This window comes from Mirounga leonina, unplaced genomic scaffold (genome assembly GCF_011800145.1).
Source record: "Mirounga leonina isolate KUSES-001 unplaced genomic scaffold, KU_Mleo_1.0 Mir_127, whole genome shotgun sequence".
NCBI lineage: Eukaryota > Metazoa > Chordata > Mammalia > Carnivora > Phocidae > Mirounga > Mirounga leonina.
In genome coordinates this window covers 50,698,720-50,770,808 of record NW_023270316.1, presented here as the reverse complement: position 1 = coordinate 50,770,808, position 72,089 = coordinate 50,698,720, and the positions used below count along the sequence as shown (strand labels likewise).

General features: G+C 42.5%; 1 long non-coding RNA gene across 1 annotated transcript; it reads left to right on the top strand.

Annotated features, from left to right (window-relative positions):
• The first annotated feature begins 42,370 nt into the window (after nucleotides 1-42,370).
• Nucleotides 42,371-65,875, top strand: LOC118009365. The gene is made up of 3 exons (XR_004678904.1): nucleotides 42,371-42,872; nucleotides 45,282-45,383; nucleotides 65,773-65,875. It is a non-coding gene; the product is annotated as an uncharacterized LOC118009365 (long non-coding RNA).
• The last annotated feature ends 6,214 nt before the right edge of the window (nucleotides 65,876-72,089 follow it).

Below are 72,089 nucleotides of genomic sequence, written 5' to 3'. Positions count from 1 at the left end.
CCATCATGAAATGCAAGATGGAGGCAGTATTTTTGACCACACAGCTATGGGGAATGCGGCACCTACAGCAGACATGGGCTGGAGAGATTTCTCTTTGGTCTGCTTTGCCCTCGCCTGCCCACAACTACTTCTCAGACTCTACATTAAGCCTGGGTTATAAAGGGACCCAAAACTCCACGAAAATAATTTCACTCTGCTATCAAGTTAGGGGAATATGTTTTGGCACAAGGTCCAGCAGATAAGGGAATAAATTCGGGATTTCTCTGCTTAGATGGAAACCAAGGGCAATGCAAATCTTTGTGCCTATGATTCTGTGTTGTATAGCACTTAAGCCTTAGCCATTGGAGCAAATAAAGCTATTTTTCTCCTGATTTAGTTTTCTTAGACTCACAGGAAGAGGGAGGTTCAGATAACATCTCATTTTGAATAGATCAAACAGCTCTGATATGGATGGTGTAATTCCATCCCACCCCTTCACAGTGTTCACCCCTGTTGTAGTGCTAATTGATCTGCCAATAGTCAGATCACCCACTTGGGGAAATACGTGAAAGGCTCTCACTTAAGATGAACTCCTTCCTTGCTTCTAATTTTCTTTTGCGTCTGTTTCCTAGCATTCAGTTTTAAGGAAAATAATCATAATATCTTTCACTGATACGCTTTTTCTAACCCATTCACAGTGCATTTATGCTTGTCAAGATCTAAGTAGCTTAAACCAACAAGGTTTATTTCTTGCCGACATGACATGGATTGGCTGGGATAGCTGATCTCTTGTCATCCTCTCCCTACGCCGCCCTCCATGTGGCCAGTTTCTGTGGATGAGGGAAAGAGGAAGTGGTAGAATTATGCCCAGCTCTTAGAGCTTCCTCTCCGAAGTGAGATATATCCCTTCTGCTAACATTTTATTAGCCAAAGAAAGCCACATGGGCACATATAATTTTAAAGGGTAAGAAGATGCAATTCTATCACACGTCTAGGAGAATAGCCAACATTTGTTGAGCAGCAATAATGACTACCAATGCTTTCTTAAATTATCCAGTTTTATTTCTGAATATTTATAGTAGCGCTGTTCTGGGCATGCATAGCCAAAAGAGAATTATAGATTTATTCTATATCTTCCAACTGGAACATTGGTTCCCAAACTTCTAGACTTCGCATATAGACAATTCTTTTAATGGGGGAGGGGAGTAGTTTACAGAGGGTTGTGTATGGCCATCATTTTATAAAAGAAAATTCAGGAATTATAAAATTATGAGAATTCATAAAATGTAAGAAGCATATAATCTCAGACCAAACACTGGTTCTTCAGATACATCTAACTTTATGAAAAACTCAATATTGCCTTTATTTTTTTCTTTACCTTCCTGATAACTTCTGTGATCTAGTATTTGGGAACTTCTGCTCTGGTAGGCTACAATGCCAAACTGTAAAACGAATCACATTTATAGGGCATATACACAAGGAGTTGAAATGTTAAATGGACCAATGAGGTATGAGTGGAGATAAGGTTTTACTAGTTATGCAGGTGGAAGGTAGATTGTCAGGGAGAGGGATAAGAATGAATTAAGTGTCTCACAAAACTGGTTGGGAAAAAGCCTGGCTGAACAGGCTGGGTTGGAAGCTAGAAGAAAGAGGTGGTGGGTGGGGGGGAGGGATGGATGAGCAGGAACTTGGGCAAAAGGTTTGGACCTACATTAAAAGCCTTGATCTTGGGACTTTTCAAAGTTATATCTGAGGAAGACAACCAAAGTTGGAGGGATATGTGGCAAATGCCTCAAATTGGAAGTCTTGTGGTAGCTGAATGGTTGGACATTAAACCTTTAGAGCCCTCTGGCCCCTTGGAGCTTCTCCATCTATAACGGGTAGACTTTAGATTGTGATGTCTGCAAGAGGCAGCAGAGAAGAGATGTTTGGGATCGTAGTGTTCTTGGGTCCTGAACATTCCACCTAGAAGACTACCTCTTCTGTTGAAGAAGGCTGTAGAAAGAGCTAATGAAAGGAATGCTTTACTTTGAGATCAAGCAGAATTTGGCTACTGATTCACTGTGAAAGTAAAGGACAGACAGGTGTTGAAGATTAACCTGTGTTTTCTATCTCTAAATCAGAGTTGCTGACACTTGCACACATCAGGAGCCTAACAATTAGGGTGACAAGAGAATTTGGTTCATCTTTATAGAGGAAAAAGGGATATATCACAGTATATATAGTAGTAGCCAAATTAGTAGTCCTGTCCGCTATCCTATGAAAAACATGCAGTCTTAAGGAGCTACCGTGAGAGCCTCCCCTTTGTACTTGAAGACATCTGTTTTGCAGACAATACAGTGCAATCATTGGAAGCTATGGCTTGAACATTAGAGCATGCTCGTCAAAACCCAGCTCAGCGGTGGAGCAGTAATTCTGAGAAATGTAAGTTGAGTTGGGCAAATTGTCCTTTTGAGAAAATTACCCAAGTCACTTCTAGACATGTTAGGGTTTTATACAAAGGGCCATCCCACAGAAATGCAAATTTATAACTACTGAGACTTCATGTAGAACATGTGGACAAAGCATGTATGAAAAACATTTGTAAATGTTTAAAAAATAGAACATTTAAAAAATAGAACAACAGCAATTTGTTCTTTATTTACTGTGGATTTTATTAGCCCCTTGGTTAAACCACCAGAATCTCTGGTACAAAGGCGTTCTGGATTCTCATTCGAGGAATTTGCACATCCAGGTAAAGTGGAAGTTTGCAAATACTCCCGGAATAAGTAAGTAGGAGCCTTTGGCTTTGGTCTGGCTCTGTTCACTGTGGGCCGCTGGGGAAGTCACTTAGCTTCTCTAGACCTCCACTTTCTCATGCAGAAAATCAGAGACTTACATTGGATGACCTCTACGATCTGTTCTGGGTCTATGATTTTATTAGTTTGTAATTCTCGAAATGGAAATATAAAATGGCTCCTGGAAAAACTCTATGAATTTCCAGATTGTTCAAGTAAACAATGGTCAGACTTTGTGCCAATCCAAAAATCCTTTCAGAATGGCCTATGTCTTTTCTTTTCCATTTGATTACACAGAACTTTTTTTGGTGTAAATAAAAATTCCTTTTTAAAATTAAGCCTTCCCCTGCTGTCTGATTCATTCACTGATGTTGCAACCCACAGCTTGAGATACGACATTTCCTTTCATTCTGGTGAAATTGTGATGTCACAAAATTTGAATTGATGCATCCAACTGAATTAAGCAGAAGGAGCAAGATAATTACAAATGAGAGTGCTCTTCTCTACACACATATGTGTCTAGGTAATCAGTAATGATGGGAAAGGAAAGGAAAGGCACTCGGTAGAAGTTTGCCAGGCTGTGGCCATAGGCAAATGCATTTTTTAGATATAGCATCCTATTTTAGAGATTGTAGCAAATGCTTGAATATACCCTGGGAAAGAAGCAATTCAGCATTACCTGTATACAGTGGACTATTGTCAGCTACATCATATCATTTGGCTTCTGGTCTTTGATCCTCAAATTCATTAACTTCAGAGGTGCTAATGTTCCTTAAATTTAGAATTTCTTCTGGTATAAACAAAGGCTGTTATCTTTACTTTGTAAGTCATAATGCTGATAGACGGTTTATCTCCAGAATCTTTGGGATTCCAACCAGAGAACTGCATTCTGGTTCATGGATGGAGGGTCTGTGCCTCATAAAGATTGGCACTGAGAAATGCATACTCTTTTAGCACCAACCCAGAAAATGTTAATGGCATTGTATCTTCATGGAAAAGAACCCCAAGTGATGTAGATGTTTTTGGTCTATTGTTTCTGATGGGAACTCTTGATGATAATGTTGAACATCCAACGTCATTAACACGTGAGCTATCTGACATGTTGCTGAAGAGCTCTTTGATTTTCACTGTAACAAAGAGGGTTGCACAATGGCTGATTGTTCGATATGGCAATTTTTAGAGAGTTTTAGAGCAGAAGAGTAAATCCAAAGTTAGGACAGAAAAGTTAAGTTATATAGAATTTTGCCACTTACATGATGCATTTGTAGCCCTCCACCAAGGAGACAGAGAAAGTCTAATTACTGACAGGACAAATTAGTCTGACCCACATCTCAAATTTAAGAAAATACACATCTACTGTTTATCAGAATTCAGTTATTAACCTCGACCTTATTGTTTCTCATGCTAGTATAATTTTCCCCCTACTTTTGAGGTGTAAAACATTGAGTTGATATGATATGTGTCTTTCTTTAACTTATTTCACTTAGCATTATAGACTCTAGGTCCGTCCATGGTGTTGCAAATGGCCAGATCTCATTTTTTTCTATGGCTGAGTAATGTTCCATTGTGTTTTGTGTGTGTGTGTTTTGTGTGTGTGTGTGTGTGTGTGTGTGTGTGACATCTCCTTTATCAATTCATCTATTCATCTATTGATGAACACTTAGGTTGCTTCTGTATCTTGGCTATTATAAACAATAATGCAGTTAACATAGGGGTGCATGTATCTTTTTGAATTAGTGCTTTTGTTTACTTTGGGTAAATACCCAGGGGTAGAATTACTGGATCATGTGGTAGCTCTATTTTTAATTTTTTGAGGAATCTCCATACTGTTTTCCACAGTGGCCTCACCAATTTACATCCCACTAACAGTGTACAAGAGTTCCCTTTTCTCTACATCTTTGCCAACACTTGTTAGTTTTGTCTTTTTGATATTAGCCGTTCTGACAGGTGTAAGGTGATATGTCACTGTGGTTTTGATTTGCATTTCCCTGATGATTAGTGATGTTGAGCATCTTTTTCATGTGTCTGTTGGCCATCTGTATGCCTTCTTTGGAAAAATGTCATTCAGGTCCTCTGCCCATTTTTAATCAGATTATTTGTTGGTTTTTTTTGTTTGTTTAGTCTTGAGTTGTATAAGTTCTTTATATATTTTGGGTTTTAATTCCTTATAATATATAGCATTTGCAAATATCTTCTCCCATTCAGTGGGTTACCTTTTTGTTTCATCAGTGCTTTCCTTCACTATTCAAAGGCTTTTTATTTTGGTGTAGTCCCAATAGTTTAATTTTGCTTTTGTTTCTCTTGCCTGAGGAGACATATCTAGAAAAATGTTGCTAAGGTCAATGTCCAAGATATAATTGCCTCTGTTTTCTCTTAGGAGTTTTATGGTTTCAGGTCTCACATTTCAGTCTTTAATCCATTTTGAGTTTTTGTGTATGGTCTAAGAAATTTGCCCAGTTTCATTCTTTTGCACGTAGCTATCCAGTTTTTCCAACACCATTTGTTGAAGAGACTGTCTTTCCCCCATTGTGTATTCTTGCCTCTTTGTTGTAGATTAATTGGCCATATAAGCATGGATTTATTTCTAGGCTCTCTATTCTGTTCTTTTAGTCTATGTGTCTATTTTTGTGTCAGTACCATGCTGTTTTGATTACTATAGCTTTGTAGTATATATTGAAGTCTGAGAAAATATACTTTAGAATACATGCAATTGTAAATTATTTCTTTGTCCCTTTGAGTTGTAAATTTTCTACAAGGCAGGAATGTTTTTCTCAAGGACCTGGGAGCCATCCCTTTGAAACGTAATAATCAGGGAGTGTAGGGCCCCTATCTCCTGGTCTCTTTGTGAAGATAGGAGTCTAACTTTGATAAGGGACAGTTAGCAAACAACCCTCAGTGTCTTGTACTTCTTCTCTAGCTCACACCAGTGTTTAAAAACCCTCCCTCCTTTTGTTTCAGCAGAGTTGAGTTTAATCTCTCCAATTGCAATAGTCTTGACCTCTACTTAATAGTCTTGAGTGAAGTCTTCCTTGCTGTTTTTAACAAGTGTCCAGTGAAATTTTTCTTTTATATCAGGAAAAGATCTTTATGCAGCTAAGAGAGCATAGCTTAGCCAGGCCAGGGATCAGAGTAGTGAGGGGAGTTGAGAGGAGAGCTTTGGAAGATGGAATTACTTCCAGAGGACCATATGTAATCTTGGGAAAACTCAGTGAAGATATGGAGAGACAAAAATTTTGCAGTTTTGTTGAGCAATACATAGTGTTTATTTTTAAAAGCATATCTTTTGTCTAACATGTCTGTGATCAGCATGGTTATGCTCTCCTACTGAGCTATCAGATAAGATTTCTCTAGGATACTGAATGGCAGTTGAAATGAGATGATGTAGCACAGTCAGGCGTAACCTGAAATTTTCAATTCAAAGATATCTCTGATACCTCATGTCTGAACTTTCTGATTTAGGCACAACATGTCTATAACTGTAATATGTTGGGGAGATGTGTGTCTCTCTCCAAAATTACTTATGTCAAAGGGTCAGCAAACTAAGACCCAGGGGTCAAATTGGCCCCCACCTGTTTTGTAAATAAAGTTTTATTGGCCATCAGCCATGGTAATTCATTTTTGTATTGTCTGGCTATTTTCATGCTCCTGTGGCAGAGTTGAGTAGTTGTGACAGAGACGGTAAGGCCCTGCAAGCTTAAAACATTTATTACATAGCCCTTTATAAAAAACTAAAAGTGTACTCACCCCTGGTTTACATCATCCGTTACTAAAACTGCATTAATACAATGTTTTCTTTCCAAGGGGAATAAAAGTACACTTACTTATCATTGCAATTCAATAGACAGGCAAACAGCATAGCCTGCTGGTTTTTAGTACGTGTTTTAGAGCCAGATATTCAGCCTGGCTTTGAAATGTGACATTACTATTTACTAGCTGGATGACAAGTCAATTTGCTAGTAACTTCTCTGTGTCTCAGTTTCCTCATCTGTAAAACAGATAAATCATGGGTCCTTAAAGGACTTACATGAGTTAACAAATGTAAATACTCAGTTGTCATCATGTATGTATCAGCCATTATTAGTAGTACTACATATATATCTTAGCCATTATATGCAGTATAGACATTACTATAGACAGAATCTCTCTTTGATGAAGAAGGATAAAGAACCACCTCGGTAATTATTGCCTAAGCAATCCTGTGACCTACAAAAATGAATGCTCAGAATATTCTATTAGGAGATGTTTACCTCTTGTCCATTTTATTTTCAGCACTGCCCTACTCCTTCCTGATATTTTATTATTTTGTGTTCCATTTTTGTGAGGACTTTCTCTGTTTGTTGATAACCAATATTGGATACCATGTGTATGGAAAACCTTGCAACGTTCAAAGGAAGAAATTATTAATGGTGGAATTTCATGCATAATGGTGGCGGTGGGGAACATAGAATGATCTTGTTTTTTCCCTCCTAAATTAGAGTACATTCCTCAAATTTACATTTTTCTTCAAGTTCATTTGGTAGCATTCCCAACCACCACCTCTTCTTCTTGTCTTGCCTACTAACTCTCCCAGCTTATAGTAACGGAGCCCTGAATTCAAGTTTTACTTCTGTTTCCTCAGCTATAAAGCTGCTCTGTCTCATGGGGTGTTTTCAACAACTATGACTAAAATCCAAAGGCTTTCCGCTAGCTTACAGGTCCTGTGTGATGTGCTTTGGTTACCTCTGATCATGTTTGCCTCTCTCCCTCTGGCTTGATTTGTCATCCCAATGCCTCCAGGGTGTGATCCAATGTGTAGTCGAGTTTCAACCTCAGGGCTTTTGCGCTTTCTCTTCTTTCAGCCTGAAAGGCTCTTCCCCCAGATGTTTTCTTCTTTCAGGTCTCTGCTTAGTTGTCAATTCCCCCAAAAGGACTTCCTTGACCATCCTATTTAAACTGTCACTGTTGATCATTTTGTAACCTCAGCCCCTGTTTTGTTTTTCATCACAGTGCTGTCATTACTGATCTTCTATGTTTATTTATGGTTGTCTTCCTCCCCCCTAGAACTTAAGCACCCTGGGGATAAGATTTTTGTTTATTGTATTTACTGCTAGCTTCGCAGCACTGAGAACTGTGACTGGTGCATGGCAGGCATTCAATATCAATTTATTGAATAAATGAAAGGACATGGGGGTTTGCATATTAACTTGCTTTGAAAATCACAAAGTTGTAAAGCAATTTAAGGAACGAGGCCAAGTGACTTTTGATTTTTCTATTTCTTGCCCCTGGTGCTGCTAAAACAGCCCTTTTCTTTTTACCTGACCAGTCTCCTTCTTGCTGGTCCTCCTTTATTGGCCCCTGGCTTCCCTTCATCAACTTTCTCACATCAGCTTTCCATCTAGTTTCCAATCTCATCTGAAATCTAATTGCTTCCTTCTTGTTTCTTAATCTCTGATCCCGCTCAGTACTCTATCACCGAGAGGACGTTGAGGCATCAGAAGGCAGAGCTATTCTGGAAGGGGTGAGACAGTGACACGACTAAGTAATAGAGAAAAGATCAGAAAAGTCATAGCATCTTATGAGCTATTGTTAATTTAGAAACTATCAAATCAGCCCCAAATGCAGAATTTCTTTAACGGCTTTGGAGAGAGTTTTCTAGCAAATGCTAGAAAAAACTGTACATCATTTGAAATGGGGGACTCCTTTTGGATAACTCTTCCAAATAATCTCTGACAAATATATCAGGACAAGGTTGGGAGGAAAACCCCAGGAGGAAGAAATCCACCTTCTGTTCCAGCTTCTGTTGTTCTGCCATTTCTTGATTCCTAGTTCTCTTCCCCCTCTCTCATTCCTCTTTGGTTGTTGCAGAATTCGGAGCAGGGATAGTTTCCATCATCCAGACTTGGGCCATGTTGATCCTCTAACTTGAATTCCTTTGATTTTAAATCAAAATATCCAAAAAGATCCCTTAATAAGAACTCAGGAAAACAAAGAATCTTGCCAACAAGAACAATAAAACAACACAAAGAAACAGATGAAATGAAACAGCTTCTAGAAGGCAAGGGGATAGATTTCTTTTCTTTTTTCTTGAAGATTTTATTTATTTGTCCGAGAGAGAGAGCACAAACGGGGAGCGGCAGAGGGAGAAGTAGGCTCTCCAGCGAGTAAGAAGCCTGATGCGGGACTCGATCCCAGGACCCTGGGATCATGACTTGAACCAAAGGCAGATGCTTAACCTACTGAGCCACCCAGGCGTCCCTGGGGATAGATTTCTTTCTTTCTTTTTTTTTTTTTTTAAAGATTTTATTTATTTATTCATGAGAGACAGAGAGAGAGAGAGAGAGGCAGAGGGAGAAGCAGGCTCCCAAGGAGCAGGAAGCCCGATGCGGCACTCGATCCCAGGACCCTGAGATCATGACCTGAGCCGAAGGCAGACGCTTAACCATCTGAGCCACCCAGGCGCCCCTGGGGATAGATTTCTAAGTGCTTGGGGGAAAAAGCACCACTGTCTAACCTCCAAGGTGGAATATCTGAGGAAGACGGAATTTACATTAAGTAGAGAGAGAATCAGGGCCATGGGATTGGTCTGTGGCTTATGAGTGGTTGATATTGACTATAACAAGGGAGTACCCTCAAATTGTGTGTGATCCTGGCTCTTTAGAAAGGTATGCCAGGCTCATAAGGAGAGAGGCAGTAATCAGAAGTGAGTCAGCCTAGAGTGGCTGGAAGCACCAAGGATAAAGTTCCCCTCTGTCCTTGGGCTTTGTATAGAGGATAATGCAGTTCTGGGGCATGGGGCGATAGGTGGGTGTGTAAAGTGTGTGTTGGGAGAACAATTAGGATAAGGCCAATCCTGGAAATATTGAGAAATGTCAGGGCTATTACTAGGAGCCATGCTGAGCAGGACGGAGATCTTCAGAAATTGCCTGGGAAAGATTTATAGGATTCCCCTCCCACTCCTTACGTGATCCAGTGATGATCTGGGGTGGATTTATTGCTTCATTTTTATTCCTGGGGCTTATTTACATTTCCAAGTTTGTGTTGGGGAAATGAGCATTGGGCAGAAAAGTAAGTTTACAGAGAAGCTCAGCTTTCTAGGTACACAGGTAAGGATTTCTGTACCTTCAGTCTGTCCTGTACTTTGTCCACCTACCCTTTGGCTTCTGACAAAGAAACTATCCCCAGGTATTCTTTAAGGACTTGGTTACTATGTGTCAAGCATTGTGCTGTCTGCTTTCCTAATTTTCTTAATCCTACACAAATTCCCAATTCTACCTGCTCAAACTCACAGAGCTAGTGATCTGGTCTGTTTGATTAGAAAACTGAAGCACTGAAGCATTTAACCTCTATCCTATACAGATTATTATTATTATTATTATTATTTTTGTGGCTATAAATAAGAGTACAGAATTTGGTCTATTGTGGGTACACAAAAACATTAAGGGGGATATTTTTTATTTTTATTTACTTATTTATTTTTATTTTTTTAAAGATTTTATTTATTTGAGAGAGAGAGGGTGAGAGCATGAGCACAAGCAGGGGGAGAGGCAGAGGGAGAGAGAAGGGGAGATGCAGACCCTCCACTGAGCAGGGAGCCCAATTCAGGGCTCCATCCTAGCCACTGGGATCATGACCTGACCTGAAGGCAGATACTTAACTGACTGAGCCACCCAGGTGCCCAGGAATATTTTTTATAATGCAAATAAGATTGGCCCACACAGCTAGAGCCTTAAGAATAGATTTTCACCACCCTTCTAGAGAACAACTACACATATGGAAGCTAGGAAGATGTTTTAGGTCAAACAGATATTGGTGTGGCCTGAATTCATTTCCTAGAGTTAAGAGCAGATAGTCTCCCATGTAACTACAGATCTTGACAAGGTTATCAGTGTGGGAAATAAATTTGAATTTGGTCAAGTTAAAGAAGAATCCTTTTATAAGCTAGCCTTGAGCCCCCTTGAGCCTGCAGGCACCAGACATCTTACCGTACCCATGCCCACCTCTCTGCTCTCCCGTGTCCTTCAGGATCCCTGGCTTCTCTCTGCCCTGCCTTTCTCTAGGGATGCATCTCATATCCTCTTTGGCCACAAGCTGAAGGCCGCTCCTGCTGGAGTCCTTTGCAAAGAAATTGTGCTATCGTCAGTCTCCCCTTCAAAATAACAGGTCAACATTTACACAAGGCTTGCTGGATTTTTCAGGGTCTGAATCCACTTAGCCCTTCTCCCCAAGTGAGATAAATTGTGAAGGTGGCAAGGCACTGCATTTTTCCTCAACTTTGTGGGCTACTCAAAAGTCAGTTAGTACCACCAAAGTTACTTCTTCAGCAGCACGGCTTCCTGGAGCTCCCTGACCCTGCCGGGCTGGGGCCGGTGAGAACAGTCAGGTAGGGCGGGCTACTGTGTCAGCTCCTGTCCTTCTTTAGTCACCTGGTTTGCCTCGAGGATGTGTCTGAATAAGCAAGAAGGGATTATTATATTCTCTCCCCTCAGGCAGGGCCAGAAATTCTCCAGCCCCTCTAATTTTCGATTCCCTGGGCATTCTCAGAGCAATTATAAGTAGAGAAAACACCCCATGCTCCTGTGCTAATAAATTACACAGCACTCACCTAATTAATAAGGTAACAGTGCCCTCCTGAATTATAATCATAAGGTATCAGCCATTTAAACAATCCATTCTTAAAGAATAGTGAGTAGAACTGAACTCAGTGAGTGCGATGGGGAGGCAAGTCCCAAGTCCCAGGGCAGGCACACGTAGTCCTGTCAGGGGTGATGGAGTGCATGGGCTGATGTTTCCAGCAGTGGCCTGGGAATGAGTGACTCCAAGCCTTTCCAGGGATCACAGTGTTTTGGACCATCTTAAGCAAATCACTTAGGCATATTAAATCAGGAAGAATCCATCTCACCATTTCTGGAATCGTCCAATAAATGCTGAGCATTTTCCTTTTGGTGGTGCTGGGAAAGACTCAAGACATGCCATGTTACTTCGAGCAGAATTGTGACCACTAGTTATAGAGAAATGAGCTATCGCCTTAAAATATTTTCCCTAGCAAGCTCTGGTGATTTGGGAAGGTAGCATAAGGCAGCCCTGTACAAATATTGTTTTGTTGTAAAGCTCTTTCTCTGATGCATTGTGGATAATAGCAAGGTTGGAGCTTGCTGTTTCCTTGAGACATCCGGTGATGGTCCGTCAGTCCAAGAAAAAAGGCCATAAAGATTGTTGTTTGATTTTAACATTTCTGTGTTGAGATTCAGTAATGATGTTAATAAACCACAAAATGTGCTCCAGAGGCTGCTTGCCCTGGAAGGCACCTATCTAAATATTCATGCATTCAGAGGCTGATTCCATTTTAGATCTCTGGGAAGGCAGGAAAAGTGAGGGGATCTCTGTTTGTAGGGAGAATACAGTTGTTACATGATTACTGTAAGGACGAGAGGCAATAAATACATTGTTTCTCATTGCTTGTAGATTACTTCCTTCTCTGCATATTATTTTCTCTTTCCAGCTTCCCTTGCTGGCCTACCTTCCCTTCAAATCCCCCCTCTCCTCTCTGCAGTTCCCCTCATGTGTTACACTTTGTAGCTCATGTTGGATATTAAGGAACTCTGGGGGCATGCTGTCATCACAAGGAACCCCTGGAACATACTCTATTCATAACTAGACCTCCCATGAATGACCTAGAATGCTAGCTCATACCCCATGCTAGGGAAAAGGCAGGAAGCAACTGATAGCTGCTCAAACTGAGCTGGGACTCTCAGAATCTTTGATCAGCTGCTTACTTTGATCGGAATTTCAAGGGAATAGGTGCCTTGTGGCTACTCCAAGAAAATCATAGTTTCCCGGTGAGTGAGGCTGGCTCACTCAGAGCCACAAAGACCCCTTCACTTGGCACTGGTAAGTCTAAAGTATAGGTAGGAAACTGGACTTCTAGAGTAAGCTTCAGAACATCAGCAAGGGCAAACCGTAGGGAAAGCATGTAAAAGCAAAGATGAGGCCTGGGAATGGCCACCCCATTACCTAGAACAGAGCTTGTCCAAGGGTTGAATTGTGTCCCCTACAAATTCATATGTTGAAGTCCTACCCCCACCCCAGTACCTACGAATTCGACCTTATTTGGAAATAGGGTCCTTGCAGATGTAATTGGTTAAGATGAGGTTATTAGGGTTGACCCTAGTCCAGTATGACTGACATCCTTATAAAAAGGGGAAATTTTGACACAGACATGCATACAGAGGGAATGCCATGTGAAGATAAATGCAGAGATCAAGGTGATGCTTTTATAATCCAAGGGACACCAAAGATTGCCAGCAAACCACCAGAAGTTAAGGAAGAAGCATGGAGAAGATCCTTCCTCACAGAGGGAACCAACCAATCTGGAACCCAGATAGTTCCAAACCCTATAAAAGCTGTGGTATTTTCCTATACGTACTTATGATAAACTTTAATGTATATGTTAGTTACATTAGGAGATTAACAACAAAAACCAATAATAACAGAGACTAATTACACCAATAATCTGTACTGAAAGTTATGTGAATGTGGTCTCTCTCTCAAAAGATCTTATTATACTGTACTCACCCTTCTTCTTGTGATGATGCATGATGATAGAATGCCTATGTGATGAGACAAAATGAGGTGAATGACACAGGCGTTGTGACGTGGTGGTCGGATGTTGTCAGAAAGAGAATCATCGGCTTCTGGCTGTGGCTGACTTTGGGTAACTGAAACCTTGGGAAGTAAAGCTGCTGATAAGGGGTGGCGGGGGGACTACTATACAAGTACAAGCCAAACCTGTAAAACTGGGACAATAAAGACCTTCTCCTGAGTTGCTTTGATGGACAAAGTCAAATACTTAGTACGGTTTAGGACACACACTTGAAGCTGCATAATTGTTACTGTTATTACATAATTATTATATATCATTGTATCTGTTTGAAGATCCTTCCTATTCCCTCTCCTGTGACTCTCAACACAGTTAGAATATTAAGTTCTGGTGTTAGTTGAAAGCTGACTCCCTCAACTGTGTAGAATGATTCATTGGTTTATAAACCCAAGTTTTAATTTCGGAGCTGAGTTAAGGAGATCCGAGACTGCCATTGTGCCTGTGTAGAATGGCAGGGATGTAATGCAATGTAATACACATCCACTGGGAGATAGCGTGCGAGTCGCCTCCCATAACTTAATCTTTAAAGCTACTTATAAAAGGCTTTTGTTGAAACAGACGGGGTTTCTGCAATTAAATTACCATACATTAAAAAGGTTTCATTATGGCCTGATTCTATTATTAAAATAGGCAGCAAATAAGCAGTGTGGGCTGCCTGGCTGCAAGCCTGCATTACTGAGGCCAGCATCCTTTTGAATAGGTGAAAGAATATTAACCTTTTGATGGCTCTAAAATAACACGTTCTCAAGGATATGCAAGTGGTAAGTGAGGCTCCACACCTCGAGAAGAGTGAGAGAGAACCACCAAGAAGATGGGTCTTGTTAATTTCTATGGTAGGCTATTGGCTGCTAGAAACTCCACTGTGTTGAGGGAGGGAGAGAGGCAGACACTGGGTAGCTCCGAGCTGTCAGGATTAGTGAGGCTTTGATGCTTTCTGACGCTGGAATGATAGCTGGTCCAGATCTGTCATCTCTATCAGCCTCCATCCGCCAGCCTCCCTATCTCAAATAAGGCATTTATCTTTCAAAAGGCTGCTTGGACTCCAGTGGAACTTAGTGGACCCAGACAAATGGAATGCCTTCTCGGGGGCTCGTCATAAGTGTCTGCGTGCAACCCTTTTATGGGCGGCCAGAGCTGTGTTTGTGGACTTCAGCTTGCCAATTCGGGAGGGACTCAGAGATGTTTAAATAAATACTGACCCAAATTTAAGGTATGGTTTTCTGACATCAGTGGCCTTTCTTGCCAAATTGATCTTTATGGGTTTCTATTTTGAAGTTTTTGTCTATGACAGCCCACTGGAAGAAAGCCAGCCAAACTTCTCAGATACGGTTTTATTTTGTACTCGTTGTTTGAAAAAGTAGCTGTTGGGAATAATAACTGAAATGAAATTATATCAGACAAATGATTGTTTCCAACCCATGTGCCGCGGGAAGTAATCAATAGCTCCACTGTTGGAAAAATCAAATATGTTGACATTAATATTACTATTGTTTTCCTCTTCTCACTAACATTTTAGATTGTGCCTTTAAAGCATTGATTGTTCAAGGTTAGCAATCTTATTTCAGATTCAGATTCAGTGTCTTAGTAATTCAGCATTGGTATTTTATAAGCTGCTAATTGTCGTCTCCTGCATATGTTGTATAATTTCGTTAAAGTTTGTGTTTGTTTGCATATGCATATATTATTTCTTCTCAGTTATAGGAGGTCAGTGTATTTTAATGTATTAATCTGTTTCTGTTTGCATATGTATATTTTTCTCTGATCACTAATAGGCTGTCACTGTGTTTTCATATATTTATATATTTTATGGTGATGTTTACTATTAGTTAAGATGTACACATTTTATTTTCAAAACATAATTTATTTTTATGCATCGCAAATATAAAAAATTATTCATGAAACAAACAACCAAAAATCACTAGCAAATATTCAACTGCACTACCTATGACTCTTGTCCACAACCATGGGCAACACTAATCTCCATTGTGAGTATCTGTAGTGGTTTTTGTAGTCATGGCTGTCATGGGCTTAGCATTTTCTTGAATCATGGTGATATTCTGCCTCTGCCTGGCACAGCCTATATCAGTGATATGTTCAGATATTTGAAAAAGGTTCATAAGCTCACATATTTTTGATCCAGTGGGGAGAGCTTTTCCATTTAAATTAGACATATATATTATATTTCAGGCACATAAAATCTGGTTATAAAGTAAAATCTTTCTCATTGTGTATAGCTCTTTTTGTGCTCTCCCACCCCTTCCTACACCCCCCATCCCCAGGTTTATTCCCCAGAGGTAACCACCTCAAACCACCTTCCCAGGACTTTGTGCAGAGCTCCTAAAGGCCATGATGTTGGCCCTCAGAAGAAAGAGGAGATCAGCAGTCTGAAGAAGAGGAACAAGGCCTTGGGAAGGACTGAGGCGGACATGCCCACTGTTTCTGTTTCTATTAACAATTCTTCTGGCTGTTTCTAGTTTTCAGGTGGTTATCTGTATAACTTAGAATATTGTGCTTTTATACTTCAATTCCTTGATTTACGGATTTCGGACAGTATCTATGGCCTCCCTGCTGTGAAAGATGAGGAATACAGCCTGCTTACCCAAGCCTGTGTGTTTCTCTCCTTTTACTCCTATCAATTTGTTACTTATTTTTTTATTTTTAGATCTTCTGCTGGCTATCTGTGTGATTTCAATTTTTTTTTTCAAGTCTACTTTTCGAAACATCAAGTAAATGTAAGCAGTGTCTCTGTTGGAGGAGGTCATCAAGAAGATGTACCCACCAATTGACCAGTTAGTTGGTCCCCAGCAACAGGAGGCTCCCTAACCCCTCCCCTGTCCCTGGAATGTGTGCTCCCCTTGTCTGCCCCATTCCCAGAAGCTGGTCCAAGCATACAGCGTCAAGATAGTAATGAAACCATCTGGACTGGGTACGTTCCGGAACTCACTTAAGGCCTCTGTATAAACTTAAAGATTTCTGGCTGGCAGATATGCAGATAGATCTATGATCTTGCTGCCGCCCAAGACAAGTCTTGTTCGGTTCGCTTGCTCATTCAGCCTGCCACCTACCTATCTGAGTCGTTTGTTTCTTCCTTCAGGCTCTCCCTGCCCTCTGGGCCTGGGAAAGCTGGTTTCAGATCGCATCAGGGAAGCACCCCAGGAAGTTTCAAACCAATAGTCTCTTGACTCCTTATTCCATAAAGTAAGATTTATGTTTTTCTTTTCCCAACTTCTATCAGCTAGACCGTTATTTTTACATTATAGAGTTATAACATTTCAACTGTAGGAGGCTGTATTTAGGTATAGGGTTGTTTCTCTTTTTTTTAAGGTCAGTGGTTTTCTTTGGAAATTTTGGAAATTTGGAAATTTTATTTTTATTTTCTGAAAATTATTATTTATCTTTCATTTTTTTTTCCTAGTTTCTCCTCTGGAACGTTGATTACATGAATATTGGATCTCTTAGAGTGAGGTTTTCATCTTTTTGCAATTTTGCTCTGTGTTTTGGGAGATTGCCTCACCTTTATCTTCCACGTCTTCCTCTGATTTTTTGATTCTAATGACCAAAATGTTCATTTTGAGTTCTCTCAGATATCTATTGTTCATGGTATCCTCTCCTAATTTATGGCTGAATTATCTTTTCAAATCTCTCTGAGGTTATTAGTTACATTTAAAATGTTATTTTTTATTTCCTAAATTATCTCTCTTTTCTCTGGGATCATTTTTCCAGTGTGTTTCCATTTATCTTTTTCTACATTGTCTGGAGTTCCTTGACTGCCGATATTGATGTCCTCACAGCTAAGCATCCCCTGGCATCGTGGGGCTGTGCTTCCCCAAGAGGGCTGTTCTTCCAAAGGGGTGGCTACAAGTTCAGTGTCTGGGGGCCAGGTGAGTTAGCCTCTGTCCTCCCCAGATGGTTTAGTCAGGTTCTTCAGAGGGCTGATCTCCTGCTTCCCTCCAGAGCCAACGCCACGAGTGTTAGCTTCTCTGTGCAGAGTTACGGGGAGATGAGTGTGCTGAGCAGGCGTGTAGTTATCCTGACTGATGGTCTGCCCCTTCTCATGCTTTCGGAGTCCAGGCCTCCCCAGCTTTCTTCGACAAAGAGTGCCTTCTCCTTCCATGGTAGCCCTCCCCTACGCCTTCCTCTGCTCAGGTTAAACTTCAGTATGCTTCTGTTTATCTTTCAGAAATTCAGCAGTGTCCCCAAGTAATGAAGACTGACCTCCTGTTCACAGTGTACTTATAGATCAATTTTCCTTTTGTACCGGGCTCATGTTATGCATTATGATTCTTTTTGAGAATGTGGGGGTGCATGCAGGTGCACACTCAGTCTACCCTCAAAAGTCTCCCGTGAAGTAGGTACCACTGACTGACCATCCCAGGATGCAGCTCTGGGCAACACTGGCTTTTCTGCAGCCTCTTCCTGATTCCTTCAGAGGGGTGAGGCACCAAATCTCAGAATCTACTTCTAGGAATACATTTAAAATGAAAACGGCACTCTTTTATTATGGAAATTGTGAGCACAGACAAAAGTAGGAAATACGATGAACCCCCATTTGGTCACGACCCAGCTGCAACCAGTATCTTGCAAGCAATCTCGTTTCCTCTTCACCTCTATCCACTGGAGTCCCCACGTGCAATTACTTGCAAGCAAATCTTACACGTTACATCTGAATAGAGCCTGGCGGTATGGGAAGAAATTTTCAAGCCACACTTCAGAGGCTCCATTCGCCCCTTCCGAGCCCTGTCTGCTATTGTGTGAACAACTTCATATGGACGCTGATGTCCTGGGTGCTCCCCTTTACGTGGAGAGACACCAGCAATCACAAGGATAGCTGAAAATGGATTTTTCCCCCTAATTCTAATTAATTTTTTTAAATGAAAGGGTAAGTTACTCAATTCATATTTATAAATACCAAAAGCAGTTAAGTAGAATGTAATAGCTTTAAAAAGATACATGAAGCTGCTTCTCATCCCCTGGCAGTAAAACTGTTATTTTTCTCTGGGCTTCTGGTACTGCATGCAGGAGGAGGGAATACAGAAGAGGCAGGAGGATGCAAGCCCAGTGCAAGCCTGAAGGCTCCTAAGGCAAATGCATTAGATAGAGAGTCACCCGAAAAGCCAAGTGTGGCCCTGATGGAAAATATTTCTGAAGGCAACAAGCATTATCCTTTGTCTCTGGCCTAGAAAAATAATTTTATCTAAAAACACAAAGAGATCCCAATGACATGTGTACTGCCAGATGTGTCTCAGTATCATCACGTTTTCTTAAAGCTTCAACTATCATGTCCGTATGGGTAATTCCCATATAGCTCTCTTTTCAGCTCAGATTTGTTACTCAAATTACAGGCTTTTTTTTTTTTTTTTAAAGATTTGTGTATTTATTTTAGGGAGAGAGAGTGTGCACATGCATGAGTGGGGGGAGGAGTAGAGGGAGAGGGAGAGAGAGAGAATCCTCCAGCAGACTCCCTGCTGAGCGTGGAGCCCAACACAGTGCTCAGTCCCAGGACCCTGAGATCATGACCTGAGCTGAAATCAAGAGTCGGATGCTTAACCGACTGAGCCACCCAGCTGCCCCTCAAATTGCAGACTTTTTCCTACTTATTGGAAGCACCTACAAGAGTGCTTAATAGAAAATAGGAACTCAGATATTGCTCTTGATAGGCTACTAGACATTTCTGAATAGAGACTCTATCAGAATTTTAAATTTGTTTTAACCTCAAAGTCATCTTCTTCTGGTGCCACAGGTTACTGGTTATCCTTGGTTGAGCAGGTGGTAACTGGTTCCACCCGGCCCTTCATTTATCACATTCAATTCTCCACCAAGGCTTGTGTTTATTTCTTTGCATTTTCTCCCATACACACTCTTCAGTTTCCGCCTCCAGTGCCTTCCTTCAGCCCTTCATTAACTCTGGCCCGGCCCAGAGCGGTAGTCTCCTGATTAATTCCCTTGCTCCAATCTTTTCTCCTAAGTTCCATCCTGAGATCAAGTGTCTTGAAAATCCACTTTGTCGCCACCCCTCACACTTCTGACCAGAAACCCGCAGTGATTCCTCATTGCCTGTAGAAGGAAGTCTAAATGCCTTTGTCTGGCACTTTTAGCCTCTCCACGCTACAAAACCTGTGTACCTTTGCGGTCTTCAGGCCACTTAACTCAACTTAATCACTTTGTTTTTCTTCTTTAGTGTCTGCCCCTTCCACTGGAAATGGTCATCCACTGATATGTTCATCCACAATACCTATCTAACACAATGTTTGAGATGTGGATGACATCGGGTAAAAATATATTGAATGAATGAATGAATGTTCTTCACTCCACTCTATAATTCTACACTGAGTCAATCTGAATTATTTACTATTTTCTCAATTATGAAACAGTATTTCCCACCTCCTTATTTTGGTGTCTGCCCCTCTCTCTCTGTGGAATGTTCTCATCTTCCCCATCTCTACCTTCAAGACCCACCTCAAAGTCTATGTTCTGTACGCTGCCTTCCCTGATTCTGCCCTCCACGGGTCCCTTGTACTTCATTTGGGCTGTCTCAGAGCATTTATCACATCCTGCCTTATGTTGAAGTTATTTGTGCAAGCATCTTGACTTTCTGTTAAAAATTATAAACTCCTAGGGATTGGGAAGTACATCTCCCATATTTTGGAAGCATGATTCCTACTTTTTTGTATCTTCTGCAATTGTGGTACCCACTAAGGATGTTCGAATCACTCACACTTGCATTCACAGGTAAATGAGAAGTTGAGATCTATAAATATTTCACCCTTTTCTTCTCCACTTATTCTCCAAATCCCAAATATGTTCTTTATAATGTCAATCATTGACTGGCCATTGAGTTTTCTTCTATTTTCTGTACATTATATATTTATGATGTGGAGAAACCCATCACTGGCATTGGGATTCGCTGACCCAACATGATGTGTTTTTAGACTCAAGCTCCTGTAATTGACCCTTGGGTTTCTGTTCACTCATTATTAATCTGGATAGATACACTCTGCTGAAACCCTGCTCCAGCTGTGAGAAAAACACTGCGTAGAACGGCTTCTGAATTTCATGTCCTTAATTTGAAATCGGATTAGTCTCTCTAGGGTGTAAAACGTGGGAATTCATTAGCCGGCTCCACCACTTGCTAGCACCGTAGCTTTGGCCGAATCTCTTCACCTCTCTCTGACCAAATTTGCTTCCCCACCTCTGAAGCAGGGATGATAATAGGGCCTAATTCACAGGTTGGTTGTGAGGATTAAATGACTTCATACAAATAAATGAATTATGCCTGGCATGTGGGAAGCCAGCAGACGATAACAGTTTAAAAATATCTCGCTAAGTTCCATGCTTTTCATATTCTTCCCCAACTCTTCCTCAGCAGCTTCTCTTCTTACATACTCAAAGATGTAACAAATGAATATTTAGCATCTATTACATGTGAGACTTTATTGACAGTTCCTTGTGATACTGCAGTGATAAGACCCTTGTTCTTGCCCTTCAGAGAGCTTCAAAACTATCTGATCTGGACCCATTGCTGCGTAAATGGCTTTAATGCGTCGCACATCATGTTTAAGGCTGGAAATTGTGGTTTATTGGAAGACTGGCTGGGATGATGGAGACCAAGCGTTCTTAATCTAAGTCTGAAGTCTGAACTTTCTTACCCATTCTATACCTGGATTTCCTCACATTGTGAATGGAGTTATGCCACCCCTTTTCCTACTTGAGCACTATGTTGGGAGGACAAGATGAGGTAATGTCCATGTAAGCAACACATTAGACAGGCTCAGAGTAGCACTGTCAACACACTCGTTTTGGAGGTGTGAATAAACAGATGAAATAAAAATACAACTGAGATGTTTTACAATATCTAAATCTCCCTTTTGTTCCCTCCAATTTTGAGACTTTGAAGGGAATATTTATAAAGTGCGTGTTAATCTCAAATTACAGCGAAGACAGCGAAGTCCAGCTCAGGTTTATTATGATATAAACCAATCCCCTAGACGAGGGTCTTCCCTAGGAGAAGAAAGAGCGAGAGATGACTATTTACTGGGCGTCTGATATGTACCAGCATGGGTGAGGTCCTTCAACGTGAGTGATCTTCAGGCCAAGCCACACGTGGATGCATCTTGTCTTTGGTCCCTAACTTTCCCCTTGTGATGCCCTTGGAGCCTCTAGGAAGTTCTTTTCCCTTTGTCTTTTCTCACCACTCAGCGCACAATGGATGTAAGAGTTCTCACCTCCTTCCTTGCCATCCCTACACCTTCTGTATCCCATGCCTTATCACCCTGCAATGAGTCAGGCTTCTATATTTAAAAATGTCATCCCTGTGAAGGTATTAAAGTGAAAGATACTGATATTATGAGGACTTTGTATCTTAATTCAAATAGTTATTTTAAAGCTGAGAATTTCAGGTAATAGCATTCGGGGGGAGAGATTTGGAGGACAAAGGGGTATGTTGCTACTTCTCAGGGGACAGGCCAGGTCAGACTTTTTTCTACAGGGCTTACTCTGCTTCCATCGTAATGTCAAGCAACTTGTGGCGTAGTTTGACCCTACGGGGAAGGAGAAATTTCCATCATCATTATCAGTTCTCCAGTGTCTGAGTGTGGTAAGACAATGACCTTTTCAGGTGTTAAAATGGGACATTAGCAAAAGTAAGAGGAGTACTGGAGAGAAAAGGTCACTTGAAACCAACAGCATTTTACTTGTGAGTTCCCTAGGTTTCTAGATAAGTGGAAATAGTCTCAATAATAGTATCTTTCCCCCTCCACCCCGACTCAATTATTGGCTCTGAATTTCCAGCCTACCGAGGCAGTCTTTGGTAAAAGGATAATGAATGATAATTCTGACCTCAAATATTGACAGTGCTGTGCCTGTCTTAGACTCATTCATTTAGGTTTCAAGAGTGTTTTCTCTCTCTAGAAGGATTCTAAAGCTGAATAATGCATTTCATCTACTGTGTTACATATTTCAATTTTAATCATCATTACTTCAGTGCCTTTTCCATGAACATATGGCACAAGTCTCCACCTTTCTTAAAAACCATCGTGAAGACCGAGAGACAACCACAAACACCTTTCCTCTCTGTTGAAGTTCTGGTTAAAACATTTTGCTGTAGAAAGTGTGCATTTTTATGACCTGAAACTACATTCAAGTAATTGGGTTTGGGTTTCAGCAACAATGTCAAAGTACAACATCCATAGAATTTATTTGCTTTTTTGTTTTAGGACTCTTGCACTGGCTCCAACTTGGAGTTGAGTTTCTCAATTAATCTTTTTTTCCTAGACAAGGGCACATTTCTTAAAACTGTGTTTTATGGGGCGCCTGGGTGGCTCAGATGGTTAAGCGTCTGCCTTCGGCTCAGGTCATGATCCCAGGGTCCTGGGATCGAGTCCCGCATCGGGCTCTCTGCTCCTTGGCAGCCTGCTTCTCCCTCTGCCTCTCTCTCTCTGTGTCTCTCATGAATAAATAAATTAAAAAAAAAAACTATAAAAAAAAACTGTGTTTTATGATTTTATAATTTTAATATTTCTGACGAGGAACAAAACCTTAGGCAAAACACCAGTAGCTCTTAAGAAACCTTTTATTTGACTTTTATGTTACAAAGCAAGCTGAGAATCTGAAAGACAGAATCTGACACGTTTGTAGGTGCAAAGTAGTTGACTCAAAATGTGATTGATTGATCCAAAATGATTAGAGGAGAAACTAGAATCAGGTTAGTTGAAATTTGCATGACCCCCTTGGGTTTGTACAGAATGCTGTTACCTCTAGGAGGGGAGAATATCTCCTTATCATGGAAATTTATTTAAATAAACTCTAAGGCAAGCAGGTGCCTCACACTTCTTTTTTTTTTTTTTTTAAAGATTATTTATTTATTTATTTATTTATTTGAGAGAGAGAGAATGAGAGAGAGCACATGAGAGGGGGGAGGGTCAGAGGGAGAAGCAGACCGAGCAGGGAGCCCGATGCGGGACTCGATCCAGGGACTCGATCCAGGGACTCGATCCAGGGACTCGATCCAGGGACTCGATCCAGGGACTCCAGGATCATGACCTGAGCCGAAGGCAGTCGCTTAACCAACTGAGCCACCCAGGCGCCCCTCACACTTCTTTTTTTTTTTTCTTCTTCTAACTAGCTTTTGCTTTGGTTGAACTTTGCAGATATCAGTAGAGAACAATGACCAGGCAGCTGCCTTTTCATTCCTCCTTACCCCGCCCCGTCTTCTACACCTTCCCATGCCAAGCCCAACCATTAATTCATTTTCACCATGTTTACCTCTTCATCTTAAGAGAACAAAATTGAAACCTTACCTCGGGCAATTAATTCAGATGCTTTTCCTCTTATGGCAATTAAACTGGGATAAGCAACAAAACAGATTTTGAAAATAGAGCAGCATTTTTCAACACCTGTTTCTTTGAACACCAGACTCATTATATTATCTGGCTCAAAGATTTGTGATCACATATGTGTGGTGACTTCTATGTCCAGTGCTACTTCACATGTGGTCCGGAACTGATGCTTGTCCACACCGTTTCCTGTCTGTGATGTGATACAAATAAAAGCTGAGAATAAGGTGGCGCCTGGGTGGCTCAGTCGTTAAGCGTGTGCCTTTAGCTCAGGTCATGATCCCAGGGTCCTGGGATCGAGCCCCGCATCTGGCTCCCTGCTCTGCGGGAAGCCTGCTTCTCCCTCTGCTGCTCCCCTTGCTTGTGTTCCCTCTCTCCCTGCCTCTCTCTCTGTCAAATAAATAAATAAAATTAAAAAAAAAAAGCTGAGAATAAGCATTTAGAGATATAAGTAGAAATTTGACAGAATCTCACCTCTGTTAAATCTAATAATAAGAATTAATTGCATTTATTATTTTTGCTTCAGTTTTCTAGTAAACTAATTTGATTATTTCTATGAGGGTTTAGTAAAGTCATGCTCTTCTCTGAACTGGGAGAAGAACCCAGAACCCATCCTTCACCAGAGACAGTTAGAGAAATACTGGTATATTCTGTTGTCCTCCCTTAGAGATTCACAATATATAATATATAATATGTAATATACAATAAATTAAGGCTCTTAGAAGTCATGCAGTAAAGAGGCCCACTTAACTCAATGTTTCCAATGCGTACTGGGCTTTAAGACTTTTTTTTTTCTTCTGGGCTGGCTTTACTAACATTGTATGTAATTAATGTTCTACAGAACACATTTTGGGAAGTGTTGAATTATGACGAGCACTGTCTGAAGGGCACTTAAGATTTTTGAAAGCACGGTAATGTATTATCAAAAACATACCCAAAAATGGAGTCAGTAGGCAAATACCACGCACTAACATGATGCTACGTAACATTTTCAGAAATGTCTCTTTTAGTTATTTAACTAGGGCTTGAAAACTAGTAGGATCTATTCACATACTTTCAAGGTGTTTGAGAGAGTTAGTCCATGTAAGGATGAACTAATTGTACTTTAGATAAGGAAAAAGAAATCAAACAGATGGGGGAGGAAGATTTGGATTGTCTATTTATGTCAAAATAGAAGGCCACCGAGCCCAGTCTCCGTGCAGGGTACGTTGGGGCTGACACTCATGCTGTGACTTCCTCTCATGTGCATGCCTGTGTCTGTAACTATCTACAGTTTGGGTGATATTTGGAAAATCTCAAAGCAAAGTCTGGAGATGTGGTTCACACAAACGGGAGGCTGATCACTGACATTCTGAATCCACACAAGAAATCCAACTTCTTGGATTTCCAATAATAGAGGGGGTCACAACTATCTGAGTCAAGTGACAGCCTGAATACAATCAGATTGAAACTGCAACAAAGAAACAAGAGCATAGTTCATTGCTTTAAGTGAGAAATGCAAAAATAAAGGTGCCCAGGTGTGGCAGTGTGTGGAGATGTTTCCTGGGGACCATGGGGACAGGAAACAGTGTGCTGTTTTCTTGGGTAATTCTTTATGATCTGGGGGTTAGCTGTAGCCCTTCCGTGGTAGACACATGATCATATCAGTGCCTCAGCAATGACAGGTATTAGATGCAAATTAGTGATATCAAAGCTCACAACAACACTAATAATGAAAATCAGATTGTTAAGAGCATATCTGTGAAGAGTACACATGCCAGATGCAGGTTTCTTAGGTTCAGATCCTGGCTTCCCCCACTAACTAGTTATGCGACCTTGGATAAGTGACTAAGCTCTTAGTTCTGTTAGGGGACTGAACGAGATAATAGATGCAAAGTGCTTAGAATGCTGTATGGCATGCAGTAAGCAATGAATAATGGTTAGCTATTATAATTTACATAAATAATTGCAATGTCAAGTGGACTATATATTCAAATTGTCTTGGTTAGCTTATCTCACCTTGTTGGCAAGATACACAGGAAGCCAAATTATCAGCAGCTGCTTAGTAATCACAGCACTGGAAGGAGTTACTTCTGTCTGCATGTTCTTTAGTGTTAGGCTGTGACCACATGATGCGTTCATTTCAGCGCCCTGAGAGTCAGCAAGGGGAGACAGTCCCTGTCAGGTTCAAGGATGCAGCGGGCTAACAGCTTCCAGTAAGTAGGTGATGGGCAAGGTTGCTCTCCTGAGAGATGTTCTGCCTCTTCCTGGTGATCTGTAAGCCAGTGTTCTGATTTTTCTATTTGCTAATTTTAGAGTGTAGATCTAAGAGGACAACCTTATTATTTCCGTGGTCTCAGAGATTATCTTACTGTTGCCCCACCACATACACACTTCCTGTGATAGATGCATGTATCGAGATTCAAAGTGAATCTAATAGTGAAGACTGAGAATTCTCCTATTAGCAAGCAACCTATACTTAAAAGAATGGCTCAGTTTGAGGATTTGCAGAAACAAAGGTACAATTTCAGAAATGATCTGTGGGTTTTATTGAATGCAATCACATTCCTGCAGTTGCCTATTGAATTGAAACCCTAGGATTTATCCAAATTACCAAGTGTCTGTTTTGGTCAAATTTCCATTAATTCGGTCGCATTTCTAAAAAAAAAAAGGGATTAGGCTTAAAGAAAATCATGCCCACCAAATGGGAATCTCAGCATTATCCTAAAAATTTTGACTCTTTTGCCAGACTCTGGCCAATGTTTGGGTTTTCTGGACTTGGGACCACAATCACCTTATATCTGGGAGCCGTGTTCAGTGATGTGACCCTGTGGTGAGATTAGAGGTGTGCATGTCGATTCTGTCCCATGGTTCCAGCCTGTTACAAGATAGGATTTTTATGATCTTATTGAATAATGTTGAACGGCTACAACTAAGCTTGTTCTTTTTATGAATAAAGTAGATAGAGCTGTTTTGGGATTGCTTTGTTTTACTATTAAAAGTCGATGTCCATGATTGGCTGCAGTATAACAGTGAAAAATGCAGAGATTCACTCGTGTATCACTGTAGAGCGAGATCTTAACAAGGGTAGATATTCCTATTCTTTATTATCCCCATGGAACATGGCAGCTAGATTGTGTGCATCATTCATTGCCCCTAAGTTTTAAGATGAGAGTATATGAAAATAAACTTTTAATTAGCAATCTGGTGAAGAAAATAGACTTCTATTCAGATATTGTATTATGTCTTTTCCCCCCCATTTCTATCGCCTTTTAAAAATAATCTCTATCATTTCTACTTGGCAATGAACCTCCAGTATCACACTCAAAATTAACTTATGGTTTTCATTAAGTCTAGTCTAGACTGTCTCTGTCTTTACCCAAATCCAAACAAACAACTTGATTTGCCACTTATCCAGAACTTCCTCCTAAGGAGAAAAAGCAAAAGTATGTACGATTGCTTTTAAACCTTAGATGAGGTAAGTACAGTGTTCAATAACTTCATCAAATAAGATCTAAATTTTATGGTGCAAATGCCAGGCCTCACAGGTCAGTGAGCTGTTTCAACTGGTACACAAGGCTGCCTATATATCAAATTTGTACAGAAGAATTGATTTTGGTGGTTGGAATAAGGCCATTTTTGTCTTGCTGCAAGCTTTCCAGAAATACCGGTTCTATATTAGGAGAGAAATTATAAATAGATTACTGTTTTTAAGTATTCTTCAGAATGTTAACAACTAATATAATGGACTTTCTATTACAATCCTAAAGAGCAAGTGTCAACCTGATTTTTAGAGTTCTCCACTGCCTCTCAGCAGTCCTATGGATTCAGGGAAAGCTGCACCGTCTGGCTGACAGAAACGTTGCGTTTTGTTCTCACCCTTTCTTTTCTTCCTTTTGGGTCTGCTGTGCCTCTGCTCCTGGCCAGACAGCCAAAGGAGGCAGACAAGACCTTTGATGCCTGGCAAGTTGCACCACTGGGACGTGCAGAGAAACGTGTTTCCAAAGTGGGAGTTATTCGTGTGTGTTGCTTTTGAGTGAGATAGTAATTGGCGGAAAGTCGGTAGGTACTTGTAATGCAACCTACTCGGCCTTCTACAATGCATCTTGTGCCCTCATGACCTTGTACCTGTGGATCAGCTCCCAGAATGGGACTTTTTCCTAATGTTTCTGCTTCTGAGAGGTCATGAGGGCTTTGTGTGGTACATGGAGGCAGCATGTCTTTGCAGAGGGCTTTCCACAGCTGTATGTCTGTGGTGGCTAGGAATTGAATGCAGCGAGTGTTCCGTACATAGAATAATACAGAGTTCTGCTGGAAAAGCCTTTAGTTGCTTTAAGCAGACTCGGTCGCTTCCGTCTCTGTACACCTGTTACCCTCTCAACCAACATTCCTCTGTCACTTGTTTGCGTGTTCGTCTCCTTGACCAGGATGGGAATTTCAGTGTCTAGCATAAGGTCTGGCACACAGTAAGCGGTTTTGTGAAATACCCAGTTCCCCACACCTACCTTGGGGCTGAGGATTAAAATCTGGAAAAGTCTGATTAAGAGCTCAAATCTAGAATATTGGCTGATGTGAGTGTGGGGCTTAGAACTGAGTCTATGTGATGCTCAAGTGGGAAGGAATGCAGAAATCATGTTTAATTTCTTAGAAAAGTGAAGCAAAACTTTATTTCAGACCCTCGCAAGAAAGAGATGCATGCTTTCAGGGTGTAAAAACCTTCCCACTGCTGATTTCTGTTCTGTAGACGAGGAAGTTGGGTGGGTCTCAGGGATCCTTTCAAGCTTAAAACTTTTCAGCATCTTTGGCATAGGGTATTTATTCCTTTTATTTTGCTTTATTCTTTATATTTCGCAGATCTGATGTTCTCTTTGCTTTCCAGAATGCTCAAAAGTAAGGATTCGATCCAGAAGGGGTTTATCAGCCATGAAACTTACAACAGACCTTAACTACAACCAGGACACTACAGAGGAAACTTCCAAATGTCCTTTTGGGTTTTTCAGTGCCCGAGTGATAAGATATTTGCAACTGGTGTATCAAATTACATATTTCATGTAAATCTTAGTATCTGATGACTGCACTTTGAAATGTCAATGAAGAAAGATAATTTTAATAGAATCAGCTCCAATTGCCCTTCCACTATTACAATGACCTCTAACGGTTTATAGTTGTTTATTTCATCGTTAAGTAAAAACCATCTCTTCTTTCTCAGTGGGCATTGTGCCTACTCGGGCGGTTGCTTGACAGCCTGCTATTAAGGACAGTGGCCAGTCTGGTCGCTTGCAATAGAAAGTCTACTCTAGGGGTGCATTTCATCACTTACTTCCCATTTCATCTAGTGGTTCATTTCATCACTTAAGAGTAATAGCAGTGCTCAGATATTCAATAGATTCCTCAGAGCCAAGGAGATCAGGACCCATCTAGGCAAGGCAGCCCATCATGAGAAAAGGTGGGGGGGCTCTGGTTCTCGTCAATGCCAGTCATGCGTCAGAGGGGCCCCCTTCCCTTGCTCATGCTTGTGTTCCATGGCTGCTCTTCACTCCTCCTCTTGGGGTGGGGGAACGTGGGTTCTTCTGCCTGTTCTTTGTCATAAAAACCTGGAGCTGAAAGGGACCTCCCAGATTATTTGTAAGTTTGATGGATGAGGACGCTGAGGTCTGGGGAGGTCACACAACCTGCTCGAGGTCACACAGCTGTTTAAGGGAAGGCTGGACCTGAACTCCAGGTCTTTGGACTCTTCTATTTGGCTCGAAAAGGGGCAGTGGCAGTAGAAGCATTAGATTCCATACTGTATTTTATAATAGCAAGAGTTTCACTTCAGATTTTTCTCTCTTGTTTTACGTGTGGATGTGTGGGCGTGAAATCTCTTGATTTCAACTCAGGTCATGGTCTCAGGCTCGTGAGATCGAGCCCTGAGTGGGGCTCCGTGCTCAGCATGGAGCCCTCCATGGAAGGCTAATCTGACATCTTGTGCAGAGAATTGACCACTTCCTGCAAAATCAACAGTAGAAAGCAAGTAGCACAAGTATTTAGGGACATTCAAGTCCTTCGTGCTCCCAGCTTCCAATGGCTCAGTTAGCGTGCTTGTCTTGATTGGTGAGGGAGAGGAAGGGGCGAGAAGAAGCTGTGTTTGGAGGCCTGGGCACAGGCAGAGGAGTAGTATTGCTGTGAGGGAGGGAGGGAGTGAGGAGCAGCCTTGGCCACTGCAATAGGTTTAGTTTTTCAGAAAATACAGAAATGCAGAATCACTGTCCCTAGCGCTCAGAGAGCCTGGCAGCCAACAAGACCTATTTCTAAGACTCCAAGTAAAATGTCAACAAGGCACTGCATGTCACATCAGAGGTCCCCGAGGACAAGCCATGTATCTCTTCTGTTCCCAGAGACCCACGGGGACTTTGGCTGCAGGCTCACGGTGGGAAGAGCTAGCCCCATGCAGGGACACCAGTGGAGTCTATGCCTGCTTGGAGGATACTGGGGGGAGGACCTCAGCTTGAAAGTGTCTAGATGTTGAAGGTCCACGTGCAGGAAGCTTAAAAAGACGAAACCAGACATGATGGAGGTGCCGCAGTTTGACCTTGCCTTTGACCCCGTCACCTTTCCTTTTTCCCTTTTCCCCTTTATGTTACTCATCCTGTCCCCCAAGCCTAACTGACCCACAAACGCAAAGCTTGCAAAAACATCGATTAAGAGCACTGTTCAGACAGTTATTGGGACGGGTTTGTATCAGTGATCCTGAGCTGCACTCCAGTTGTGAGTTTCAGAGCAGTTACAGATGAAAACTGCTCCCTGAGCAAGACACCCAGACACATACTCTTCCCTTCACCCTGTCAAACTCAATCCTGCTTCTTTTGCACTCAGAGATACCGTTGTCTTCAGATGCTTATTGATGCGCATGGGATGAATAAAGCTGTTAATCACTATTTGAGTCATCCAAACAATTTTCTTTTGGGGCACCTGGGTGGCTCAGTCGGCTAAGCATCCTACTCTTGATTTCGGCTCAGGTCATGGTCTCTCGTGAGATCGAGCCCTGAGTGGGGCTCCGTGCTCAGCATGGAGCCTGCTTAAGATTCTCTCTCTTCCTCTGCCCCCTCCACAGTACCCCCTACCCTGCTTGCATGCATTGTCTCTTTCTCTCTCAAACAAACAATCAAACAATTTTCTTTTTTTTTTTTTTTTTTTTTTAAGATTTTATTTTTATTTATTTTAGACAGAGAGAATGAGTTAGAGAGAGCATGAGAGGGAGGAGGGTCAGAGGGAGAAGCAGACTCCCCGCCGAGCAGGGAGCCCGATGCGGGACTCGATCCCGGGACTCCAGGACCATGACCTGAGCCGAAGGCAGTCGCTTAACCGACTGAGCCACCCAGGCGCCCAAACAATTTTCTTTTGACAGAGGGAGTTGTGATCCTAAATAAAAGGTTTTTATCTCTGACTTTTAGGGTGCTCCAGGGAAGGACCCATCTCGGGACACTACATGGAGTGCTGTGATGAGGTAGCTAGAAAGTAAGAAAGATGTGAGGCATGACTCAGGGCCAGTAGGAGAAACAAGGGGAATGAGGTTTAAACAGCTACTTTCAGAGAGTGCGGTGAGGCCCAGAGTCATCCACATGAGGTAAAGGTATAGAGAAGTCCTGCCAAGTCGGCCCGAGATTTCTGATACCAGCAGCAAGCTTTGGGGCCCGTGGGCTACCCTCACTTCAGACCAGCTGGCTACAAATTTGGGGGTCCCCGTAGAATCCCTGAGGTTTGTTAATTCACTAGGACAACACACAGAATTCAGAAAAGTTCCATGCTTACCATTGCAGGATTATTAGAGCAAAAGGATACAAATCGTCCCTGGTCAAAAGGAGAGTTGCCTAGGGCAGAATCTGGGACTGGGAGGGTTCTAAACTCGAAGCTCCCGTGTCCTCAAGGACACAGTATCTTCTTGGCATCTGTGTGGCAATAGGCAAAGAATTGTCAACCCAGGAAGCTCACAGTAGCTTTGTGTCCACGGTTTTTATTGAAGTTCGTTATGTAGGCATGATTAATTGAGTTATTTACCACGGGGTTGAACTCAGTTTCTTGTTCATCCCTCCCAAAGGTCAGTTGATTTCATGTGGCCCAAGCCCCAACTATCTAGCTGCATGGTTAGTCTTTCGGGCGTAGTCAGCCCCGACCCTGAGCTGGTCTGTGTGGCTGGCCCCACCTGCCTCATCTCTTTAGCATAAACTATGAGATGTCTTGCATGAGCGTACACTATTCTGTGTGGTCTGACGGGCCCATCACCAAAAAGGAAGACATGCTGGTCACTCCGGGAACTCCCAGGCTTGAGAAGTTACGTCTTAAGGAGCTGGGACAAAGGTTTGACGTTTCTTTAGGTAGAATGAATTCTTTACTACACAGCTTGGCACTGCAGGTTGACCCAAAGCACGTGTATGTGTATACTTGTGAAAGGGGGTGGCGCAGAGGACGGGAATGGGTGGTAGGATCTCAACACTTCACCTGCCACGGCCCAGAACCTTGTGAGCTGTGAACTGTTGACCTGTGCTTGCCAAGAGCCCAGCAGGGAGGTGCCCTCTGAGTAGACGTGAAAGATACAGAGCATATGTGGTCAGGATGCTTCCATCTTTGGACTTGCCCTACTTTTTATATTCAAATAGGTCACTAGTGGCTATAAATCTATGGTCTCAGTTTCCAGCCTCAACTGAAAACAGAAATACCTAAGGGTGTCAGTAAACCAATAAACCTGGTTAAAACTGACTCTCCAAACTCTCAGTCCTTTACAGTCCGCCTGACAGAGGATAGGTATGGGAAAATTGTCAGTCTGTCTCCAAATTCAATTAGCATTGTGTTTTAATGTGCTCTGAGGTTTGCATTTGCTAAGACTCTCCGATGAAGGGGACAGGCAGTAATCTCGTTCTGCTCTTTCTTAGAAGCTGGAACAGACGGTTTCTCTTTGAGGTTAATAAAAAGGAAGAGGCTAAGCTGAGTCAGATTTTTTCAAACTGTCCGGGTGATAGGGACTGGGTGACCTACTGGACTTCAAAGGGCTTCTCTTCATGAGAAGTAAGTGCAGGGAGTTAAGAGTTACCCAGAATAGGAAGAGACCAAGGTGATGTTTCTCTCAGATCACCTGGAGGGATGGTAGGAAGCAGATGCAACACTGAGGCTAGTTGCGGGAGGAATGACAGGCTCTGGGCATTTTGTGTGTCTTTGTTACTTCTCAGGACTTTTAGTCAGAGAGACTGTCATTCTAGACTACCAGTCTTCTGTTACAAGGAGACTGCCTTCCACCCTCTGGAGGGTGGGTTCCTGCAACAGACGCTGGGGATGCTTTGAGGAGAGCTAGGTTTGAACGAGACTGCCCCACTTACTAGCTGTGTATCCTTGGTCAGTCTACTAAGCTTTCCGCCTTTCTTTTCTCACCTGTAAAATGGGAATAAAAATATCCCTCTTAATAGGTTATTATTAGAATTAATGCCCTAATGCGTATAACAACATCTAGGGTGCTGTCTTCCACGCGATGGGTGCTCAGTAAGCACGCTTTACCTCATCTTGCCGGCTGCCTTTTATCCCACATGTCCTGTTCTGAGAATTTTTTGCTCCTCAGAGGATTTTGAGCAGCCACTTTGACACAGAATTCTGCATTGTCTCCAAAAGTCTCCTACAGCCTGCAAACCCAACTTCTGCTTAATTGCTTCCTCCCACTGTTGCTCTTGGTAAGCTCTATATAACTCGGTTTGAAGTATAACCCTATTTGCCCCTAGTTTTCCCTCAAGGGAACTGTGCTGGGATGGCGAGAGGGGGGGTATAAGCTGTTTCTGAAGAATTGTGCAATTTAGGAAAATTAAGTTTCAGGCCAGCCATGTGGCTCTGACAGCTTATACTGCTCAGTACTTAGCAATAATGGAGAAAATGCCAGGAAAAATGACAAAACGGTAGAGCCCTGACCCACCAGGTAATTGTATATTGAATATGTCTTGGCTCAAACCAGGGATGATTTTGCTTAAATGAACTAAGGGCAAAACTGTATGTTGTAAGTCATATAAAACAAGACCAGTGGGCTGGGTAATTAAAGATGCAAACTAGCAGCATGCGATGTTTGCAAACGGTAAGTACGTATCACTGGCTTTGAAGGGATGAGACAGGGTAGGGGAGGTGGAGGCGGGGGGGGGGGGACGACCATTTCTATTTAATGAGTAGATTTCAGGCTTATATATGGGCTCGAAAGAAAGACAGGCAGTCATTCAAACCTAGCTCTACTTTCTTCTTTTTGGTTAGAAGAAAAAAGATGACAGATATAGGTTGTCCAGAGCCCACAACTGCTCTTATCATCCTGCAGATGCACAGAGAGGGGCAAAGAAGGTAAAGAGTTTGAAGGAGATAAGTACAAAACCACAGAGTGAATTTGTGCAGGAATGAGGATTAGAGCTGTTAAGTGCTTTAGTCACTTGATCCTGCTAATCTTTGTTCTCTAATATGAAGAATTCGTGGGCTTCAGGAAAAGACTTCTATAGGTTCTTATATGAAATCAGGACTGACTGTCATTGTGTAATCCCCACATATTTGTGCCCTATCTCTTCAGTAATCAGAAACAGGCAGCTGGAGAAGGCAGGCAGAGAGATTAGCTCTCCATATCCCAGTACATGGTGTTTCTGTGTTGCAGCATCTTTAATTACCAAAAAATAATTCAGTGAATAGTACCCTAGTGGCTTGAAAGAGTTAATGCAGTTTCCAGAAGTGTCTAACCTTCTCCCAGGGAGTAGCTTAAGTACAGAGAAAATCTGGCTCAATAAATACTAAACAACAAGAATCAACTGATAAGGGTCAAACTCCACAAAACAAAATTGAACCAATGGTCCATTTAATCCAGTACCTTCTCAATAAATCCCCTTTCACCATAAAGCACTATTTGCCTGGTAATTTCCATGAATTGATGGCCATTCTTCCTTAATCCTTTGAGGTCAGATCAATATCCATTTGTTCCCTTCCCTCATTTCATCCACCATCTGCCATCCATCCATCCATCCATCCATCCATCCATCCATCCATCCATCCATCTATCCATCCATCTTATTGAACACCTACTGCCCAAGGTTCTGTGATAAATAAGACACAGTCATTCTCTGTGAAGAACTTACTGGAAGAGGGAGATGGAATGAGGTAGAAGTATATAACCAACTTTAGGAGAGGCCTATAGTCAATGATTGTCATCTCCTCCAGAAGCCCTCGTAGACCAACGTTCTCCCACAGGCTGGGTAAGCTGCTCCCTTTGTGTCCTCCCACATGACTCCATGTTTCCCTGTATTCGGTCACTGATCATATTGTGCTGTAATTGTCTTTTTATTGTCTGTTTCCCCTACTATGCTGTGGATTCCTTGAGGGCAAGGACACTGTTTCATTCATCATTTTATGATTTTTCCCCCCAGTGTGTACTCACTGGTTCTGAGAAGGCCTCAATAAACGTCCACTGGTGGATGAATGGATGAGGATAACATTATTTTGGCTGTTAACTGAGCTATACCAGGCATGGTTTTGAGCTACACATATAACCACCTATTGCCTGACTATTTTTAAGAGGTAATAGTTGGGAACAGCCACAGAATCCCAAGCTGTCCTATTTATGGCTTAGGCAAAATTTAAAATTTGTCATACAACTGCTTTCAGAATGAGAAGTACAAATTCCTCATGGATATATCCATGTATAATTAATATATATATATATATATATATACAATGTAATATATATATATATATACAGATATGCTATATGTATAATGGCATCCTAGATTGTTCCCTTTACCTTATGAATTATATTCAGTCAGTCTCAACATCCTGTTGATTTCACCACCTTCATAACTTTAAAATCTGTCCAGTTCTCTCCATCCTCATTGCCACAAACCATAACACAGGCCACCATCTTTTCTCGCTTTGTTCATAGAAATTGTTCCAGTCTTGCTAGATTCCAGTCTTGCTCCTTCCTGCCTCAAATCTATTCTCCATACTGATGAGAATGTCTTTCTACAGTGTATGTGATTATGCCTTTGGCTTGCTAAGACCTTCAATGGCTCACAGTTACGTACAGGATAAAGTCTGAGCTCATTAGCATGGCATGCAAAGTCCTTCATGTTCACCTTCTGATGCTTCTTTGTTGATTGCTTTGTCCTATGAATGCGCCACACTCCCTCTTGCCTTCTGGCCTTTGTGCTGCTTTGTTCTTCGGTTGGACTGTCCTATTCTAGTGCAGCCCAAGGGCCAGCCCCTTCCCTCTGTATCCTCAACTAAGTTCTATCCGCATAAACATATCTTCATTCAAAATTCCTTTGCTGAATATCCACTCCCTCCTTGCCCCTCCCCAAACACATGTGGGTTCCAAGTCATTCCTTTGTCTTCACATAGCATCCCGTGTCCTTTTCATGCTAAGGAATAGATGCTTCTTTATCTCTCTCTCTCTCTCTAGTTTTTTGGTGGCAAATGCTTGCTTTACAATGCATTCTCTAATACTTAGCTTTTATTAGGCAAAAAACACTTAGCAATTAAGATAAGTAAATAACTGAAAGTAACAGAAAAGCTCAGTGAAGGGTCAATTCAGTTCTAATTTTTGGCCCAACTGGATCTTTCACAATTGGACTCATTTCAAATTTTTGGTAAATTTTTTTTTGATGGGCAAATGGGAAATAGAAGGGCAGAATATTTCAAACCTCTTTGATGTTTCTGAAGATATTTCATTAAAATTTTGAAAACTAGGATGACACACTGCCCTGGTTTGCCTGGGACTGTCCTGGTTTTTATACTTACAGTCCTACTTCCCAGGGAAGCCCTTATTTCTGGCTTCACCCTGTAAGTCTCTCATGCTGGGAAGGCCCTCAGTCGCAGGGCTCACCGGGCACACTCGGACAGTTATTTTCCCTAGAAGTCTCAGGCTTTGGAGGTCATCTCCCTAGGACTTCTCCCCCACTGAGTTACAGCACCGCCAGCACCCCCAGGGGATGCAGCGCTGTGGGAAACTTACAAAGGGCAGTGTGAGCTGGGGCTCTATGAGATCATGCCAGCTCTCTGTAAGACCCGGAGGTAGAGAACTTAGCAGTGTCCTTGCAGTAGCCCTGTGAGGCAACCGGGGGAGCTGAAATTCAAACCCAGGACCAAATGTCTGCAGAGCTCCTTCTCCTGACAGCTGGGAGGAGGCAGGACTCCTGAACTGGGAGCTGGAGGACCTTGAATGGCCTTAGAGAATTCCCAAAGTTAGCTGGCCCCAACCAGCTGTTTCATCCCTCTGACCCTCAGTGTCTTCATCTGTAGAATGAGACAGTGCCTCGCCTTTCTGCATTCCAAGGTTGTTGCAGATTCAGAAGGATGGTGGGTATGAGAGCAATTTGAAAGGCACTAGTGTTCTGCAAATGTGAATGATTACCATTATCCCGTGGCACTGTTATGTGAACACAGACTGAATTTTTCCACTAAAAGTTATAGTTGGTATAGTTCTAAAAGTGTCAGCTCTCAAGCATATTAAAAAGACCTGTGCAGAAACATGAAGCAAATCTGCAAGTGCATGATACCCAGCTGCAAATGTTGGAAGCTCCTGGCTGGGATGCAGGGCTGGCTGGCCACAGAAAGTGGTGTCTTCCTAAAATGTAGCCTGGGATCATTTCTTTTACAGAAATGAATTGTATAAATTACGCAACAGTGACCTGACTATCTGGTCCTTATTTTTAGAGACATTTGCCCAAATCAGCCCCAGACTGCATATAGGATAAGTTGAATTAGGAATGCTATATTGAAATTTAATACCTACTCCTTTATTGCTTTAATGCTTTGATTTTTTTTTGAGAGGTGTGATTTTGCATTGCTATTTTATTCCCTTTCTGCAAAATCACAGGAAAACTATCAATTCCTATGTCTCTCTCCTCTTGTAGCATGTTTGAAATATAAAATATTTTCTAGATAGAACATAATATACTACCTGTTGCAGAAAATTTATGTCATTCCTCCTCACCACCTCATCCCCCAACACACACTCAGTTCCACTGTGATGTGTTTGCAACAAAGAAAATTACTGACCCCGTGATCTGAACAACAAAGTGTTCTCAAAATGTATTGCCTCATCTGTTAGGTTTGATTAAACCATTTATCAGCAAAAAATAAAAATTGCTGTTCTTTGCTTAGTATGTCTGGAGATTCAGGAGTACTTTGTGGGGCTATTGTTATCTTGGCATTTGTGGTTGAGCTGCGTACTCTTACTAGTTTATGATAATGTAGAGGTGAACTTAAATTAGGAGGAAGATTGTTTATTCTACTTGCACTGTTTGTCACATTAACACTGCTTATTAATTCCGACTGTACTGTTGGCTAGATTAGACCATCTACAAGCATTTAGTTGTATAGTTTATATATGTATTTACCTTTTACAAAAAGATTTATTTATTTGAGAGAGAATTCATGCAAGTTGCAGGGGAGGGTCAGAGGGAGAGAATCTTCAAGCAGACTCTCTGCTGAGTGTGGAACCCCATGTGGGGCTCAGTCTCATGCTCCTGAGATCATGACCTGAGCCAAAACCAAAAGTCAGACACTCAGCTGACTGAGCCACTCAGACACCCCTATATGTATTTGCTTCTATTAACAAAATCATGCCATCACTCATCCATGATATATATGCTTTGAGGTTTTTTTTTTCCCCCCACCATGGAGATGGATTTATGGTATGTGCTTTCTCACCTTAGTGAAATATCTGGCTAAAATTAGGAATGTGGCCAGATATTAAACAGCAGAGTTTTGCCCTGTGTAAAGTTCAGTGATTCGGAGTGCCTCTGAATTGCTGTTTTCATCTTTTTTTTTTTTTTAAAGATTTTATTTATTTATTTGACAGAGAGAGACAACGAGAGAGAGGGAACGCAAGCAGGGGGAGTGGGAGAGGGAGAAGCCGGCTTCCCGCTGAGCAGGGAGCCCGATGTGGGGCTCGATGTGGGGCTCGATCCCAGGACCCTGGGACCATGACCTGAGCCCAAGGCAGACGCTTAACGACTGAGCCACCCAGGTGCCCCACTGTTTTCATCTTTTTACCTCTATTCCCTCCTGGAGGAGTTAGTTACTCCAATGAATGTGTATTAGAAGGTTGCAGAGTTTGGTCCTCTGTAACTCCATAAAGTTTGGGTGGACCTCATGCCTATGGTCAATTTCGATATGTTTCTAGGTGAAGTTGCATTTGGTGTAGGTTGATTTGTGCAAATTGTTATGCAGCCCTCACTGTAGACAGAGTGCCAGAAGAAAGTATGAGACCAGAGCCATATATATGTGGCCACAAAATTGAACAAGAGTTGATTCTTTATGGAGTTTTTGGAGAGGTTTTGTAGAAGAGAATGGTAACATTCATTTATTCTTTTTTTTTTTTTAAGATTTATTTATTTATCTGAGAGAGAGACAGAGCAAGCGAGGATGGGGTGGGGGAGGGGCAGAGGGAGAGGGTGAGAGAGTCACTAATAGACTCTGCGCTGAGTGCAGAGCCCAATGCAGGGCTTGATCTCATGACTCCAAGATCACAACCTGAGCCGAAACCAAGAGTTAGACGACGCCTAACTGACTGCGCCACCCAGGTGCCCCACATTCGCTTATTCTTCTAGCATTTATTGAGCAGCTACACAGACTTGTAGATACACACTTACCGATGACAACTGCCATAACTGGCTGTTTAAACTGTGGAGAGAACATGGGTCTAGGAGAACCACACTTTGCCCAGAGGGGTCAGGGGAGTTTCCTCGATGGAATAGAATTTGAATTGAGACTTGACAGATGATTAGAAGTTTATTTTTATTATTATTATTTTTAAAGATTTTATTTATTTGAGAGAGAATGAAAGAGAGAGCATGAGGTGGGGAGGATCAGAGGGAGAATCAGACTCCCTGCTGAGCAGGGAGCCCGATGCGGGGCTCGATCCCAGGACTCCAGGATCATGACCTGAGCTGAAGGCAGACGCTTAACTAACTGAGCCACCCAGGTGCGCCAGATGATTAGAAGTTTAAACAAATAACAAAATAGAAGCACTGGAGGAAGGGAACAATGTGCTATAGTCTGCAGCGAGAGAGAGGGTGACTGCTCAGTATTGCAGGGGGTTCTGGCGTGGTGTTCGTCAGGATGGAGATGTCAGGAGGAGGCTGTGGGCTGGGTGGGACACAGGTAGTCAGGGTCAGGCTGATCACAAAGAGTCTTGGGCACAGGCAAAAGAACTTAGCTTTTATATTGTACAAGAGCCTTTTTGTTTGTCTTTGTTTTTGGCTTTCTCTTTTGTTTTTAAATCAAGACAGAGGTTGTGACAAAGGGCAGGGGGAGCAGCCATGACGCATCTATCTCCGCAGTGTAGCCGCGCTTTCCCTCGTGCCTGTGAAAGCTGGTGTGCCCTTGACCCTATGTCAGACGTGAGTGCGAAAGAGCCGGGACCACCTGCGTTAGCGCTTGTCGACTGCTCAGTGTATCTGAGAAGGGGCGTCCTGCGTCAGGTTTCCATGTTCACTTTCCTAATGCGGAAATCGGCTCAGAGAGGTTAAGTGCCTTCTTCCCAGATTACAGATCTAGTGAAGTTTGAGGCAGGATCTCATTCAGCTTGACTCAGTGCCCCGGAGTGATTTTCATCTCACTGAAAAGCTTAAGAGAAGACGAAGGGGGACGGGGTAGATGATGATTTACAGCAGACGAGGCAGTGACAAGCTGAGTGCTGGGTGGTTGCACGGAACGGAGAGGAAGAACCGTCAAACGATTAGAGAAAATAATAGATGGGCATCTGGTAGACATCCTTAGGTTTCTGGTTAAAGAGCTGTCATCAAAGGGGAAGCTTCTGGAGAGTTAGAGCAAATTTCAGAAGGAAGTAGAGGTAGGGTACAGACACTATGCATTGATGACTCTAACAACTAGTTTATCCATAATCTAGCATAGTGGTTTTGGAACTGAATGATCTAGTTGGGGGGCTGGGAACCCAGGCCCATTGTAGCAGAATTCAGTATAACACGGTTCTAGCTTGTCCTCCAAACACTGGCATTAGTTACTAGAGACATGAGAAGGAGTCCGGGGGGCAGACTCTGAGAAGGTGCTGCTGTGTGTGATGCTGGAGCTTTGCTAGTTCACTCTCTCACACACAGTCCTGCGTCTGGGATAGCTTGTAAGTAATGCTGCTTTAAAATACACGGAGGAGGGACGCCTGGGGGGCTCAGTCGATAAGCATCTGCCTTCGGCTCAGGTCACGATCCCAGGCTCCTGGGATCGAGTCCCGCATCAGGCTCCCTGCTCGGCGGGAAGCCTGCTTCCCCCTCTGCCTGTGCTCCCCCTGCTTGTGTGCGTTCCTCTCTCTCTCTGACAAATAAATAAAATCTTTAGAAAAATAAATAAATAAAATACACAGAGGGTATGTCCGCAAAGGAAGAAGCTTTTCACAGTCAAAACCAACTGGCTGGGGACAACAACTCATCACCCCCGTGGGCTTTCTCTTTGATCTTTCACGCTAGGATTCCTCAGTTCAGAGCTTGTTCTGACCAAGGAGGTCTGCGATTTGATTACTAAGAACCTGCTCTTCATTGGATTAATGTTTTATGAAACTTAGCTCTCACTGGGGCCTTCAGTTTGTATCCTTGTTCAACACATTTATCATATGCCCAAAATATGAAAACATCTTCTCTGAAAGTTTACTGAGGTTTTTTTAGTGTTTAGCATATCAAGAATAGGGGTTCTAAACTGTGCTGGAGGTTAAGCCACATGTCACTTTGGGTATTTGTATTAATATTTTCCTTGGTCATGTTCCCTGTCTTAAATAGCATCTATAGGGACCAACAACTTTTTCCTGATCGGTGAGGTCATGAGGACATGTCCTAATACTTGGATAAATGCTTTGAGCCCCTTGAATATCAGCCTAAAGAGAAATGTGACAACCTTAGTAGAAGTGTCTAATCTGGCACCTACCATATCGTAGTAACTTACTGGCAAGTTTCTTCATCACAGGCCAAAAAAAAAAAAACCCCAAAAAACCCCCAAAAAACAAACCGGGGGGGGGACATCATTAATGCCGATAACATGTTAGAGTAATAGAATAATTGGACTGCCAATATTTTAATTGCTTTTTACCTATTAAATTTTGAAAGTGGGCAAATAATCCTCTCTTGCATCTTTCCTTTTCTGGAGAATGTTTCTGTCTCTGTCTCTCTCTCTCTGGTTTACTTTCCGAAAAACAATCTAGCTGTTGAGTTCTGATTAGAGGTGAGGCAAGCTTCAATATTCAGGGCTGAGATATTAGAGCAAAAGATAATGCTTAAAACCATACTTTTAACCTTCAATTTCAGTGCTGTCCAGAACAACTATAAAACTGGGGGAAGGTGAGTAATAGAGTTGACAGCTCTACTCTAAAATGGACCTTATTAGTGAAATATAAATTATAACCAGGCATTTCCTATCAGCACCCCGCACAGTTAATGATAAGCAGTCAATGAGATTTATATACCCTTAGCATTTTTATAATGAGTCTGTTGCTTTGATGACAGTTTACTGTCAAACATTATGCTTAGAAATTTATAGCATTTGATTCAAATGAATAGACAGTTTAGCTTCATTGCAATCTGTTCTGATTTTCCCTTTTCATAAGGCTCACACTTTCGCTTTTCTCTCTCTCTCTCTTTTTTTCATCCCCAGACTAAGCTGTTAAACACTTACACTGGAAATGAAGTTTTGAAGTGGGTACACATTGACCAGGAGAAAGTGTGCGTTAACTCGAGGTGAAAGGGTTCAATGAATTCCAAGAACAGGCATGAGGAGTCTAAAAAGACGTCGTGTTATGCTGAAGTATTAAGAATTTGCAGATGCACCGGGATGGTGGCTGTAGGGAAGTGGTGAAATGTACTCAAAAGAGATTGGGTGGGGAGGAGGGTCTTTAACTCTGTGAGGGGGCGCCCATGCACATTAGCCTCCAGGAGATAACAGCTTGTTCCCTCTTGGAAAGAGACACACATTGGTTCCCAGGACTGCCCACCGCTCTGAGGACAAGTGCCCACTAAAGACTGCGGACAGACTGACTGCAGCTGGAGAGGGTCACCAAGACGATTCAGAGGGCACCCTACAGAGTTCCACTGCCCTTGCAGGGTCATTTTGCTGCATAGTTCAAGCCGACACAGCTGTTGGATCTGATGGCTGCTTCCGCACGCCAGACACTGTCACTTCGGGTAACAGGTGCCTGATTTTCAGGAAATAGAACTGCTGTTCAGAAAATGTGGTCTTTCAGGTAGACAGGCTTTGAACCCAGGTGTTTTTCCAAGGTGGTAGTATTAGAAGAGTATTTATGCAGCATTTAAAAAATAGCTCCAATGGGTTAAAGCCATTCTGCTCTCTTACATCCTACGCTCTGTGTTCTGTTTCAGACCCTTTTTGCCCACTTCACGTTCCCAAGCACCTCTGGCTCGGAGGGTTGAGCTGGAAATAGCCACCTGCATCTGAGGTTCAGGATGGCTGCTCCCTGCTCCCCACCTGCTCGTGTCCTAACCCCATCTCCGTCTCGACTCAGAAAGCTTGGCCCTAAAATTTCCTTTGGACTCAGTATCGGATGATCCTCCTGTTTTTTTTTTTTTTTTAAAGATTTTATTTATTTATTTGAGACAGAGAGAATGAGAAAGAGAGAGCACATGAGAGGGGGGAGGTCAGAGGGAGAAGCAGACTCCCCGCCGAGCAGGGAGCCCCATGTGGGACTCGATCCAGGGACTCCAGGATCATGACCTGAGCCGAAGGCAGTCGCTCAACCAACTGAGCCACCCAGGCGCCCGGATGATCCTCCTGTTTTTTGAGTCTCGTCTTTTCTGAAAGAACCCAGAGTTGGCTTGTCCCTCTGGCCCTTCGTCGACCATGCTCCTTCTGGTCAGAATCCCTTTTGGATTTGGAGCCCAGCCCGTGTCACTGACCATTCAGTGGTAATCAACCCCAGGGCCCCAGCAGGGGCCTGGATGTTCAGACACGTGCCACTTTAAGAGTGATTTCAATTGGGGCACTAATGTCGTTATCTGTTTGAGCTCGACTCTGTGCCAGGCTCTGTGCTAGGTATTTGCACATATTTTGTTTTAGTCCTTGCTATAGCCTTGTGAGGTAATCTTATTACCCTTATTTCACAAATAAGGGAACTGAGACTCCAAGATGTGTCAGAGGCTCACAGATTCAAATCCAACGCCCAGGATTCTTTTGGGGGTGTTACAACCGTAAGTGAGAGGTGGTATAGTTCGGAAAAATAAGGAACACTGATTTCTCATCCCACCATCCATCTTGCTGTCTTGTTTTGAGGTCTCAACTGATAAATGTGTCTTTCTTTTTCACGAGGACACCATTTCATGTGATCATTCTTGCCTCCCAGCTGATTGATGACAAGTGTTAAGTTTAAATAATGCCATGGGTAGGAAAGAGAGGGGAAGGAAGCTTTGGAGTTCTCTGTGGCCTGAGTCGGGCAAGGCAGCAGACCAGATACCAGGGCTGAGAGGGTCATCCTTAGCTAGTAAGTTGCTGGGTTGGGCATGTTCCCAGGCGAAGTCCCAGTGGGGCTTGTATTGGGAAAAAAGACACTGACAATGGTGGGCTCCAGCCTGCACTTGAATTAGAGCCCCACGGTGAAAGCCAGCATCAGGAGCAGTGGTTGTCAGGGAGAATCATGAAAGCAAGTGAGTGCCATGGTGACAACTTGGGGGAGACATTAAAGGGTCTTAAAAGGGTCATGGACAGAAGGCAACATTTCTCCAGCGTGCCCCCGAGGTCACGGAGCTGAAGGCACACGGCCCCAGTGACTGTGCAGGATGCTGAGTGGAGGGCTTGGGGCCAGCAAATGAGAGGCACATATTCTGCTGTCGGGAGCTCAGACACAGGCGAGATGTGTGATCAAGTGGTTATTGCTCAGAGTGGGCTAGAAAATCCTTTCTAGCCGAGGACCAATATTCCTTTAATATAGCACAGTATGTGCATGGGGCTGTCTGCCAGTCCTTGGGGCTTTTAAAATACAATATTACCAAAGTCACTGACATTTTATTCATAGAAGGTGAAAAATAATGCATTGGTTATCAAATGCCTTTTCATAAACATCATATTCATGTATTTCATATCGCCTTTCTCCAAGGTTTAAAAAAAAAAACAACTTGTCCTTAGAAGCCCAGCGAAGGCACGTGGAATGGTTCTAAATGAAGATATTAATATTCACATTATAGCTAAACCTCGCTAATTTGCACTAATGACTGGGAAACCTATTGCAAATTACCAAATTAGTGAGTAAGCCAGCAACCAGGATTTCAAAAAGCCCAAAGACAGCACCAGAAAATGAACCCTTTTCCATAATTTCATCAATGCAATTGAATTTTAACTACCGACAGTAATTTGTAGTCTCTATTTTGTCTATCTTGCAAATCTATGTGCATTTTAAAGAGTAGTGGTGGGGCCATTAAAATAAAATTTGTTTTTACATAGGGTTATCGTTAAGATATATACGTAAAAGGAACCAAATCAAAACCCTTGGGGGAAAAAAAAGAAACTGAAGATTTGTCTAAAGGGTTTTTACTTTTTATAATTTTTTTCAGTTGTTATACCAGATGTAACTGGTTTCATTTCCTCTTCTAGGTATGAACCAGAATATGCAAAAGCTTAATGAAATATTGCACGAAAGACTCATAAGCATCAGTGAAATATCTCAACTGACCAGGCACCTTATTTGTGAAAGAGGTAATTTTCCAAAGGACAGTTACATGAAAATGGGAATTGGCAGAAGTGGGAGGAGGACCAGAGTCCCAGTTAGCAGGGACCGCAGCAGATCTACATGCTGTGATGGTGGAGGGGACCTGACGGGGCGCGCCGGGGACCGCTGTGGTCTACCTGTTAATATGCTCTAGGTTTTTTCATGTTCTTAATAAACATTCACTTTCTTTTCCAAAAATTTTTTATTGAAGTGTAGTTGACACACCATGTTATATTAGTGCAAGTGAATGACATAGTGATTCCACAACTCTATACCTGATGCCGTGCTCACCACAAGTGTAGCTCCCATCTGTCACCACAGTGCCATTGACTATATTCCCGATGCTCTGCCCTTCATCTCCGTGACTTATTCATCTCATAACTGGAAGCCTTATCTCCCACCCCCTTCACTCATCCCCTAGCCCTGTCCCATCAGATTGTTCTCTGTATTTATGGGTTTATATCTGCTTTTTATTTCCGTGTTTGTTTATTCATTTGTAAGAACCATTCACTTTCATACCTAGTTTTGTATTTTCAATTTTGTATCCTTTTTCTTAGTTGTGTAAGTGTCTGCCCTCCCAAAACCTGAATCTTCCCTGGACTTGTTCTAAGGATAGTTAGGGGAGTGAGAAGAGAATGGGCTCAGGGTAGCATCTGAGAGTGTAGATATTTAAAGAGGAAGAATACTCTAGACCATGGAGAAGGAATGAGCTCTGGGCTCAGGAAGTTCAGAGATGCAGAGACCTGTCCTTGCCCTCTCTCTCCCTCTCCCCTAGACAGGGTTCCTCTTTATCATCTCAGAGGCAAGAGGGTCTTCACCTTTCCCATCCCTCACGGAAGATCAGAGCTTCCATTTGCCTGGGTTGGGTGGGGGCTGGGCAGAGAATGGGAGTCTATTGAATCGGATCTCAACTTGTGCAGGTTATGTAATCAGTACTCAGAACCACCTGTAACTTAGAGTTTTTAAAACATAACCCCTATTTTGTTCCTCTCCATCGTCTTGTGGCTCTGCTAGCGTTTAAGCTTTTTTTTTTTTTTTTTGTTATTATCTAATTTAGAAAGTTAAGCTGGGAAGTACAAACCAGGTGCAATTGGTCAACGGCAACTAGATCTGGAATTGCTTAGGCTTGGCTAATTCCATGAAACCCTGAGAGCAACATGGTGGACATTGGGAAATGCTGGATCTGGAGGATGTAGGCTAGAATCGGCTGTGCTTCCCCACACATACTCTGGACCTGAGTGGTATAGATTTAGAGAGCTCTCTCTTTCCTTATTAAACAGGGACTATAAAGTAGGAGACTGTCTCAGATTAAGTCAGACTGAGGACAAAGAGACTAGAAAAAATCTACCAGCTAAAACCACCCTTTACCCCTTTGCCCTTAAAATTACTTACCACATTGCAATGAGAGCCCCTGAATTTCAGACAGCCCTGGACAAGAAGGAAATGTATATCTCACGTGGGGATCGGGGATGGGATTTATGATGGATGAATTACTCGTGTTTGTGGCAAATTTTGACTTTACCTACACCTTAAAATGCACTGTGCTTGACAATCTTATTGGGGCTCTATATTATTTGGAGAAATAAGGAATATGAATAATGTTTTTCAAGGGAAATTGGCTGGGTTTTGTGTGTATGTGTGTGTGTGTTAAAATCTTTGAAATAGAAAAGGAAATAAGGCTTTTATTCCCCCTCATGATTATTTAAGTGGAATTGTAGGAGTTTGTTATTTATTTATTTTAAAGCTTCAAGTATTTTGGAGTGTTCAGTTTGCCAGCAGCGCTGTATTCTTTCCTCCCCTACTTTTACTGCTTTGATAACTTTCTGGGGCTGTTTCCCTGGAGACGGTGATGGTAATGGTCATAACAGGTACACTTAGTCTCCATCACTCTTACAAGGATGCAGTTGGTGTGAGTGAGTAAAAACTTCTTGTAATGAAATCCCATTCCAATTACTACAGGGTAGAACTTAAAGCATCCGCAGAATACATTGGGAACACTTCAGCATCTTCTTGTCTTTTTTTCTACCCGGCTCAGATACTATTACTTCTTAAGCCTTCGTCTGGAGGAATCCATCAATGTTCTTTTTCAAACTCTCTAAAAACACTCTCCAAAGAGGATAGGTAATTTTCTTTTATCTGAATGCTTGTGGAATTTTAGTTCAAGTTTTATTGTATTTTTAAGAGCCCTTGAGATGTCCATATAAATAATTGAGTTGAGTTTAAACACACATGCAACAATGCATGCATAATCTTAAAATATTCTGTTGGAAGGATAATCAGAGTGATCATTCCTTTGTTCCGGAGAGAGGCTGCCCAAGGTCTTCTCAACACTTCCAAAGGTCTGAAAATTCAATGCTCTTAGCTAGTTATATGGCATTTTCACAGAAGATGTTGGGAGAGTTTACAATACACATTCACAAATAGACATGATGCGTTTTCTTATGGAGTGCCAGTTTTGGGAATCTGTGCCGACGATGACAATTTAATCCCACTGATGCCTTGACGCTGTTAGGATGGTAAAAGAGGCCTTTTTCTCTTTGTTGATTTATAATGTCCTTCCATGAAGCAGTGCTCAGGCAGAACAGTCACATATTCAAGGAGAGGAGGGGCTAGTGGATGTTTCCAAAAATGTTTGCTGAGACTCTGCGATTGCAGTTAGCTGTTTCATTATACTCTGTATCCATGCTCAGGAATGTTTGAGTCTGACACCCCCTTCTCCTGTCTCTTCCGTTTTTTTCTTCCCATCTCCAGATGTGTTTTTAAAAAGAAGGCGAGAGTAGTCTCATTGCAATTCTCTCTCACTGAAAGACTTTATTCTGCTTCTGTTTTCAACTTCTCCTCTTAACAGCTTTCCTAGAAAGCAATGAATGAAAATTCTTAAATACGAATAACAGAAGGATAATTCACTCGTAGTTACCATCTTCTTGATTATCAAATTTCCAAACTGAAAATAATTCTAATAAGGAGAAATTTTAACTAAGATAATGAAAATTGTTTTCTCTTTTTTGTTTTCACACTGTTAACTAAGATTAATTCTCTTGTCTAGCGACATCATGCTGTAGAATTCTGGCATATACGTTATGGTTAACAGAAATTCATCTTTGTTTGCTTATATGGATGTCATCTGCTTACAGGCTAATATCCCCACATAAAATCTGAAGAAACAGTTAGGGCCATTTAAACTCAATCCATTCATGAATCAAAACACTGTTTTAAGTGCCTGCCATAAAGAGGATAGGGTGCTATCATTTTTAAGGACACAGAGATAGGTTAAGCGTTGGCCTGCTTTTAAGCAGTTTACAACTAACGTAATTATTAAAGACACATAATCACATGACTAGTAAGAGAATGTCAAGTCTGACAGTATGAACTCTCGGAGGATGGTGAGCTCACCATGGGCGGCTGCATTCGAGAAGACTTCCCGAGTTGTGTGGGATAAATGAGGTCTAAATAAGCTCTGGTACCTACTAGTGAGGGAGAAGCACGTGCAGGTGTGTAAGAGATATATATGGGGGAGCAGGGAGAGGGAGCACCCTGCAGGTGGAGCTATTGGTACAATTAAGAATGCGTCAGCAGAACATGGCCGAGTGTCGGGATTGAGCGGAAGGATGGCCTACAGGTCAGTCAACCTGGAGGAATGGGGAGTGAACAGAGGAGAGGCAGACCAGACAGCAGGCAGTGCTAAAATGCTGGATCAACTCACTTAACTGTTACTCAAACTAGGGTTTTCAGCTGTGACTTCAGCCAGTCAGGGTACATAGATTCCCATCCAAGTGGGAATTAACCCTGTTGTCTCAGTAATTGATTCAAGTTTTAGTATCAAAGACTGGATGACGGAACAGCTAGCTAATGGTCTTTATTCTGTTCACCGTGCTTTTGGCCAGAGCAAATAAACATGTACTTTCTGTTCAAAGTGTGTCTACATACCAGTCAACATTGATGGTTCTTGGTGGGACCTCCTTTTATAGGGGGAGCATGTGGCCTTACACGTGAGTTCATAGATACACACTTGCACATAAACAGGTTCATTTATATACATGTATGTGTATTTTGGACAGAGAATTTACATAGCGGTCGCTGAAAATTCTTGTGTAGGGTAAACAGCCCTTGCCTCACCATATCCAGAGGGAGAATTTTCTTTGATACGTATCTGCTCCTGTTATTTTCAGGCATTTAATGATGATGGGAATGAATGGACTATCCATGTTGTAGTCTGTTCATTTCTTACAAAGGCGCGTGGTCTTTGATCACGGCTCTAGGCTATAATCTATAATTAACCTACATTCAGAGATGGCCTATGAATACCATGAAGGTTATTTGTTTTTTTCCAGGCAAACTCTGTTCTATGAGCAGGTAACCCTGAACATCCCCAACCTGTCTAAGGCCAAACCTAAGATCACATGTTAAAATGGTGCTGCGGTAATTGTTTTAAAAGGATTCTTAATTTATAGGTAGAACAACTGCATGTAATCTTGCCTTTTGGAATGTACCACTGAATCAAATTATTTAAAGACATTTGGTGAGTTACTGAACATTTCATAACAAATCATCTGTTCGAGGAAGTAATTCACTGTGGGACATACTGATGACAGGTTTGGATTTTAGAAAACGGTAATTTTTAGTCTCAGCTCCGTTGTCTTGATGACCTTTGCTAGACTGTACTAGTATTTTACTTATTCTTCCCTCTTCGTTGCTTTCCAACATCCCAGAGAATAATTCATATCCTCGCTCACCTTTGCTAATGATTTCCCCAAAGGTTTTCCTTCATCAATATCAGGGAAAACTCACCTATTTTCATCATCTTTTAAAAAGTAATTAGCTGCAAATAATTGTTCCGTCCTCACACCTCTCTAACTGAATTGATTTTTTCTTTTATTTGAAGGTGGATCTGTTAATTATGGCCACGTTAGAATGCTATCAACCTTCTATTTTCCTGTTTCCTAACTCCCTGCTTTTCTGTGAATGCTCTGGATTACGCTAGGCTTGTAGACTTTAATGCCGTGTGAACATTTCCCTGGTTTTATTATACATTCTATTCCAAAGCAGAAGAATGGATTTTTCTATCCAGCTTTATTAGATTCGATTTTGGAATATTTTATTTAATGGGTTATTCTCATGGCAGTCCCTATGCAACATTAATATGGGAAATGTTGTGCTTCTTGATTAAAAATATCCCCACGGGCTATATTTTTCCCCAGAATTTTTTTTAAAATTACCTTTTGGCCGCGTAAAAGTAAAAAATTACCTTTTCACTGTGCAGGAGTTGGTCACTCTAACAATCTCGAGACACTCCAACACAATAATTGGAGGAGGGCCATGACAAAGGATAAAGGAAAAATAAGCAGACTATGCTTGTATAGTTCCTGTTTCTAATGCTCGGATGGGATTTTGTCTACGTGCTCTACTTAGGAGCTACCCTGGAAAATTATTCAGAAGCTTTGGCTGTCACAGGTGCCAAGAGGTTAGTTATGCCTTTGCTTGCTAGTCTCCATTAGTCACTGATTTGCTTCTGGGCACCATTCGAGGGATTAATTTTTATCCACAAATCCCCGTGAGGTTGGGTCCTGGTTATCTTGGCAATAGTATTTCTGCTCACTCTAAAGGCAACTAAGATTCACAAGGGAGACTCCTTGATAGAATTATATATGATGAGAAGCCAGTGCTCCGTGCTTAAATAGGTAACCTTAATGTTGTGTGACTAGAATTTGGCAGTAAACAGGTATCTTATGTTCTGCCAAGGTTTTACTATCAGATACACTCTCCTGTTACCTATTTAATGAGACAAGTTCTTCCCCCCCCCCTTTTGCTGTATTGGAGCATTGCTTAGATTTATGTCTGATTCAAGAACAGCTGTTCCCAGTTGCCTCCCGGTACTTAAAGTCTGAACTATGTCTGGTGTTAGCAATTTGAAAAAGCCTTTGTAACTCGGATACTGATCTTATATGATGCCGGTGGCTTGGTAAATACATAAGCAAACAGAAATGAAAATAGTACACAGTTCATTAGTGGGATGTTGAAAGCTTGGAATACGCTCTGAATTTGAAACCGATTCAGCCATAAAACCACTCTTTCTTGGCAAAGGTAATCTCTCTCTGCTTCAATCGCCTGAGTTAGAATATAGGGATTATACAACTTTCTAAACCTTGGCTCCTGTGGAGGACAATAAAGCTTACTCACTGGAAGTGAGGTTGCAAATAGAAAGTGCTCCAGAATGTGAAAGGAAATAATACTAATTAAAACCATAAATACAGGAGGGGATCTGTTCCTTCGTGATCTAAAAAATCTCCTCAATAATAAAAATGCAACTGAATTTGACCTTTTAGTGTTTCGGTCATCTGGTTAAATGTGGTGATCTTTTCATTGTCCTGGCAACTTTTAAGAAATTGAAACAAAACATGGCCATAACAAACAATGCTGGAGAAAGACAATTTGGCAAACCGTGTGCATTGTCCGGGAGTTTGCAGGCCACTGGCTCTGACCTTGTTACCTTCGGAAAAAAATCTCAGGGAAGTAATGAAAGAAGAAAAGAGAAATAACGATAAGGCTGACCTATAGCTTTTAATCTAAAATATGATTATTTTCCACCTAATGGGGTCCTTGGAGAAGGTCACCACCACTGAGCCTCCTGTGCCTGCCAGAAACTTGGGGCGCCCCAGGATGTCCATATGAGTTCGTTTGTTAATGTGCTAAGTGTTTATTGAGGAGTTACTACAACCAGGGCAGGTGGTGTGCTGGGTAAATAAGATGGGCATGGTTCCTGCTCTCACGAATTCTTCATGAAGAGACAAACAAAAGATAGGCAATAAAAAATAAAGAATGATAAATTGCTCTAAGGCCTGGGAAAGGCACACATGAGGTGCTGAGGTTGATAATCGAAGGGCCTTCTACCTCCCCTGGATGGTCCAGGAAGTCTGCTCTGCAGAGGGGACATTCAGGCTGAGCCTCAAAAAACAAGGAGGAGCCCTCCATGTGGAAGTTGCTGGAACAGCATGTGGAAAACCCTGAGCCTGGAGCACAGAGAGATCCTGCGGTTGGAGTGTGGAGGGTGAGGAGAAGCCCCAGGAGCCAGTCATGTTAAGAATTCTGGATTTCATCCCATCAGCACTGGGAAGACTGAAGAATTCAAAGTCGAGGACACACAGGATCTGATTCAGCTTTCAAATCTTGCTGCTGCGTGGAGGATGGATGGAGGGTCCTGCGTCCTAAAGAGTTCATGAATGTGCTCATTTTCTCCTCTTCACTGCCACCACTAAGTCCTGGCCACCGTGTCCTTTCTCTTCACTGTCGGCAATCGCTTCTTGACTGTCTCTTCATATCCGTACTTCCTCCATGTAATGCAGCCGACACACTGTGGCTAGAGTGATCTTTGCACAATGCAAACTTGGTGTTCTTCCACTCCTGCGTAGAAACCTGCAGTGCTGCCCATTGCTTGTAGGATAAAGTCAACATCCTTTACTCTGTGAAGCCTGCACTGGCTTGGCCCTTTTCTGCCTCCCCAGCTTCAGCTGCCGGCTCTCCTGCCCCTCTAGACTCCAGTCACAGAGGCTTCTGCCCATTTCCTCAACATGCTCCTCCTCCCTGCCTCAGTGCTTTTACACGTTCTTTTTTCCTGTCACCCTCAACATCTAGCCCCCCACTTTCACAACCCCCACGTCTCACAGCACAGTGGTTCTCAAACTTTCTAAAATGGGAAAATGATACATATCTCTCTAGGGACATCATGAGGATCACAGAGGTCAATTCGTGGAAATGAGGAATAAAAAAACGTTTCTTAAAGTCTGTATCTCCTTCCTCTCTTGCCATCAGGACGTCTAGAGTTGGGATTTTGCAGTCAGGCAGTGAGTAGCATTCAACCATATAATCTTGGAAACCTCAGCTCAAAGCAGAGAAATAATTGCTTGCAAGGCATGGGAGGTGGGCCTGAGACTCAGAAGGCTAGTTAGACCTCTCACTATCACCATCTCTCTGCATGATGGAACAGGCTGAATCAGCACACTTCCCTCCCAGTGCTGGCGGATCCAAAGAGGTACTTAATGCAGTCTCCTATGGTACTCAGGAGTGTTTGTTATTATTTCATCATCGTTACATTTTTCTTTTTCTGATATGCTGCTCATTCAAAGAATTCAAATGACCGTAAATAGTGGACTTCAACCGAATCAGTGGAGGAGAAAAAGGAGAGATGGGGGCTTCTCCAGAAGGACATATAAGCCGCTGGGACTGAGGTCAGGCCTAGGCATCTGGTCTGTGGGTAATGTGTGGAGCCCAGAACTCTGGGCCAGAATCTGGTGCCTGGACTCCCGTGGGCTGTGCCTGTCTGGCTGTAGGTGAGTGCTCTTGTCTTGGAGGGCGGTACACGTTCAGTGGTCATCGCCTTTCTCATCTCCGTGACTCTGCACATTTTTGTATTTGATAGCACCTATTTCTCCTCCAGAGTAAGCCCAGTCGTCACCAGTTTCAGAAGGCCTCCCACACAGTCTGGGTAACTGATGCCCCGTGTGCTTCCCATGGCAGCCTGGTCTTCCTTCCATTGGGAGACTGAGTATTATAGGTCGAAACTCTGGAGAGTCAGTATGTTTAGGACCACTCTCTTTGCACACATTTCAAGGAGGCACTCCCATGACACCGTAGTGGACTTCAACACACTTAAATATTCTGCCAAGTCCTTAACAGTTATGACCGTACACTCTTAATTGTGCAGGGCATTTTTGTAGCTATCGACAGAGAACCTACTTATAGGACCTTCTTGACAATTCCTCTTCCCTAGACACCCTTAACTTATGCAACATATACTGATTAACTATGTATTACAGACAAGGACAAGCAAGGGGACACTAGCAAAAAAGGAGCCCAAAATAACATACCTGGGGATGTAACTGAAGCATTAACTTCCAGGTATTTACCTAGCAGAGTAGAGCACTCTTCTCAGGCCCATGACTTGAGAAGGAAGCTTGTCTTACAAAATACACAAAGTGCCCTCTGTTTGGAACGAGGCAGTTATTTGGCATGCTAATTTTTCATATTCCTTTTGAAGACTTAGGATCTCATTCCAGAAGACTGCCCACTGACAACTTAGGAAATAGAACACAGATGCTGAAGGCAGAGGATAAGGATATAGTATAAATTTTCTTCTTGCCAACTATGTTTTGAGTCAACTAGCCTTGGAGGCTGAGATGTCTCCAACCCATCAATGTCTGGTCCCAGGCAGCCATTCTTTCTTTGGCCAGACCTGTTGGCACTTCAACATATGCATGCAACTCAGCACAGACTGTCTTCTGCATAAATTTGATATTTTGAAGATCAAATTTCATGTGCTCAGAAAATGAACTTGGAGGAATTCACACCTAAACTTGCCTGGTAGATGTAGCTTTCAAATTTTTCTGAATGATGAGTCCAAGTCCCACCTCCAAAGAATAATCAGACATAAGAAAGGATATAAATTTCTTTTTGAGGCTGTGAACTTCTAGATCATTGGCAAAGGTCCATTAACTTAGTTTTCTGCTCTCGGAAACCCGAGAACCACCAATCTGGCCCAGAGACTCCCCACTTGTATGGTACTTGCCTCCCTCTTCAATTGATAAGATCCTTAGGTCAGGGTCTGTGTCATTTTTTAATATCCCCTAAAACACTTAAACACACTGAAGCTCGACCACAGATAATTTGAAGTAAGTGAAGGAATTGTTATAGAGATATAAAACCTTAGATGGGAAATATGAACCACACTTTGGAGCAGAAATTTGACTTGGAGATATTTTAATGTACAAGGAAGGAAAAAACTACTGAACTCATTTATATACCTAATGAATAATGTGCACAAAGACAGTATATATTCCATTCCTTTGGGCCTTTGTCCCATTGCTAATTTTTTTTCTTATTTTTAGCTCATTTTTTATTACTAGGTAATGTTTTGAAATGGATATCACTGCTACTTCTTAGCATCATCCTGTATGCGATATCCTCTTAGGGTCTTTTTAGAAAATAAAAACACTGTATTTTTATTATCAACTGAAATGTACATTTAAAGTTTTGGAAGATAATGGAATGGAGCAACTGCATCCAATTTACAACTGGTTGGAAGATTCTCTCTTTCTATCCATCTGTCTTTTACATGCATATGCACATACTCTGTGGACACACATAAAGGATCAAGGACACTGTCAAGCTCCATTATTTCCATGTCATCTTAAGCCATTCCATAAGGTAATGAATAATGATAAAAGATGATCTCCTAGCAGAATGCATTTATAGATTGTACAGACATTTAGAAACTTGTCGATGGAATCTAGAGTTGAATCTGGAAGAGACAAAGGGCACAAGCACTACAAAAGAGAGAAAGACCAGATGGCCTTGTTTACATGTTAAAAGTGATAGAAAAATCTTGAGTGTGGAAAGTGGATACAAATATGGAACTCTCCTCAAACACCTGTGAAGGGTGGCTCTCAACTTCCTTGCGGATCAGTTGTGAAATTATCCTAATGATCTTTGGTCCAGTTTTTAAGGAGTACCACTTATTGTTAAGATTTTACTATATCTCCTGTGGGGGCAAAACAGGGATTTACAAGAAATAAAAATTCATTACAGATCATTTTCAGTGGCCGTGAATGTTGAATCTAGATGACTGTGGTGAAGAAAAGCACATGACGGAGGGGACCTGGGGATGAAAAGGCTAGACAGTTACATTTAAATGTAATAACACACACAACAAGCGAAGAGTTGACATTAAAGAACAGAGAGATACTTCGAATAGGTTGTAGGTCAAGGATAATATTGCATAAATTATTACACAAAAATAATGCACAAGCAGAGGGTTTTCATTTTGATATAATTTTCTAGGGTGTAGATTGGCAATGAAGTGAGGCTTCGCAAGATCCGGAACGTCCATTACATACATTGTTGACAAGAAAAGAATGTTACTGGGGCGCCTGGGTGGCTCAGTCAGTGAAGAGTCTGCCTTCAGCTCAGGTCATGATCCCAGGGTCCTGGGATCGAGCCCCATGTCAGGCTTCCTGCTTAGCTGGGAGTCTGCTTGTCCCTCTGCTCCTGCCCCTCCCCCTGCTTCTGCCCCTGCCCCTCTCCCTGCTCTTTCTCTCTCACATAAATAATATCTGAAAAGAAAAGAAAAGAATGTTATTACATTTTGTCTCTGCAATTTTGATGAGACTGTGTGTCAAAATGGTTGTGCAAAAATAGCTTTCTCTGCCTTCCTGGATAAAACCACTGCATAAGAATCAGCTGTATCAAATGGTCAGTGGCAGGACTTCCTGCTGTGAACATTATGGCCAAGCTCACTTTACACGCCATTTCTGGGCTCCTAGACCTGATCCCTGGTTACCGGCATCTCCCACACAGCCCTGGCCGAGTGAGAATCTACCTCTGTTACATAGTTGTTCATTGATTAATGTGTAAGTAGGAGACCCCAAGGAGCAAATTGATATTCGTGATTCTTCTCCAAATATAAGATTTTCTGCCGTGATTCATTTATTTACCTTGTTACTGGTGATTTGAGTTTTTCTCTTCATAGAATATTGAACATTATGTAAAACTATCACCCCAGTAATAGAAATAGGTAGCCTCTGTGGAGAGGTAAGATATAGAACAAAAGACGATCACATTGATTTTACCTTGCCTCCTGAGATTGTCAAGGAACCTGCCCTTCCTTGGCTGGTTTGCCATCTTTCTGCATGCTTGGATTTAGTAGTCACTCACACTGTTGAGGAATATTCTGGTTCTCCGTTTTCTGGGCATGGAGCAGGATTGTACTTTCCCATTCTCCCTTTGAAGATAAACTTTGCCCTGTGACTTGCTTTTGCTAATGAGATGTGAACAGAAGTGATGTGCAGGGTTTCCCTTTATCTCCTATGGAAGCACATGGTCGTGGTGGAGATGCTGTCTCCGCTTGCGTGGGTGCCTGGTTGAATACATGGGGCAGAGCCCCCACTGTTACCTTGCATCACTGTTAGTATGAGCGAGGAGCAAACTTCGTCGTGTTAAACCACCGAGGTTTGTGAACGCAGCCCATCCTGTCTGGTGTATTGGAAAAGAGCAAAGTCATTCAGTCCACAAATGCATATGTGAATCTATATTCTTCCTTTAAATACCAGGAGTTCCAAATTAGTATTGGTTTTCTTTTCTCTTCATGAGGGTCCTGAAAACAGAAAGACAAAAATTTGTTAGATTTCTGAATTTTTACTTCTGGTAAATCATTACTGCTTCATTAAACATCATGTAAAGCTGTGAAGTACTAATTATTTGTTAAAGTTTTAAAGTTATAATTATGGCAATAACTATGACTAAATCACTAATAAGGATTGGGATTGTACTGCAAGCGGTTCAATTGGTAAACTTTGTGAGCAGGTGACAAAGGACGATTAAAAAGAAATCTAGGACTGTCGCACCAGAAAGTGTGATATATCTTGTTTTGACAAGTGCAGTTTAGCTTTAATTGTACGTGATAATAATCTATAAAGGGAGTGGAAATGTACTGGGATTCATTTTGGAAAGGTGATCCAAAACACCTCAAGACTGCACACTGTTCTTAAGTCTGCTGAGAAATGAGGTGTGACATTGCCAAGTTTCCATGTGAAAATGATTATGTTTGTAGATTGAGAGAGAATGAACCTAAATTATTCTATTGTATATTCTGGTTGACTGACACACAGATTTGCCTAATCGAGGATGTGTACTGCCAATAATTGAGTGTCTTCTATTTTTCGATTTTCAGAAAACTACTTGATAATTCAAGTTTTTTTCCAGCAAGAATCACTCATATGCCCTGTGTTCATTTATATTCTTCTGTTATGGTTTGGTTGTAATCCAGGGTTTTCTGACTGATTAGCTATGCATGGCTTGTTTCAAACCAGTGCAAACTCAAGCATTCTCCTGGTCTTCTGGTTTCTTTTTCATGTGCAATGTTATGTGGTTTCCTAACTTCTCCCGGAAATGTGGTTGTTAGTGCATAAAAAAACTTTAGTCGAGCCTTAAAAAATGGAAATACCACCTCAAAGCAAGTCTATCCTCGTATGCCAGAGAAATTATCTCTCTCTCTTATCTGGCCCAGGAAAAAAAGAAAAATGCAAAATAAGAAACTGAAAAATGAATTATCCATTAACTATTTGATATCAAAACCCTCCTAAATGTCTTGAGGCATCATTACTTAATCTTAGATTTTTTTTGCTGCCACAAATGCCTACACACACACACACACACACACACACCATATATATATGTATAGCCAACACAAATAGGCTTAATTATTATTACAATAACGTTAAAATTTGCATATAAATTATATATTAGAAAGGATACCCCCAGAAAGTGATTGTATATAGTTTTTTGTTGTTGTTTTTAACCTTTCCTTCTATTCTATTACTTTAAATTCAGGCGATACGATCTCTCTTTAAACTTCTCCCAGGATTACTTTGCATTACTCCTTATTTGTTCCTTGAAAAGCTTCTGCAGATGAAAGGTTATTTACTATAGCCCTTGTACTCACTAAAACTTAATAGGAAAAATACTTATAAGCAGCGCAGTAGTATCTGTCAGAAAAGCAATAATTTGGTTTCAAAAACCTGTCTGATCCTTTTTCTTTTCCTTAGGCTCTGCCAACTGATACAAAATTGCATACCAGTGACTCAAATGGGCAAAAAGCAAACGCCTATAGGAAGCCCTAACTCAGAGGTTCTGTTTTCTCTTTTTCCGTACGGATGTTTCTAAGAGCGGGGAGTCACATGCCATCAGTGGGCGCTGGAGCCCGACAGCATTTCAGCAATTCTGGAAGGTGGCTATGTGAATTGAATGGCTCTCAGGTCATTCCCATTACAGCCTTGAGGTGAAGAGCTAGCGCTGTTTCTCCTTCTTCCCTTGAAAATCATTGCCCTGATGATGGAGACAATGTTTCAGTAGGACCTGTTGAGAAAGAATGAGATAACCCCTAACTTCTCTTTGCACTGAACTATTTTAGGTGCATATTGTGAAGTTACTAAGGGTTCCAAATAGCTTATTCTTTTTAGCCGTCTTTGTTGTCAAGGGTATGCACTAAAATTCTGGATCACAAGTAAGATTGTCAGGAAGGGACCTTTTACCCTGTTAATCTTAAATAAGTAGGCCCCATCCTCTTGCTAGATAGAACTGCATTCAGAGGAAATGAGGGCATAAATGGCACCCTCAAGGATCCTGACAAGTCTTTGGTAGTTCTTCATGGTTTCTGGGTACTCTTTGTACTCAGCCTGTGTGGCTTAAGCATTACTCACTTGGGTCCCTTTGGCTTCTGGGTTTACTAAGGCAGCAACTAAATCTGTGCATGAGACTTTTCTAGTTTTTTTCTTAATTTTTGAATTATTTGTGGCTCCCTTGTCCAATACCTCTTATCCCCACCCCCCATTCCCAAGGCATTTATGGCCCTCAATATAATATGGCTCTATATAGGATCTCGACCTTTTCAGCCTCAGTGACTCCTAGCTTCCTGATCTGTACATTGCCTTCTAAAATGTTTTCTGAAAGTTTTGCCCACCCCCACCCTGACTCCAGGCCTTGTCCACACTCCTCCCCTTGTTGGGAATGTGCTTCTAATTTTCACTGAACCTCTGAGAATCAGTACATCCCGAGAAGCTTCCCAGTTCAGTGAATGGCATCACCATCTACCATATTGCCTGGGACCAAAGCATAGGGGGTGTTCTTGATTCCTTCTTACCCCTCCCTCTCCACCATCTATCCTTCAGCAACTCCTGTCACTTCTATTACCAAATACATTCCCTATTCTAAGGACCTCTAGCCATCTCCCCAAGGACTATTGTCATCCAAGCCACCGCCTGTCTTGGATGGCCAAAGCAGACCCCCAACTGGTCTCCCTATGTCCACATGTGACCCACACAAAACATTCTCTACTCAGTAGCCAACGTGATCTTTTATTTATTTATTTATTTATTTATTTTTTAAAGATTTTATTTATTTGAAAGAGAGTGCACATGCACACACAAGGGGAGGAGGGGTAGGGCAGAGGGAAAGAGAGAAACAGACTCCCCACTGAGCAGGGAGCCCAGTGCGGGGCTCGATCCCAGCACCCTGAGGTCACGACCTGAGCCAGAGGCAGAGGCTTCACCGACTGAGCCACCCAGGCGCCCCTAACATCTTTTAAAAGTATAGAGCAGACCATATCACCCCCTGAGAAACCCCACAGTGGTCTCCAATGGCTGTAGTTATCTGGTCTCTGGTACCTCCTCAGCTTCATCGCCTACTTCTCTTTCCTTGTTCATTATATTCCTGCGTCACAGGCCTTCTTTCTGTTCCTTGAATAACAAACACATTCTCCTCTGGGACTTGACATTTGTTGTTCTGTCCGCAGGGAATCCGCTTACCCGCAGATCTCTGCTGCTTAAAATTCAAGTCTAAGTTTGAATGCCACCTCCTTAGAGAGGGTGTCCTCAGTCACCATACATAAAATAACCCCACACCCCAGTGACTCTATGTCCTATTAGGCTATTTTGTTTACACTGAAATTCTTATTATAATCATTTTCTTATTAAGCTGCCCCCCCACATCAAAATGGATATTTGTTTTCTTCTTAACCACTCACTGGATACCCAGTGCCTCAGTCAAGGCCAGCCCAAAAATATTGTCCGTCTGAGGGAAGAAGTCCGAAACTCCGCTTCCTTCAAGAATGCCCATTAGCTCCTCCTACGGCACCTCCCCTGCCTACAGTTATGTACTTGTTTCGCTGTTAGAGTCGAAGCTTTCCCAGGCCCCGAGCTAGGTTCAAATGGTTATCCTCCAGAGCGCCTTAGTATATATTTACTGAATTCAATTATACTCCTAAAGGAAATCTAGTAACAAATTTCAGTAGCAGGCTGGAGTATCAGAGAGAAATAGAAACAATTAGCCACAGCCTCAAACCCTTACCACAGAGGCTGTTCATTTTCAGGTATTCATTCTCAGGTAGGATTTATTTCCAGATTTCCCCTATTCAAGAGTTCTGTCTGCAGAACCTGCCATCGGTCTATTGGTTCAAAAGCAAAGGAAGCAGAACTGGCAAATGGATGAACAAAGCAAAAGGCTCATGTCCTCAAAAGTTTAATCAGTGCCTACTGTGTGGCATGATTTCCTGACAATATACAGGCAAAGTCATGGAGCGGAGGTGTTAGGAAGAAAGCTATCAGTCTTTAAGCAGAGGGGAAAAGGAACAAGCAGAGGAAAGGAATGATAAAAAGGAGATTGATGTTCAAAAATCAACTTTCAAGCCAGACCAAGGAGAATATAGAAAAACTTTCTAAATCTCTACAGTGGTATTGATTACTGTGCTCTCCATAGCAGGTAAAGAAAAGACACTCTCAACCCTCTGTAATGTGTAAATTGCTTTTAGTCGCTCTCCCCAGGAAAGCAAGACGTGTCAGCTTGCAAGTTGTTAGGCTGCCAATCCTATTGTCAGGCAACCAGGACATTTGAATTCAGAAGTGCTGAAATTCCATTTGGGGGTTTTCTGCCACAAATCCCTAACATAGACAGAGACCTCTAGCTAGAAAATGAGTAAGCCTCGCACATCAAATCTCTTTTCGAATGTATTTTAAACAGCTCCGCTCAAAGAGTCCTGGCAACAAGTTACAGATGGAGGGGTACTCCACCAGGCCGGGGACAGGTGAGAGGGAGGGTGGGCGGTTCTTGCAGGAAGAACAATAGCTACCCACTGTCACCACAGGGCCTTTGTTCTTTCCCTTTTATTCATTCAACAAATCTTCCTGGCAAGGCAGTGCATCACAGTGCTGTGGGATTTAGGCTTGGCAGCAGCAGGTTTGCTTTAAATCCTGTTGCGCTGGTTAGTCTTATGTGTCGACCTGACGAGGCCAAGTTATTCAATCACACTTGAATCTAGGTGTTGCTGTGAAGGTACTTTGGATTTCGTAGGTTTGACATCTACGAAAGGCAGTCGGTGGCCTTTACATAAAGGAGATTATCCTTGATAATCTGGGTGGGCCTCATCTAATCAATGAAAGGTCTTAAGAGCAAAACTGAGGTTTCCCTGAGAGAGAAGAAATTCCACCAGTGGCCTGTAGCATCGACTCTCGCCTGAGAGTTTCCAGCCTGCTCTTGGCCTGCCCTGAAGCTTTTAGACTTGCCCAGCCAGACCTTGACAGTTGCATAAGCCAGTTCCTAGAAATTTCTTCCTACCCCACTCCCTCTCTCATATGTATAGTATTAGTAGAATTTATAGTAGAATGTGTATATATACACACACACACTAGTAGGCTTATAGGTATATATATATATATATATATACACACACACACACCTAGTGACTGAGCTGACCTTGGGAAAGGTCCTTATCATTTTTGTGCCTCAGTTTCTTTATCTATAGAATAAGGGTAGCAAGAGCATCCATCTCACGGGCTTCTGGTGAGGATTAAATGAGTTAATAAATGTAGGTCCTGAGACTAGGGATTGGCACATAGTAAGTCCTCTTTTTAATTATTAAGCATCTATTGTTTGCCTAAAAAAGCTGCTGGGGAGAAATAAGAGTAAAAAAGATGAAATGCTTGACATTAAGAAGCATGCGTTCCTCAGAGGTTTACAAGGCATAATCACAAGTAAATGCAGTCAGAATGTAACCATAGTACACACTTATAATTAGGGAAAGGTTGGCTTGTAATGCTAATACTCCTCCTAATGAGGATGGATAATATTTATCTACTGTATGCTAAGTATGGCATAATTTCGTTTGCTTGTTTTTTTCATTCTTCCTTTGTTCATCTATTATTTCACTTAACAAACATTCACTGGGCTCCTGTTATATATTAGGTATAGTTCTAGATGCTAAGGATATAGTGGAAAATCAGACAGATTTTCTTCCTTGTAATATATATTCTAGCAGGGACTACAAATCAGACAGATTTGCCTCCTTGTAATATATATTCTAGCAGGGACTACAAAAAATACATATGTGAAAAAAAATATGTCATATAATTCCAAGTATGGGTAAGTTCTATGAAGAAGGACAAACTATGGTAAGAATGGGGAGGGCAGGTCTGGTGACACTTAAGCTGAGACCTGAAGCAGCAGCTTTGCACATATCTGGGGGAAGGTGACTTGACGTAAGAAAGCAGCAAGTGTGAGGTGCCTGTGTGGCTCACTTGGTTAAGCATCTCACTCTTGATTTCAGCTCAGGTCGTGATCTCAGGGTCATGAGATTGAGCCCCGCGTCTGGCTCCATGCTCAGCAGGGAGTCTGCTTGAGATCCTCTCCCTCTGCCTCTGCATCTCCCCCCACCCTCTCTCTCTCAAATAAATAAATCTTAAAAACAAACAAACAAACAAACAAACAAACAAACAAACCCAGCAAGTATGAAGGCCCTTAGATTGAGAATAATCTTGACATACTGGAGGAAAATAAAGAAGCCCACCGTGGCTGTGTTCGAATGAGCAGTGGGAAGTCAGTAAAGAAATGAGGTGGGGAAGGGCAGAGGAGCCCAGACCTTACAGAGCCTGTAGGCCATGACGAGGAGTTTTATTTTACCTGAAGTGTGATGGGAAGACGTTGATGCATTGTACGTAGGAGATGCAGATGTTTATCGTAGATGCCGGGGAGAAGTCTGAGCTCTGCTGGTGGGGAGTGGAGAAGAGAGTGAACGCAGCAAGTGTAGAGTAGCTCCTGGAGTAGAACAGGTGAGGGGTGACGCTGGCGGCCATGCCGGGGACGGGCACGGAGGACATGAGACGTGGGTGACAGAACGGATTTGGAGGAGAGAGATGTGGGATAAAGCCTGAAGTTAAGACGCACATGGTGCGTTGACATCTCTGAGCTTCACAGGCTTCAAAGGCCTAAGCATGAGTTCCCCGGCTGTTTCCAGATATGCTCCCCACCCAGCCTCAAAGCCTCCCCACCTGGGACTTCCTGCCTCGGTGGGAACAGCTGCACTCCACCCCGTCCTATCTAACAGGTTTCGCTTACCCGCCAGGCTGTGAAATTATTCAAACAAGCCAATCACATCCTCCCACTGGGAACGAAGCCTGTCCCCCCACTCCTGCGCCTGCTGCCAGGGCTTTCTGGCTGTTCATTCTGTTCCTGAGCGCGCCCTCTTGTGTCCCTGCATGGCATGCGCTGCCTGTCTACTCCGGGCTGTGCCGAACCTGTGGCCGGGGAGCTGCTGGTCCCATCTGTCCAGGGGTGGGTGCGGTGTGTTGGGCCATCTCTTACTTTCTCAGGCAGGGGATCCCTCCCTCAACAATGGAGTGAATAGGAGGCGATCGCAACAAGTGCCGTCACAGACAGAACGGCCCAGCCACAACCCAGGGCACCCCGTCAGCTTTCATACGCGGCTCTTGGCTCATTCCCTGGCGCCTCAGGTGGCCAGAAGGTCCGCGCCGTGACTGATTGGGTGGAGACAGAAACTGAAAGCTGCAACTTCATGGCCGCAGCTAGAAATTCAAAATACCCTAAAGGAGTTTGTGCAGAGAGAGAGAGAGAGAGAAGAGTGAGCAGGAGGCCTGCACTGCAGGGAAAGGTAGGGCTGTAGCAGAAGATGGTTTCTATCCCCCAAGGTCTGGGTTGCAGGCATAGCCATTTTCTGCTGCCTCCGGCTCTGTCCGGGCAGAAAAGCTAATTCTCAGAGTTACAGAACAAAAAAAAAAATACAGAAGACATTTATGACAACCTTGGGCACAGCAGAGGGGTTAATTCCAACCTGACCTAAGCCCAGGGTCCTTGAGCCATACAACCATTGCCACTGGGGAGGGCCCTACTCTCCGCACAGAGAAAGGGACTGAGGGGGTCCATCTGCTGCTTGCATTCCCATCAGCTCCTTCAAACGGGCGGCGCGGGCGTGGGCTGGGGAAAGCTGTGCTGCCCAGTCGCGGGCTCAGATGGGGATGGGAGCCCCTTTAGGAAGGTGGCAAGTTGGCATTTTTTTTTATGGTTTTAAACATACAACTGGAATTATATATAAATGTATACATGAGTTTATATATATATACTTGTACTTATATATTCATATATCTATAAGTATATATTATATATATATACTTTTTATGGTTTTACATTTTTTCCACTTCTTAAAGAAACATTATGTATATATATGACTGGAATTATATATAAATGTATACGTGAGTTTATATATATATATATACACACATACTGATACTTATATATCTATGTTATATATATATACTTCTACTTAAATATATGCCTTTATATATTTATATATTATATATATTTATATTTATATATATTTATTTATATATATATATATATATCACTGTAACTTTCATGCTGTGGTTCCATGCACTTAGTCCAATACCCAATATTATTGAAATTACTAACTCCATCCTATCAGTAATCAGTAAATATTTATGATTACACATTAGGTTAATATGTTCCGCTTGGTGCCTATTTCAACAGCCTCCGAGCTGCCGTTCACCTTCAACTATGAAGGATCACATACACCTTTACCAGGCTACCTGTAGAGTGTTCCAGGAGCTTTGCACAGTCTCGGCAGGGAAGCTCTTAGCTGCATCCCCCTTTCTCAGGAGCACAGGTATGGCAGTGCATTGAAATTCTTCTCTGGAGACATTCATTTGACACACTCATTAAGGATCTACAAACACAAAATAGCTTACGAAAAGGGAACGGGCAACTGTCCCACACAGTGTAATGCCTTGTCACCTTGGCTAAATTTTTGGAAAATTATTTGGTAAATCAAGAGATGTTCCATTCCTGAGACTATCAAAACACAGCTATTAACCTTTTTAGCACCCAAATATGAATACAAGTCCAACATCTTTTAGTCATTTTGGGGCTCTGAAGGCAACATACCGCCTTTAAAATTTAAAATTTTACTTAACCCATTTATGCCGTTGCTCACAAATCACCCCAACTTGGATGCGCCCCCCTCCAACAAAAGGCTGTAGAATCTGTCCAAATTGAAATCAACAAGAATTCCTGTAATGTTCTTAGAGTGTCTTTCGTTGCGGAGGCTTTAGCAACTCCTCTCGTAGAGTCTCTGGGTTGCTTGTGATGGCCATAAATTGCCCTTCCTTGGCCCTGTGTCATACATCATCAGAGTGGAAACTGCAGGCCACTTACTGGGCTTTCTTGGGAATAGAGGCTCTAACAGACCCTGAATCTATGACCCTCCATATCGTTATGTCTACATTCATGAAAGCAACACCGCATAAACTTAGCACAACTACCGAGGCCACCTTGATGCAGGATGGAGCCAAAAATGGGCCCTCTGGCATATTCTACCTGGAGGAGGCAGGGGCCTCCCCTGTCCTCAGTCCCTTGCCATATGCTAGGGTGCTAGAGGAGGATACCAGTTTCTCAGACTCCTTGCCTATCAGGGAAGCCCCTTGAGATTAAAGGAATTAATAGAAATGACGTTTTATGGGCTTGATAAATGAAATCACCACCATCATGTGTGATGGAGCTCAGTGGAATGTTGCTGTTTTCCATCCCTTAACCAGGATGTCCCTGATAAAGGATGGAAGGTTAGCACAGATGCCCAAATTTCAGGCATCCATCTCAGCACAGGATGCCTTGACCAACAAATGGCCTCATCTGCACCTTTGACAAACTGGAGTCATTACCTAAGTATTGCCCCATTTGGGGTAAAGAGCTCTGGGCATCTACCTCATAGACACCCAAGATAAAAGTCAAGGTAACAGACGTTTCTACATATGGTAAGGCCACGACACAAGGCTTTCCCCAGGGCACTCCTACCCTCTTTGGAGTAGTTTCAGACATTATTGATAGTGACCAGGGCATTAATTTCCATTTACCAGAATATGCAAAGCTAGGCTCTTGGAGAATGTTTAGTGGAACATTTACTTGCCTTACAGATCAAGCAGCTGCTTTAATTGAGAGGCCCAGTGGTTCCTCAGAGAACTCCTATTTAAGTTATCAAGTGGCCAGTGAACCTCCCACTGGGTGTCACTACTCCCACAGGCATTGATTAATCTAAATTCACACCCCAAGGCACATGTACCCCTACGCTCATGCCATGCCCGTCCCTCAGTTGCCTGTATTGACCATAGAGGAGGATATCTCCCAAGTTCATGATTTTGACAACCACCCCACCGTATGGTCCTCTCCCACTTGGTCACATGCCCATGACGCTTCCTAGGGAGGTACTTCTACTCCGTGAAAGTCTCAGTCATCAGCAAGGTTTAAACTGATGCCAAGACTTCAAAGTGTTGATTGTGGTACAAGGACTGAAATTAAGATGCAGTGCTTAAGTGCTGCCTTGACATCTTGAGCTTTCGCAGGGTCCCAGGGGCCGAAGCACGAGTACCCCGGCTCTTTCTAGATATGCGCCCCACCTGGCTAGCTCCCACATCAGCTGCACCATCTGCACTACACCAGGGCCTCAGCCTAACAGATTTCACTTCTCTATCATCTGCAAAATTATTCAGCCAAGCCAGTTGTATCCCCCCGGCTGGAACAAGAGGTCACCCCCACCCTTACTCCTACCAAGCCTGTCTTCCACAGCTCTTGCTTGTTCACTCTGTTCCTGAGCACAGCCCTCGCATGGCCCTACCCGGTATGCGTTGTCCTTCTGCCCTGGGCTGTTGAGTACATGTGACTAAGAAGGGGCTGCCAATCTCATCTGTCCAGGGTTGGGTGCCACGTGTTTGGTTATGTCATACTACTTAGGGAGGAGATTCCCTCCTTCACCCACCGGGTGGAAACGAGGCAATCAGGATCAGATCAAACAGCAATTGCTGATAGGTGGGAGGTGCCAGGGATGGGGAGGGTCAAGAATGTCATCCAAATTTTTTACATGAGAAACTGAGTAAATGCTGATGTTATCTCCTAAAAGGGGGAAAGATAGGGAAGGAAAAGTTTCGGGGGAGGAAATTAAGAAGAGAGTTGGAGAGATAAAAGACTGTATTGTCAAGCAAGATGGAATGGAATAAAATGGTTTTGAGAAATGATGAGGGAGAAATCACTTCCAGTTGGGAGAATCAAATAGGCTCATGTGAAGGGAGGCATTTGAATCGAGCCTTGTTGAAAAGACTCCCAGAGCTAGTGCTGGGATTATATATTCCAGCAGATGGTAATAGCAAACCAAGGAAGAAAGTTAGGGAAGCCCAGAAGGACAAGTGATGTGGCTTAGCTGATTGGCAATAACAGTCAAGGCTGTGACCATATGCTGGGCCTGCCTTATCAAAGACCTTGAACCCTGACGCGTTGAGAGCTTAAATCTTATCAAGAAGGTATGAGAATGTGTTGAGGTTTGCCAGCAGTGATGAAAGATGTGTGCTCAGAAGATCGTTCTCCCCCTCCGTGTGTCCAGCATGGAAGGGGGTGTGGTGGAAGTTGGGAGAACAGGGAGCAGTTTTTGCAGTTGTCTGTGCTTAGAAATGATGAGGTCTTATGTCGGATAAAATCAGGAACCGATGTGAGAGACTTGCAGGAAGAGGATAAAAACAAAAACCATTTGAACGGGGGTCTTGGGGGGTGAAGGAGAAGAGAGAGAAGTTCTCAATGGTTCGAGGTCTAGGAGATTGTGCAGTTGCCAGCAAATATGAAGATCATGGGAAGAGAAATAGGTCTGAGGCAACGGGGATGATTTTCATTTCAGCATGCTAAGTTTGAGATGTGGCTGTGACTTTTATATTGAGGTAGCAGGAAACAGGGGTTACCCCTTTTGGAAAGAGATCAGGGTTCTGGCTATCAGTTTAGATACAGAGACTGCAGCAGTGGCTGAGGTGAGCCTGGAAGAAGCTCTCCAGACATCACTTCGTGCCTCTTCCCCTTCTCACTGCCCTCCAGCCCCCCTGGCTCCCCTCTGCCCTGGGAACCGGTCAGGCACCCTTTCATTTTTTTTTGAAATATTTGTAATATTTTATTTTTAGCATATTTTAGATATTTGAAGTATGGTACCATATGAATTTTAAAAAATGGATTGTCTTTACCTTTTTTTAAATTTAAATTCAATTAATTAACATCTAGTGTATTACTAGTCTCAGAGGTAGAGTTCAGTGATTTCATCCATTGCATATAACAGCCAGTGCTCATTACATCAAGTGCCCTCCTTAATGTCCGTCACCCAGTTACCCCAGCTCCCCACCCCCATCCCCTCCATAACCCTCAGTTTGTTTCCTATGGTTGAGTCTCTTATAGTTTGTCTCCCTCTCTGATTATGTCTTGTTTTATTTTTCCCTCCCTTCCCCTATGCTCCTCTGTTTTATTTCTCAAATTCCACATATGAGTGAAATCAAATAATTGTCTTTCTCTGATTGACTTATTTTGCTTAGCATAATACCCTTTAGTTCCATCCACGTTGTTGCAAGTGGCAAGATTTCATTTTTTGATGGCTGTGTAATATTCCATTGCATATATACACCACATCTTCTTTATCCATTCATCTGTCAGTGGACATCGGGGCTCTTTCCGTAGTTTGGCTCTTGTGGACATTGCTGCTATAAACGTTGGGGTGCACGTGCCCCTTCGGATCACTACATTTGTGTCTTTGGGGTAAATCCCTAGTAGTGCAATTGCTGGGTCGTAGGGTAGCTCTATTTTTAACTTTTTGAGGAACCTACATACTGTTTTCCAGAGTGGCTGTACCAGCTTGCATTCCCACCAGCAGTGTAAGAGGGTTCCCCTTTCTCTGCATCCTCACCAACATTTTCCTGACTTGTTCATTTTAGCCATTCTCACTGGTGTGGGAAAATAGGCTCATGCAGAAGAATGAAACTGGACCATTTTCTTACACCATATACAAAAATAAACTCAAAGTGGATGAAAGACCTAAATGTGAGACAGGAATTCATCAAAATCCTAGAAGAGAACACAGGCAGCAACCTCTTTGACCTCAGCTGCGGCAACTTCTGGCTAGCCACATCTCCAAAGGCAAGGGAAACAAAGGCAAAAATGAGCTTTTGGGATTTCATCAAGATAAAAAGCTTTTGCACAGCAAAGGAAATAGTCGACAAAACCAAAAGACAACCTACAGAATGGGAGAAGATTTTTGCAAATGTTTTATCAGATTAAGGGCTAGTATCCAAAATCTATAAAGAACTTATCAAACTCAACACCCAAAGAACAAATAAGCCAGTCAAGAAATGGGCAGAAGACAGGAACAGACATTTCTCCGAAGAAGACATACAAATGGCCAACAGACACATGAAAAAATGCTCAACATCACTTGGCATCAGAGAAATACAAATCAAAACCACATCAGGGCCTTTCTACTTGCCCTTCCCACAGATAGATGGGCCATCTCTTTCCCTCCAGAATCTGCATGGCTCACTACCCCGTTCACCTTATTCAGACCTCTGCTTCGGTGTTCCCTCAGCCAAGAGACATTTGCTGATCACTCCATAGAGAATGGTGCTCCTTCTTCTTCCCTCTGACATTCTCTGTCCCCTTACCTGTTTTACTCTTCTTCATGGCACCTATGAACATCGTATATTTGCATTTTGTGTGTCGCTACCCCTTCTAGAAGGTAAGCTGTGTGAGAGTGAGGACTTTGTTTTAGTTAATGCTCTGTCCATGTATTTGGTACACAGTGTACTTAGTGTTGTTATGAATTAGATGGCAGAGGGTAAGACGGAAGATGGAAGAGAGAGAGGGAAGATTGGCGGGGGAATGGGATCAGAGGCATGGGCAAGCAGCACTCTGTATACTTCATGGTGGGCATCTTGTTGTTCTGTTCATCCTGCTGGTGGCACCCTGATTTTCCCCTGGGTCACCAACTGCCCTGTCCACTGTGAGCCCGGGGCTCAGGCAGTCTGCTCCCAGCACTGTGTGATGTGGGATTCAAGTCTGGCTAGTCACAGCATCAAGTCCAAGAGACCCACTTCCGTCCACCAATAGCACCGGAAGGCAGTGGGCACAGTGGTTAGGAGTCCAGACTCTGGGTCTTGACTCCTGGGCCCAAATACTTCCTCCATCACTAGCTTTATAAATACCTTGGGGAAGCAACCTCCCTCCTCTGTGTCTCAGGATAATATAGGATTGTTGTGCAGATCAAGTGAGTTAACATAAGGACAGCTCTGAGATCAGTGGCTGGCACAGAGTAAGAGTTCTGGAAGTTATCATCTGGTGAGGAAAGGCAAGTGCTCTTTTCTGTTGAATTCGAAGCCAAGATGCTGTAGTCTTGGACGTGCTGAGGGCCGTCTTGCCACCATGTGGAAACCAAGAATAAAGCCACGTGGAGGAGAACTGCACTGCAAGATGGAGAAATACAGACTCTCGAAGAGGTCTCTGATTTGCTTAAGGACATTGGAGTTAGCTTGTCAGGCCATTTGTAATGGAAGAGTCAATCAATACAACTTCTACTAGTATTTCCCTCCGTTTGATGGGTGGTACCGCTTGTTCCCTTGTTTCAGGCGATTCTGTGAGTTGTCTAAATCTTTTCTGTTACTGTCTCCCCATTCCGGAAAGCACTAACCGAGCTACCTGGCTTGCTTGTTCTTTGTTATCGTTTGCTCCCTGAGCTCCTGTGACTCCCCTACTCTGCTGTGCCGGGCAGGGGAGACCTCAGAGCTCCTCAGCGGCCAGGGCAAGGTCCGCCCTTGCTGTGCTCTGCGCTCGGCCTCTCATCCTTTTCTGTGTTGCTGCTTTTCATAAAAAACACACGCCTCCTTCCACCTTATGTTTGTGTCTCCTCGCTCCGCTGTCCAGTGCCGCTTCAGAATGGGAAGGTCTGACAAGGGGGGAAAGGGAGAAACAGTTATGTGCCGGCCAGATCTGCGGGGGATCCCTGC